This window comes from Saccopteryx leptura, chromosome 5 (assembly GCF_036850995.1).
Source record: "Saccopteryx leptura isolate mSacLep1 chromosome 5, mSacLep1_pri_phased_curated, whole genome shotgun sequence".
Taxonomy (NCBI): Eukaryota; Metazoa; Chordata; class Mammalia; order Chiroptera; family Emballonuridae; genus Saccopteryx; species Saccopteryx leptura.
In genome coordinates, this window is record NC_089507.1 from 18,671,846 (window position 1) to 18,743,934 (window position 72,089).

A 72,089-nucleotide genomic window follows, 5' to 3' on the forward strand; every position below is an offset into this window, starting at 1 on the left:
TAAGTTGTCGTGACACCTCGAACAAGCTCTGTGACCTCTGTCAGTCACTAATCCTTCTGGAGACTCAGTTTCCTATTCTTAGAGCAGAGCGGAGGAGCCAGCTCTGCCCACCAGGGGGTTTGAGGATGGGAACAGGTAGAATAACGTGACAAAAGCTTGTTTCTCTCCAGTGGCCTTGGCAGTGAATAAAGGAGCCTGTTTGGATGTTTTCCGCTTTCATTTTCCCTGAGATGAGATAGTGAGCTGCAACCTGGGAGGCGTACTGTCCTTCCCTCCACGCATGGAAGTCCCTTCCGGGAGGCACTTGGGCCCTGAAGTGCTTGGAGCTCCCTCATCAATCTGTGTAAAAGAGAGGTTTCTAATTTTCTTGATATAGCTTGGGAGCAGAGGCTCAGGTAGAATCTGGGCAGAAAAAAAGCAAGGTTCCTAAAATAACGCCAGATATTTTTGCAAAAAAAAGATAAAATATTTTGAGGAAGAGAGGTGTCTCTTAAACCAGGCTACCATGGCAGATCATAGAAGGTGTTTTCTCATGACACACATAACTTTATAGTCTAGGGGCTATTGGAATACAGAAAACCTAAGGGTGCATGTGTGACATCATGAAAGAACCGATGTTATTTTAAAAACTCATAGAACTTTGACTAAATATTGACAAACATTATCCAAAGTCCACAACGCATAATTCTGGGGGTCTTGGGATGGAGGCGAGTGAGGGCAGGAGCTGGACTATGATGATGAGGCATGGGGTTTATGAGAGGGAGTCAGGTACCATGGAAGGCAGCTGGTTCGTAGAGTAAATGGGAGGGTGTGGCTCTAGGTATCAGAAAGGGGCAATGAAACTGGCACTTAGCTTCATGTTCTCACCGTCGCTTCTAGGACCATGCTTCTACTGAATTCTTATTTTAGCTGTCAATGAGGTGTAACTAATCTGTGGGTCGACTGGGTGGTCTTTCTATTGATTTTGCCTTAAACATTCACATGGCTTCATGGAGCTCGGCCAGAAGCTGGGCTTGGATGGGGCAGGTGAGATGGCTCTGTCTTTTTCTCTTTGTGGTTTTTCATCCTCAAGGAGGTTGGACATAGTGGGGGCAGTAACAGGAGAACAAGCCCTAAACATATAAGCTCTTTTCATATCTCTATGTCAGATTTGCTGATGTCTTACTGGCCAAGGAAATTCACATAGCCAAACTCAGAATCAAATCAGGAAGAGACTCAACAAAGGTGTGGATACTCGAAGGTATGGTTGATTGGGAGAAATTAATTTAACAATCTGTGATATCTGCTCTCTGTTTCACATGCAAATACAGTGGTCCCTCATCTATCGCGGGGGTTAGGTTCCAGAACCCCTCCCCCCAACCCCCGTGATGGGCGAAAATCTGCTAAGTAGTGACCTTATAGTTATTTTATTATTTATATATATATATTTTTTAAGGCTTTATAAACCCTCCTCACCCTCTTATATACCTTTCCCACACTGTTATTAACCTTTCCCACACTCTTATAAATATTTCCTATGCTCTTAAACACTCTCTACACTCTTAACCTTACTTAATTTTAACAACATACAAAAGTCTATATGGGTAGTCACCAGTGAATATACTACAACTTGAATGATAATGTTTTAATTAATATTTATATATATATATTTATAGTGTTTTCATTTTCTTAGATTAGAAAATGCTTATATTACCGCAAAAATAATTAAAATAATAAATATATAAAAATACTTACATACCACAAAATTCTGTGATATAGCGAAAAATCAGCAATACAAAATTAGATATATACAATTTAAAAATCCGTGATACAGTGAGACCACAAAAAGTGAACTGTGATATGGCCAGGGATGACTGTACACTTATCCCTTCTAAGATTCAGAGTCTTATCTAAACATGACATCACTGGAGAAACTTGTAAATTCATGACCTAAACCAAGTCTAGATGTGAATGAGAACCTTTGAGCCCAGTTCTTCTTGATCTTGAGACCTGTAAAAGAAAAACAGAGGTCACCTGACCCCTATCTACACTCAACGTACAATGATGAGACAGAGTGAAGATAACCACAGTAGACACAATTTCATTCAAAAAGGATATGAAGACAGTTTGGCAGTGACATCTGTTATCTCATTGACCACCAGGGCTGATTTGACTCATCTGGCTGGTTAGGGGCATGTCCCCTTCCTTGTGTTTTGGGTGGAAGAGGAGGACCTCACTCTATAGAAGAGAACTGTTCTTCAGTCAAGGGTATGTGAGTAACTGCGCTCCCCTACTAGAACCTCCAAACAAGCCCTCAAGGTCCATTTGTAGGAGAACGCACAGTAGTCAAATTTCCAACCCTCCAGACATGTCCAAGTGAGGCGCTGCATGTGGCAGTCTGCCTTTCTTTAAGAAAAAAAACCAAAATAAAACAAATACCAGAAAGAAAGGAGTAGGAGGAGGCCCTTAGTAGTCACTGGTCCGTAATCATTCTGAACTCCAGGAAGGCAGACGGGATCTGGGCTCTTTACTCTGCAGAAGGAAATGTTCCTTGACTAGGTTTTGCCCTGAGCATTGCTTTCTAATCCAGTATTCTCCGTGGCCCCTGCCTCTATCCCTTGGACTATTCTTTTCTATAAGAAATGGCATGTGTTTGCAGCTAAGTAGTTTATTCAATCCACTTCCAGCTTGCAGAATGTTGGAGGTCCTGAGCCTCTTTTCATTTAGAACTGTCTCTGCCCCCACCTGTTAGTGAAGTTATTGGAGTGATATTGATTAATAAAACCATACAGGTTTGAAGTGTACAACTCTATAGCATACCATCTATATATTGCATTGTGCTCTACCACTCAAGTCAAGTTGCTTTCTACCCTTTTCATCCAAGCTGGTACAAAGCTTTTATATTTGGCCACTCAGTGGTAATTATGATTCTGATTGGGTTCACCTCAGGTCCTTTAAATCACATCCATGATCCTTTTTGAGACGAACTTCTCTCTATTTTGGGTTGAGTGTCAGAGTGCTGTGGGATATAGCCGTTAAAATGTTTAGAAACTCTTTTTATTGTAGTTCAGAGTGTCGAAGTAGGCACTTTGCTAAATCTTTCTGCGGTTTTAACAAAAGTTGTTATAGATAAACTGTTGATTTGACCTCAACCCTGAGGTCATTTCTTACTTATTGAATCTTTTACTGACTAAAGATAATAAAAATGTGAAATAGTTTTGTTTTCCAACCCAGTACATCCTGGTTCTTTTTTATTTCTTTGAAATTCTGCATGCGAGCTGAACAGTTCTCTCTGCAGACGATCTCTTTCTTCCTTATACAAGAAAGCCAGTTGACACTTTCAATGTTATACCTGGAAATCTCCTTAGAAAGATGCACAATGTCTTCTACCTTGCAAATAAAGATAGGCAATAGGTTTGCTAATTGACCATACTACACACCAGAGTCACTATTTTTCTGGCCTTTGGTGACAGTTTCCTCACTGTGGTAAACAGAATAATGATCCCTATAAGATGTTCATGTTCTAATCCTCAAAAACTATGAATATGTTACTTTAAATGACAAAAGGAATTTAGCAAACATGATTAAATTAAGGGTCTTAAGGTAGGGAAATATCCTGGATTATCTAGAGGAAGGACCCAATGTAATCACAAAATGTCCTTAGATGGGGAAGGGAAGAGAGAGGTAAAGGGAAGGAGATATGATAATGGAAGCAGATGGAAGAGGTGGAAAAGAGAGAGAGAAAGAGAGAGAGGAGAGAGAGAGAGAGAAGAATTTAAAGATGATACCCATTTAAAGATGAATTTGAAAATGGAAGAAGGAGCCACAAGTCACAGAATGCAGGCAACCTCTGGCAGCTGGAAAAAGCAAGAAAAATATTGTCTTTCCTAGAGGTCCCAGAAGGAATGCAGTTCTGCCCACACCTTGATTTTAGCTTTAAAGACCCTTTTTAGACTTCTGGCATTCAGAAGTAATAAGATAATAAATCTGTGTATTTTTAAGCTACTAAGGTGATTTGTTACAATAGGTTATTAGTTCCATCCTATTTAATAAGTTCGAGTAGACAGAAATCTTGGTTGAAAGATTCCCAAGAGCATGTGAATTCAGAGAGACAGAAGTGGGTGGCACTCTTTTGTCCTTCTTCCCCCACTCTCCTCCTCCTCCTTCTTTTTATTGCCAGTTGGGGTTTCTAAATTTTTATTAGAATGGGCAGTCAGCATAGAGTTTAGTGTTTTATTAAAGCTTCTGTGAGCTATTCGTCTTTTTGGGAAATTTTAAGCATTTTCTAAATATCTTAGTCTCTATTCAATTCTTCTTTATCACTAAAAATAATAAACATTTCTAAAAGGATATTGTTTAATTATACAACCTGGAAGAGAAAGTATTAAGATTCATGTAAGTTAGCTTAGCTAAGATTTGATTTTCCTAACCATGAAATTTTAATAAATCAATGAACAAATGAGTTTGATATGATAGAATCTTAACCAGCAAAACTTTTGTCTTTCAGTTTTCTGCTTGGGTGATTACTGATGATGGCTATTTAATGCATTCAGGTGGAAAGATACTAATTCATAGCAGGAAAGTAGCATTTTTTACTTAGGATCTAACCCTGGGGTTTTAGGATTAGGATCCAATCAACACACTCGAATACTAGATGTTTGCTGGGCATTGGACATCAAAGATGCACTTGCAGAGCAACCCAGGAAAGAATCAGAGCTATTCTGAAAAGTTTAATAGTTTGACGAATGGACATATGAGCAATTTATAATAAGCTGCTCAAGAGTTCCTAATTTAATTTCTTATTTTAACTACTGTGATAGTTCAGGGTGTCAGTGTGTCTTGGGAATGCTCAAGTGAAAATGAGAATAATAAGCAGAATTTCAGTCTTTTCTTAGGAAAGAATAAAATGCCTATCACTCACGAGTCTAAGATTAGTCTTTTATTAATTAGTGAAGAAACATTTCCTGAATGTTCCAAAGAGTATGTGTGTGCACACTCTGTATCAGCAATGCTTGGTCAGAGGAGGGGCTGTGGCCAAGCGTGTATGTGTCCATGTCATTGGGTCAGCTCCGAGTCCTGGTGACCCTATGAATGAGGAATATTCACAATGTCCTGTCCCGGACAGCCCTGCTCAGCTCCTGTGGACGCAAGCCTATGGCTTTTTAAAATAAAGTCAATCCATCTCCATCTCTTATTTGGTTTTCTTCTTTCCCTGCTGCTGCCTTCTATTTTTGCCAGCATTATTGTCTTTTCCAAAGAACCGTGCCTTTTTTATGATGTGCCCAAAGTAGGACAGCTGCAGTTTTGTCATTTTTGCCTCCAGCAATGTTTCAGGTTTAATTAGTTCTAGGACCCACTTACTTGTTCGTCTTCCTGGTGGTCTAAGCATATCCATAGAGCTTGCTTCCAACACCGTGTTTCAAGATGAAGCAGTGAGGAGCGGATAAATGTTCAACAATTGGACTCTCAAGGAAAAGAAAAGCCCTGACTGCTAGCACTTACCAGTTTCCACGGTGTAAACACTTCCACTATGATCAATGTGAAGCTACCTAACTGAACGTTACTGAATGAGATTTGGGAAGAGATATGCCATGTTGGCTCTCACCAACTGGTACAACATGGCCTCAGCAGCTGCATCACTGCGAAGAGATTTTGGAGTCAGAGGCACAGGAAAGTTTGTTTGTTTGTTTTTTCCATTTGGGATTCTTGTAAACATTTGCATTGGGCTTTAAAATATTGTAGATACAATGGAGGTGAGCAGTTTTAGGATTTCTCTTCCTTTATTTTCTTAAAAAAAAATTTTTTTTTCCAGATGAAAAGTAATTTAAAATTGCACTGATAACATGAAGGGCAGAGGTGGATTTAATGGCAGGTGCACCAGGCGTGTGCTCTGAGCCCCGACTTCTGAAGGGCCCCACAAAACCCCAAATTGACACTTTTTTCTAATGACACCAAGTTTGGTTTCATAAGCACAATTGTAACATTAAGAGTACATAATATTTTTTATTTTTTGAAAAATATGATTAACATGTATTTTTATTTTTCCCTGTCTCTGTATCTCTTTTTTAAGGGGCCCAATATTTTCTTCTGTGCCTGGGGCCTCGACTGACCTTAATCGGCCTCTGATGAAGGACAGTGTCATTCATAGCCTGTTAGACATGTCTTCCATTAAAGCCTAAATCCTGAACTGCCTCAAATATGGGGGTGCTTGAAAAAGTAGCCATCCCAAGTGACAAATCCATATCAGTGATTGGAACACCTGCTAGATTTTTTCTTTCTTTTATTTTTTTTTTAATGAACTGTAACTGTGATTCCAGTTTTAATTTTTGCAGAGACATGTTATATGGGCGATTAAAGGCCTTTTTGTTTTCAGTGATTCATTTAAATCAATTATGAATAAGTTGACATCCCTGGGAAGCTTTTGAATATTTTATTATGTGTACCGATGGCACTTCTAATTGGAGATAGTTATACTTAGCTACTCCAACTCACTCTTTCCCCAGTGCGACCTCCCAACCCCATCAATCTTAGAGCTGCTACATTAAAAAAGAAGTTCAAAAATCATTCAAAACAGAGTGGGAATAAGAGAACCCTATGATATGATCTCATTGTTCTGAATCCCGCACGGTAGATGCTGGACGCATCCGTTCTGACCTAGATTCAGTGTAGAGTTTGGTGAGGCTCATCTTATCAGGTGGCTCGTCACGCTGTGCTTAGTAGGGACCAATCAGCTGATCTGTGTGGGGAGCATGTGCCCTGTGAGTTTCCTACAACGCAACTGTTCAATCATAATCTGAGAATAATGATAGCATTCGAGTCTCAGAGGATGCCTCGCATGGCCCAGCTGGCCGACATCATCTATCATGATCTGCAGTGAAACTCGAGATTGGGGTGGGAGAGATGATTAAGCTGCATGCCCATCAGGATGTTCAAAACAATGTGTAATAATGTTTGTTTAATAATGCTCTTCTCAGTTGCTTATACCTGTAGGTAGAGCACAGAGCATTTACCTAGCAGCTGTGGCTGACACAATGCTGTGAGAACACTCCAGCACCTGAAACCCTCCTAGGCATACCCAGGAGGGAGCTTGCCCGCTGTAGGGAAGTAACTCAGCGCTAACCAGGCAGCTCCCTGATCGTTTTAGCCATTGGCTGTGAAGGACACGCTGTAACACCCTATAGGCTGAACCCGTGTATATAAGCTAGCTTACTTCCTGAATAAAGTGGATCTGCATCACTGAACCTGGTCCCCAGAGTCGGGTCTCTGCGTCTCTGTCGTCCTCACCCCTGGTGGGCCTTGTCCACATATACCAGCTAAAATTTTGTTGGCTCAGCGGTAGAGCGTCGGCCTAGCGTGCGGAGGACCCGGGTTCGATTCCCGGCCAGGGCACACAGGAGAAGCGCCCATTTGCTTCTCCACCCCTCCGCCGCGCTTTCCTCTCTGTCTCTCTCTTCCCCTTCCGCAGCCAAGGCTCCATTGGAGCAAAGATGGCCCGGGCGCTGGGGATGGCTCCTTGGCCTCTGCCCCAGGCGCTAGAGTGGCTCTGGTCGCAATATGGCGACGCCCAGGATGGGCAGAGCATCGCCCCCTGGTGGGCAGAGCATCGCCCCATGGTGGGCGTGCCGGGTGGAGCCCGGTCGGGCGCATGCGGGAGTCTGTCTGACTGTCTCTCCCTGTTTCCAGCTTCAGAAAAATGAAAAAAAAAAAAAAAAATTAAAATTTTGGAAACAATGTAAATGTCTTCAAATAAGAATCTAAAAACAATAAATAAATGATGGCTCAGTAATACAATGGAATTCTATGCAATCACTAAAAAATATTGAGGTAGATGCATTTTTATGTATTAGTTAAGGTTCTCTAAAGAACCCTAATTAAAACATGCATATGTGTGTGTGTGTGTACAGTTATATCTGATATATATGTATATATCGTAAGTCCTCTCAATATTGTCAATAGGTTCTTAGAGTTATGGCAGAACAACATAACAAAACCAATTAATGATAGACTAATTGATACAACAGTTGTTTAACTTTTGGCTTGGCATCTTGTTAACGTTATAATGAACAACTCTGAACAAAAACAATGTTATTTGAGACCTGCTCTGTGTGTGTGTGTGTGTGTGTGTGTGTTAGAGAGAATAAGTGAGAAAGAGAGAGAGAGGGAGGGATTTTAAGGAGTTGGCTTATATTATTATGGAGGCTGAGAAGTCCCTTAGTCACTGTCTGCAAGCTGGAGGCTCAGGAAAACCAGTGGCTTAATCCCTGAGAACCAGGGAAGCCGAGGGTGTAAGTCCCAGTCTGAGTGCAGGAGACCAATGTCCCAGCTCAGTCAGGCAGAGAGAATGAATTCTTTCTTGGACACCTTTTGTTCTAGTCAAACCCTTTACGGATTGGGGATTGGATGAGACTCACCTACAGTATGGTAGGGAGGACAATCTGCTTCACTCAGTCTGCTGATTCAAATGCTAACTTCGTCTGGAAGTGCCCCCCAGACACACCCAGCAAAAATGTTTAGCCAAATATCTGGGGACCCTGTAGCCTGGTTAAATTGGCATAGAATGAACAGTCATCATTTACTAGCTCAAAATGAGTGAATGATGTATATAATTAAGTAAAAACTGTTTATAGTATATCATATATATGCATGTTTATAAAAAGCTGGCAGGATGAAGGAATTTGGAGAGCATGGAAATTTCTTTTCCCATTTTGTCTATCTACATTTCTACATTGAACAGATGACATGTAATAATGAAATAATAGCAAAGGTGAAAAGTTAAAGAAGAAAGCTATAAATGCTCAGTTTAAGAGAGATGTTCGTGAGACTCCGGCCATGTCCCTGTCTTCCTGGACCTACCCCGTTCCCACCCCCACCTCTATACGTCTCCCCTTTCTCTAGCCCTAGCCTCACCACCTAAAGATCCTCCTTTGGACCACAGTGTGAGGATGAAGACCAGGACACTGGCGTTTTCTCCTGAAGATTGAAGAAGCTAAAACTATTTTAAAATTTTCCAGCAGGAAAGAGGGTCACTGCTGGAATCCAGTGGCGAGCGTACAGGTGATGGACCACCCTAGCCCACGTCATTACTCAGGCACCCGGCCTTACTCTCGGTGTCCCTGGCTTGTCTTGTATCCCTCCCACTGCTGCGCTCCTGCCACAGGGGACCACAGAGCCCCGGGAAATCCTCAAGTAGCTCATCAGGATGCAGCTGCCCTCGCGGCTCAATCCTACTTAATGTCTATGTCAGCATATCCCTCGCCTCCGCTAAGTCTCGGTCTGAGAGCTGTGTTTTTAGCTTTCCTAAATGGAAGCATGTCTCAGGAGGAGGATTAGCCAATTGGCTAAAGAACAAAGAATCAATTTAGTCTAAAACAGTTCCTTTAATGGTGGTAGTTTGCATCCACAGTAACTTTCCAAGGCACTGTGTGCTTTTGTTCGACATCCTCGGGGAGCCCGGAGTGGGCTTCTCACCCTCCTTCTCACCCTGTGGCAGGCCGGGAGGGGTTGCCATGGACCTTACTCTCTGTGAGAGTGAGAAGCTGAGTTAGAAAAGGCTATGACTTTTCCCCTGTCTGGAATGTGATGGCAACTGCTTAAGGTGTTTCTCAGGTGTTTTATCTTCAATAAAGAGAAGAAAGAAAATGATCAAAACCCATAGGGAGGGGATAGCTAAAGAATGGATAGCATTGCCTATTCACCAACTAATTGATTACAAGAAATGATCTAAGAAGGTTTCCTGGCACCGAAATATATCCCTAGCAATGTGGGGCTTACGTTGCTGCTTTAAAGTAAAACTCTCTCATTGCATGACATGGTTAACCAATTTATTAGGACATGTATCTCATTTGAAGTCAAAAATCAAATTGACGCAACGATATCTAATAACTAAAATCAGGAATAATGCCAAACTTTGAGATACTTGAAGAAAGTACTGATTAATTTTTTTAATGTCCCCACAAAAATGTACATACTCCCAGGATTCAATGACACATGTGATTCTAGCATTTTTGTGTCTTTTGTTCTTTAAGAGTAATTAAAAAATATAGACATGATTATTAGTCCCACTTTACCAGATCTAAAAAACAGGTCAAAGAGTCCTACCTTCCCAAAGACCTTCCAGTTAGGAAGGAGTTGAGCCAAGTTTTGAACTTTCTAGCTTCAAAGGTGCCTGACTTCTGATAAGCCCAATGACTTTCCAGAGACGGAAACAGTATCCACATATAAAGAGAGAGTTCTACTTTATAAAACCTGGAGATGAGAGGAAAATTATCTAAAAAGGATTTGTTCAGTAGGAGAATGTGAAGTGAATCAAGTACGTAGGCCGAGGAAAGGATAATGGACTGTACCCTGAACCCTGCCAAATGCTAAGACATCTTACAGCCCATGAAGAATGGCAAGGTCAGGTGATGAAAGCCATGTCAGCATGAAAACCAGGACTAGGAGCTTAGTCCTGAATTTTTTGGAAACTGGGTCCTGCAGACTCTTTAATCGGTGCCCAGTATAGCACTTTCTTATGTGTATATTCTTTTTTTTTTAATTGAGAGCAGGGGAGGAAGAGAGACAGACTCCTACATGTGCCCCCCACCAGAATCCACCCAGCAAGCCCCCTATGGGGTGATGCTCTGTCCATCTGGAGTATTGCTCCATTGCTCAGCAACTGAGTTATTTTTAGCACCTGAGTCTTAGGCCACAAGTCATCCTCAGTCTCCCAGGCCAACTTGCTTGGGCCAGTCGAGCCATGGCTGTGGGGGAAAGCGAAGGAGGGGGAGGGAGAGAGAACAGGGAGGGGTAGAGAAGTAGATGGTTGCTTTGCCTGTGTGCCCTGACTGGGAATTGTACCCAGAACATCTACATGCTGGGCCAACTCTCTACCACTGAGCCAACCTGCCAGGGCCTGTGTGTATATCCTTGGTGTTTTTTAAATACTTCCCAAATAAAGGAATAGAGTACTTCAGGACATGGATGTTGACCTAGACTGAGGCTGAAATTACCAGCATATAGATCTGATCTTCCTGTCCTTGGTAGTTCTCATATTACATGGTACCAGGCTTTATTTAACCTAGAACAAAATCCAACCTAGGAAATTTCAGTGCAGGCGTTCTGCTGCAGAGGTTCGTGGGTGGGCTTGGCTGAGGCAGGAGGGTCTACGTGGGGGAGAGGGGGTCTATTGTGTTTCTGCACAATATAATCTTTAGAGTGTATGCACATTTTAATAAGGAGAGAGAACCTATAGCCATATTCAGATCAGAGGGAGGACTCTGAATTACAAAAAATAATAATAATAAAAAGCTAAGTAATGCCAAGACAAGGAAGATTAAGACACTGACCACCAGTCAGGCTTTCCTCATTCCTTAAATGCTGTCACCTCGATGTTTTGTTCAACAAACTCCTCTACATCCTTTGGAGCCCAGCACTTTCATGAAGTTTCTCCTGATTACTTTGGTTCCTATTGATTTAATTTCTTCCTCCTCTAAATTCCTAAAAAATTATGGTATATCCTACAAACTTTATTATTTAATTATATATCATCTGCCCTGGTTATTTCAAGAACTTGACTTTTCAGTGCTAATAGAATAACAGATCCTTGGACACAGGGACCACATGGTAGATTCGTGGCCCAGAGTACACACTTGGCTGGGTCGTTCCCCCTTACTCTGTGCCTTCAGGTCAGCTATTAAACCCTTTATCTTTTGGTTTTCTCCTCTGCTAACATGGTGGTATGAACACCATTCAGGTGATGAGAGGATAAATGAGGCAATGCATAAAGAGTGCTTAGCACAGTCTCTGCAAAACAAAGTAACTTTTACTCTTACAGTAAAGGGGGTGTTTGGGTTATGACAGTCTTGACATATGACATTTTGAGTTTACAATGCCCACTCCCATAAATACTTAAAAAAATTGAGATGTGAGTGATTCAGCTTATGCCATCAGCGTCGTACTTATGGACTACGTGGGTGAACTTGTCTGGTTGCCCATGGCAGAATACACAGTAACACGTGTATGAGTGAGGGAGCTGGCATCTCCCAATATGCTTGCTTACCTACGCCATTTTGGACTGATAAAAATGCAAGTGTTCTGTTTGTGTTAGGCTAGGGTGTGTTTCTACTTACACCAAAATTCAGGTTATGTCACTGTTGTAGGAAGGGAACTGTGTCGTAACCCAAGGACCCCTGTACATTCATTATTATCTTCTACTTCTACTTCAACTCTCCGCTGTGGGAGCTTCTCTGCTCCCATCGTTGAATTCTGAGACACTGGTAAAATCACGTAAGTCTGTTTAGTCTCAGTTTCCTCATCTTTGAAACAAGGCAATCATCTCTGCAAACAGGTTTCTCGTAAGGTTCAAATAAGTCAATGAACATAGACTTGCTTTGGGACCTGGAGCTCACGACAACTCCAGCCAGCCTGTCGGGGTCCTTCCCTAAAGCATTGCTCTTTTGCTGTGATGTATTAGCCAAGACCTCCCAGCAGCTAATTACCAAACTCCCTCATTGGAGTTCGGAAGAAACACAGCGGATACCCAGAAAGAAGCCGGTCTGGGAGGGAGAGAAAGGTTTGGGTGCAGTGAGCCCCTGGGTCCCTCAAACCTGCTTCCCTGTGCTTGTTTCCTTGAGTCATTGGCTTCAGTGATGTCTGCTACCTCCCTGCCACACTTTTCCAAAAACCTCCTTCAAGCCAGGAAACTTACTGGGCTTCTGGGGTAGCCCCTGACTAATTCAGAGGGGCAAGAGCAGACGAGCTGTTCAGTCAGCAAAGGGATGGATGGCCAAGGCACAAGAGATTTTTTCCCTCTCCTTATGTTTCTCTTCCAAACAAAAAAAGAAATGAGATACTTTAGAGACTTTCCAGAGAAGGCAGGAAGCATGCATCCCATGGGGAGATCCCTGTCACTGCCCAGAGAGAGCAGAGAAGGGACAAATACTCTTCTCCTCATTGAATTTGAGGTGCAATACTTCCCCATAATGTGAAGGACCTGGAAGTCGGGGAGAAGCACCCCAGTGCAGTGCGGACTTCAGGCAGATGCTTGTTCCAAGTACTCTAATCCCTCAGGAGGGAGGTGGCAATTGTAGCTGTGTGTGTGTGTGTGTGTGTGTGTGTGTGTGTGTGTGTTATGTAATCGGGAAGCACTGATTACCAGAGGTGGCAGCTCTTAGGGGCACAGCCATGTGGAGAGGTCCCAAGGCAAAGCAGAGCATCAGTGAAGGAGTAGCTGACAGAGCCCAAGGCAGCAAGAAGGATTCGGAAGCCATCCCTTTATATTGTTAGGGACCTAAAGTTTTGGGAGCTGGGAGAAAGTGGGCTCCATCAATTATGCTGACAGGAGTCCTATTAAAACGAATGGTTTTGCAGCTGCACGAAGATTACACACATCTTTAGAATCTAGGGCTTAGACCGCCTCTGAAGCCAGGGAATAAGTGTTACCTAAATGCCTCAGCCAGAAATGTGAGGCTGTAGTCATAAAGCTTTTGACTACGCCCACACATGCACGTATATGAGGAACATTATCTCATGTCATTGGATCTCGTAGCTACAGAGATGTGTAAGCCCTGGTCCCATACAACTTTCCACCCCTTCCGTGCAGCCAATCATTTTACAGAGCTAAGATGGAAGCAGTCATAAGAAAGGCTGCGTTTTATGTATTTTTCACAAAAAATGTACGCTCTTGGATGCAGAAGCCTCCTTCTGGGGAGACTTTGTTTTTATACAGCTGATTTTCCAATAAATGATTACGAAAGTAATAAATGTTTGTGTCGGAAAATCTGGGGAAGAAAAGTGTATCAAAGGCCAAAAGGAGAAAATGAAAATAACCCACAAGGAGACCTTTTTGAGAGAAAAAGGATCTCTTTGCTATTTCGATATAAACTCCTTTGCATTCAATTCAATTGGAAAAGCATCCGCGGTGCCCCGCAGACCTCTGGACACATTGGAGCAACACGGCCCTCCTGGAAGACCTGGTGAGGGAATCGGGGCTGTCACGAGGCTCCTTATGAGGGAAATCCTGTGCTGCCTTGATGACTGTGGTCACGAGGTGCCAGCCTAATCGCACACGTCATATTTGCCCAGTCATCAAGGACTTTGTGAGCAGAAAATGCCTTTTAAACTCCAATAACAGGCTAAATAAAACGTAAAAATAACCTTTCATCCTTTGCTTCTAACATCAGGCTCCCCACAATGGAGTTCAGGAGCTAAGACAAGACCGCAGTGCATGGCGGTAAACATCTAATGGCAAAGATGCATTAACTTGCCTTTTTGTTTCAGGGACTTGGGGAGGAGGCCGTTGCCAGAAAGATCTAATGCAGATTGGGGCAGACTATTAACCAGCTGGGTGTCTCCCACGTGTCGGCTGAAATCATCCTTACCAAATTGCCTGAGACAGGTTGTGCAAAAGCTATCAGCTGTTTCTTGTTTTTGACTCGCCACCAGTTTCTTCTAGTCATTTCTTATTATTGTCTTTGTGCGTAAGTGCTCCTGTAAAGGCGACTGCATTTATTCTTCGGGTAACACATGCTCAGGAGGAACTTATATTTTCAGGGGACAATTTGAGGTAGAAGAGGAGGCGGAGGGGGCCAGCCGTAGTGAAGAGACTACACAAATGTGTTTGGAAATTATAGGTGTGCACAAGGCAACCACGTGTCCAAACAATTTCAAGAAATCAGGCATCTGTGCCTCCCAAAGGTTGTTTTACAGCCTCTGTAGCGGGATCCTTGCCTGGAGGTGATGGTGCTGGAGGGGAGACAGGTTCAGATGTCCCCATGTCTGCCAGCTACACCCACCCACACACCCGACGTGAAGCTTGAGCAGAGCAACCAGTGAAGGGAAGAACACACAACACAGCAAAGCAAAACAAAATTGCATGCGTAATGAAGAAAATGCACAAACCAGGGAGGATTAGCAAGTGACTGTAATGATGGGTTTGGGGACAGCTTCGTGTTTTAAATTAAAATCTGAAAATAAATTCCCGTCAGTTAGGAAGAGCTAAGCAGCTCCTTGTCAATTGTCCACAGCTGCTCAGATGCTGATTATCTGTCTCTTCTGCAGGTGTTTTGGGGAAATAAGCAAGGACATGAAATAAACCCTACTGTTTAAAACACTTCTTTTCATACATGCTTTCTCTTCAGGACGCTATCACCTAAGACAGCTTGCTGGAGGAAGGGGTTTATTTGGGCCTTTCACTCGCAATTTGCTGTTGCCATTTTTGTGGTGTGAAGGTTGAAGGCCACAACTTTGCAAGACCGAGGGCATCCGATGGCCCAGGAGAACAAGGCTCCTTGGCTGGCTGCCCATGTATACATCTATGTATTTTGGCCACTGAAATAAGTATTATAGGATCCAGTCCTGGTATTCTGTGGCCTTCGTTCTAATGGGGCCACTCCTGGAACTTATAGCATCCATTTCAGAATTAAATCATCCTGGTTTTGAAGGATTTCTTCCTTTCCAGATTCCTTTGGGGTCACTGACTCTGGACTAAGTTGTAGTTGTGAACCCCTGGACTTTGTCTCTCCAGCACGCTCCTGACTCTACCCCTCCGCTGGGTTCATCCGGCCTCTCGTCAGTGCACAGTGAGAAGCTGGCACTCAGGAATGAGCGACGTTCCAGGGTAGGAAGATAAGAATTGGGATCTAGTGACTAGTATCTTATATCCTTATCCCTTTGCACAGTCTCTTTAAGCTCAATGCCTTTTTTTTTACTTATCTGTAAAATGGAGGTTATTCTCTCCATCACAGGGGTGCTGTGAGGATCAAAAATGGTAAATGAATTGTTTTAAAAACCCATAAAGGCAAAAGATTTCCACGTAGTTGACTCAGTTTGGGGTTCAAAGGAATGCGGATTTCTCTTAGGGACTGACCTGCAGTGCCAGGATGGTGGCTTCTAGATTCAGGTTTGAGCACAGGTAAACGGCAGCTTGTCCTTAACCAGGCTCAGATAATGGGAGAAAATAGGAGGGTCCCACAGAAATACGCATCCCGTTATCTGAGCCTCGTGAACAAAAAGCCATGGACTGAGGGTCAGTTCTTACAGCATGTGCTTCAGACAACTCGGAATCAATAGTTTTCTTTGTGGAAGACACCCAGGAAATCAGAACAGAAGGCATCGTAGGGGTTTACTCTGCTTTTGAGGCTGATGGTAACATTTTATGGTATCCTCATGGCGTGCATGGCTGAGTACAAGTTAAATAGTATTGCATTATAGTTTATCATTGTCTGATGATGGATAACGCTGCGTTGTGCAAAACTTGACGTTTAGTATACATGTGGACACAGATCTGAACTCGTCGTTTCTCTCCTCCCCCTGGCGTGGGAGTTATGAGGCAGCCAGAGGACCTGGGGTGGATTGATGAAAGGGGTGACAGAAATGTGAAGGCTGCAGTGGCTTTTTGGGTACCAAGGGTTCCAGAAAAAAAAAATATATATTTCATTCACAGTTGACATTCAGTATTACTTTGCACTAGCTTCAGGTGTACAGCATAGTGGTTAGACCGTCCTGTACTTCACAAAGTGATCACCTGATATTTCCAGTACCCACCCGACACCATCCAGAGTTGTCACCATGCTGTTCCTGTGCTGTACTTGACCTCCCTGTGACTATTTTCTTACTGCGCATTTGTGCTGCTCAACTCCTTCAGCTTTCCACCCGGTCCTCCAACCCTCTTCCCGTCTGCCAACCACCAGTCTGTTCTCTGCATCTATGAGTCTGTTTGCACTTTGTTTGTTTATTTGTTCTTTAGATTTTACACGTAAATGAACTTGTATAGTACTTGTTTTCTCTGTCTGACTTATACTACTTAGCATAATTACCCTGTAGGCCCATCTATACTATTGCAAATGTTAAGATTTCATTCTTTTTTGGCCGAAGGAAAAAAATAGTTTTAATGATGACTCCTTGGTTAGAATGCTCTTGTCATAAAGGTGGGTAGCGGTAATACCTGTAATGATAATAGTCCTAGTAATAATAATAGTAACTAATACATTAAATTTGTGGAACATTTAGAATATCATAGACTTTGAGCTTATCATTTTACATGCTTTATCTCATCTGAGCCTCATCTCCCAAGCTCCCTGTGAGTTAAACACTACTATGATCCCCATTTTATTGGTAAGAAAGCTGGGTCCGAGAGAAGCTGACTTGCCTAGGCTTACCCAGTTAGTAAGGGAAAATCTTGTCTCAGTAGAGCGGCAGAAGATGACTAGCTACTCATTAAGCCTGTCTGTGTTTTCTTGGGTACAGAAGTGGTTTTTGCATTTCCCAGCTTCCCATGCAGTTAGGTGTGACCAGGTGACTGAGCTCCAGCCAGTAACATGAGAGGGAAGCGGTGAGCAGAAACCCTACGAGGGTGGGCCTTTACAACCTCCCATCATCTATTTTCCATGCTCTTTTCTTGTTTGCTGCCTGGATTTAGAAAACTCTGACCTCAAGAAGTTGCAGAGACACGAGACTGAAAGAGCCTAGAACCCTGAATGTCCACGTGGAAGAGAGCTGCTTGCCAAGGAGAAACACTTGCCTCCTAGATCCAACTCTATGTAAGTTAGAAATAAACTTCTACTATGTTATGGTATTGACATGTTGCTGCTTCTTTGTTACAGCAGCTTTTATACACATATCCTGTCTTTCCCAATCAATAAGTACCCAGAAAAGATATCCTATTGAATAACACATTGCCCTGTACTTCCACATGTGGTTATAGAAAGAGGTTTACTTAAGAGGAAAAACTGAATCAACAGGTACATCTTCAAAATGCAGATGCTGACTGAGAATCCATGATGTTTTTGCCAATCTGAATTCAACAATATGCTTTACTATAACACTCCTTTGGTCTTTTGTTTCACCCTTCTTCTCCCCCTCCTTTCCCTCCTACGGAATGCCTGCTGTGCCCCACCGCCGTGCTGTGTGGAATAAGGAGAAGAAGGAAAAGAATCGCTGCAGTCCAGGCCCCTAAGAAGCTGGGAGCCAAAGGGTGGGCCAGGATATCCAAGTCTATATGACGCTCTATGTGTGCTGACAGAACCCCTGCCCTGTGGCAGCACAGAGGAAGCACACCTGACCTGACCAGGGACATGTGAGGAAGGTGTAGAGAAGTTGGGGACCGAGGTGGGACACTTCCTGGAATGTGGGACTTTCCATGCTAAAACACAAAAATTCCTCTGCAAATCTGGATGAGTTTGTCACCGTACGGTAGCTGGAGGTAGCGCCATTATCTGTTCTCCGGGGGGGTTTGGGGGGAGCATTCTAGACCTAGGGCAGCATGAGCACAGCTAGGAGGGGAGACCGGCTCTGGGGGCCCTCAGCGGTGCGGAGTCACTGGAGGACAGTCACTGGAGGAGGCTGCAGGCTGGGCCGCAGAGAAGGAGGCGGGGCGCTAAGCCGGGGGCAGGCGGGGAGGGACTTTGGAAACTGTTAAAAAGCACAGCACTGTGTTAATAGCCCAGGGACCGCGAGCAGAGACTGGAGCCCACGAGATAAGTAAGGAAACTACTGCAGGAGCCCAAGCAGCGGCAGCTGGAGAGGAGAGGCAGCTTTGAGAAGTATTTTTAGAAGGCAAATCTTTAGTGCTTGGTCATTGAAGAAGCAAAGGGATTTAGGGAGAGACCAGATCCAGGGTGACTGGCAGGTTTTGAGAGGAGGACTTTCCTAGCTCCTAGGACTTGGGCAGAGAGCTTTTCTTAACGCATCCTGTGTGCTGTGCTGTGTGCCCCGAGGTCCGAGCACTCCAGGGGGACAGCTCGTCCTTCACATCTCGGGGTGCTTTCCCGCATGGCCTCCTGGCACTGCAGGGCTGGTGCTCAGTCACCACGAGGTCACTCAGTGAAGGGGCCAAAGAGCTACCTTAGAAAGGCAAGCTCGTGCTAAGAGCAAAGGGAAGACACAGGGAAGAGAGGAATTGATGCTCAGAGTACAACTTCATCAGGAGCCTGGGTTCAGGGAAAGGAAACCATTTTGGCTTTTGCTTTGGTCTCTCAAATCCCCCACAGGGACAAGGACACCCCAGGACGTCTCCTCTCCAGATCCTGCTGGTTCCCAGCCACCCATCAGAGTAACATTTCCACCCATCACCCCAAAATGTTGCTCTTCTCAGCACTTGAAGTGTCGGCACTGCATGTCCCGGTTCCCACCGTCCCCAGCGGGGGCTGGCTGGGCAGGCGCACTCCCTCAGCCTTTGGACTCCCCGTTTTACTTGCAGGATCTCTTTCCGGCTTCATCCCTTAGTCTCCCCGTGAAGGCCGTACTATTCACAGCCGATTGGAATCGCAAACATTAGTGTGACACTTAAAGCAGTGACAGATTTTTCTTCACCTGACTGTGAGCTCCTTGAGGTTAGAGGCGGTCTTTATTATTCACTTTCAGATCCGGCATAGTGTCTGGGCAGGAATGTTTGCAGGATCAGTGGGTGGATCGGTTTCTCAAGGAAAATAAAGCTGAGATCAGGAGGAGGATACAGCGTTAGTAGCCAGTTGCCCTAAATCATCTTGAGTATTCCAGGGGTGGGGACACTAAAGGGCTCTCTTCCCAGGTTTGTGACTTTTTCAACACTTGACAAAGAGCTATTGCATCCATCACATTCTCTGTTTAGATCAGATAGTATGTTTGCACAGAAAAGTGTTGTATGGTCTACATTACAAAAAAAAGTTTCAAGTGCAAAGAAACTGAATAGGAATGAATGGAAGTTAAGCATCTCATTATTATATGATCAAAGTAGACCTAGAGCTTGGGTGGTGGCTTCCTCTCGCTCTGACTGTCCTGATTCACTGCTCCATGTGCTATATCTGGGATATGAATGACAACCCGCTCCATGCGTTTACTCAATTACATAATTAATATAAATGTGTTGAGTGCCTATTGTAATTATAGAAATATGTTAAGAGAAAACAGGAGAAACAAGGCAAATAAAGTGCAGATACTGTCCTTGAAGATTACACATTTAAGTTTGGATTTTAAAGCATTCAGTGCACCTATTTGAGTAGCCATCTCTCTTAATTTAGCTTTTATTTTGAAATGAACTTTGATGGACAATTTATGTATTTTATGGATGTTTATTTTGCTATAATCACAAAATTATATAATTATGTTGACTAAAGGAACTTTTAAGCATACCCTACAGATGAGGAGATTGAATATGGAGAAAATCAGTGATTTATCCAAAAATATGTCTTAGTGCAGAAGCAAGAATTTAGAATTCAAATCTAAATTTTCTTAAAGTCTAGGCATAGTAAACTATGACTTCTAGTATTGAAAGTAATAAGTAATCTTCTAGAGTCTGGTAAATTATTTATAATCCAGGAGTATATGTTCTCATCATGTCTATTATTAGTCTCTTGCACAGTCTTAGAAGTGAAAATAAAAGGATCTACTTTCATCAGTTTCAGCTTATTTCTGATTTAAAAACAGAACCACAGATTAATTTATGAAAATATTTATTTTCATAAATATTTTGAAGGTACACCCTGTTTTGAAATACAAAAGCATAGTAATAATAATAATAATAATAAGAAGAAGAAGAACTCTACACTCTCAGAACTGAAAAAAAAACCCCTCAATAAAACAAAAAGATAACCCGAGAGTCAATCATTATGACTTTTGCCAACTGTTGGTTCTTCTCTTAGATATATGTCATTTCGGAGGCAGTAATCTCATTTACTTACCACTAAATGCAAATATAACATTGGTTATTGGTTATACATTTTAAAGACTCTCGTTTCTCAGTAAGACAAGTTTCAAACTTTCAAATGTGGTTGGTGGCAAAGATGTAAATTACTAATCTGAGTTTAATTTAAAATGACTGAAATAATAATGAGATCAGGGGAAAAATCGACAAAAGAAAATGCTGCAGGTGAATTAGCACATGCATATGTTGGTTTAAGAGGAAAATGTGCAGCCGTTGGAATGAAAATTCCCTCCTCGCCTTGGAAGGTGCTAACAGAGTCAGCCCCTCATTGCCAGCAGTTACAGGAATAGTACTGTTGCCCACATTCTAATTACAGTATCTCAAACTTGGTTCTCTCTTTTCCAAAGGAGTAGCAGTCCATGAAAAAGTGGAAGTGTAGTTAGGGTAAAATCCAGTGCTGTTTGTGTCTTTAAAAAACACTCTTTAGGCCTCAGTGAGTTGCACAGAGCACACAGTTAGACCAAGGCTTAACGTAGACCAAGAGAACACAGGACAGAATAAGTTGTAAAAGGAGCTGGAAACATCAGACTTTCACAGGAAAGAAAAAAAAGAGAAAAGATGGCTCAAATAGTAGAGGGACATAGCTCCTACTGTAGTATCAGCAAGACACCATGGGGCTTTTCAATTTACAGAAGTCGTGGTTCACCATAATTGTGGGGTAATGAATGACACCATGTAATTTTCCTTTAGGGTTCTGTGCTTAATATCTGCCCCATTCCACATCACTGTGGCTACGTTTTCTTAATCATCCCCTTTCCTCTCTAGCGTAACAGCCTCCTAAAATCCCAACCTCTCATTTTGCCTTTCTATAAACCCATCCTCGTGACTACCAGGGGTGATCTTTCTAAATATGTAGCCTTGGCCATATCACTACGCTGCACAATAGATTTCAGTGTCAAGCTCCCTGGCATGGTCTAGAAGGTTCTTCACAAAATGGCCCCTGCTTACTTGACTGGTCTCACTTTTACATCTTTCTCTCACAGATGATCTGGCCATTGCAACTGCCTTTGTGTGTATCGTAACATTTTGTTCACACTAGCCCTTCTCTTTGTTCTTCACTCTTCTGGGAAGCTTTACAAACAGAAGTGAACCCACCCTTCTCACAGATCTCACGCCTTATCCCATTGAGACTCCCTAGGCTGGGGTTGGCCTCTCAACAGGAAGTCCTAGACCTCGTGCACTGTGCTGACAAGCAATCTGAGGGACACATTAGAAAAGTCACACCTCAGGGAAGCCAGAGCCTTAACTGTTTCACTAATCACATGGAAAAATCCACAGCCTAGCACTAGTAAGTGCTGAGTAAGGCTGTTTATAATTATAATGATGACTATTATCATTAGAATAATGACAGCCATCACCACTTGCTTGCTATGGACCAGGCACTGTGCTAACCGTTTCTTTTCATGGATCATCTCCTTTAATCTTTGCAATAACTTCTTTATGTCATTATTATTATTTCCCCCACGATATACGTGATGAAAGTGGGGTTTGGAGAACTTATAGTACTTGTCCAAGGTTACATAGCTAGTAGGTAAGGAAGTAGGAGTTGACCCGAGTTGTTCAACTGTCCTCTTAATATCATGCAATACAGGTTTTTATTTTGATCCATCCAGAAGAAGGGATGAGGGGCATGGTTGAGTTCCTTATAAAGGTTCATGTCTGCCTTCATGTACGTGAATTATATCTCCTTCAAACTTGTATCCCCAGCCCACATCATTGTCTCTAGTTTATGTAAGTGGTAAATTGAATGACAAGGGAGTATTTATTGGTCAGCATCAACATTTTGCCATTTTAGAGTAAGCAATGATTAGGGATACGTAGCACAGTGACCCTAAACTAAAAATGTCTTTTATCTTAGGACAGTTAAACCCAGAGGCTCTACATTTATTTTATTTTATTTTATTTATTTATTTGATTCTAATATTTAATTATTGGTTTTATTTTTGTTTTAAAATTTGTCAAAAGAGGTAATAAACCCACTGTTTACAGGTATTCTCAATGTTCATCGTGAAATTTTAGAAAAAGATTGTGTTAATAAGACCCAAGACTTTGGGTTTAATTTTAGTATTTTACTTCAAACTGCACTTAAACTTCCCAGAGTGACTCAGTCAAGGAAATGTCCCTTGCGGACACTGAGGCCCGAGTTCACACTGTGGACTGACCCTGGGGTAAAAATGCCTCACCCAGAGCCTAGAGATTTTCAGCGGTACTAGTGCTCCTTTGAGGAGAGTGGCTTCCGGTGCTCTGTCCTATAATAGTATCACTCAGCAAGCTGCACTCTCCAATAATTTTTACAGCAAAACATAAGGTGCTTTTCCAGCAAGGTCAGAAGTGTCAATAAAAGGTACAAATGGACTTGCCTGTGATTCTCAATTCTGAAGAGTCTGATCTCTTTAGTGCACTGGTGCTGAGGCTTGAAAAGCAAGTGTATTTTCAAAGGGATTCTTGGGGTTGCATTAGACTTTTAACCAGGGCACCTGGCTATGCAGCCAGAGTGTTCTTTCAGAGATAATATAGGACTTTGACTTAGGGTCAGGGTATGTGGGCACATAGGAAAGACCGAGTTGCCTGGTTTCCCCTGGTTCTACCTTTGGTCTGGGCTTGACGGTGTTCAAAATAAGTTAGGAGTAAGAAAATAGACTTCGCAGGTTACTAGGAACCTATATTAGTTTTCTGTTGATGGCAACCAATTACCAAGAAGTGTCTTAAAACAACACTCACTTATTTTCTCACAATTCCCTAGGTCGGAAGTTGGGGCAGATTTGGAGGGCTTCTTTGCTTAGTCTTACAAGGCTGAGATCAAGACGCTGGCCAAGCTGTGCTCTCATCTGTGAGATGTGGGAAAGAATCCAGTTCTAGGCTCATTCAGGCTGTGGGAAGAATCTTGCATCTTGGGGTGCAGGACTGATTTCTTGCTGGCTGTTGGCCAGGGGTCACCCTCAGCTGCTGGAGGCTGCTCTCAGATCTTTCCATGCCCCCCCCCCACCTTCTTCAAAGACATTAACTCCATATTGAATCCTTCCCATCTTTGGAAACTCCCTTTCTTTCCTTCTACCAGCAGAGATAACTTTCTGTGTTTAAAGATCTTGTATGACTAGATTAGGCCCATCCAGATATTGGCATTTTCAGGTCAACTGATTTGGGGTTTCAATTACATCTGCAAAATTCCTTTACAGCAGTACCTAGGTGAGCATATGAGTAGATAATGAGGTGCCAGAAACCTTCAAAGGTCATTTTAGAATCTGCTTACTACATGACCATCTGATGTGAACCATTTGCTTTGCAAATGATATTTAATTTAAACCATTCAACAGTCTATAAGCATACGAGTTAATTGCTTATTTCACTCGCTCTGTGAGTGATACAGCCTGCATTTGATCCCAACCTATCTGACTCTAACATTGGAGCTCTTCCATAGTAATAACGATAACAATATCAACAAGGACAGCACTCTCTATGTGCTAGGAACTACCACTTTTTCATGTACTAACTCATTTAATCTGCACAACAATCCTGTAAGCAGGTCCTGTTGTCGGTCTCATTTCGTGGGTGAAGAAGCTGTGCAGGAGCCAGCCAGGTATTAACAATACTTTCATTACTGTAATTAAACCACTGTAATTCATCTCAACTTTTTATTTTTATTTATTTTTATTTTTCTGAAGTTAGAAGCAGGAAGCAGTCAGACTCCCACATGTGCCCGACTGAGATCTGCCTGACCAGGATCCACCCGGCATGCCCACCAGGGGGCGATGCTCTGCTCATCTGGGGCATTGCTCTGCTGCAACCTGAGCCATTCTAGCACCTGAGGCAGTGGCCATGGAGCCATCCTCAGCACCTGGGCCAACGTTGCTCCAATGGAGCCTTGGCTGCAGGAGGGGAAGAGAAAGATAGAGAGAAAGGAGAGGGGCAAGGGTGAAGAAGCAGTTGGGTGCTTCTCCTGTGTGCCCTGACTGGGAATTGAACCTGGGACTTCCACACGCCCGGCCGACACTCTATCACTGAGTCAACCGGCCATGGCTGTCAACCTCTTTTTATTCATGCAACAAAGAAAGAATTCAAAGGGGACTCAAATATTTATTTTATTTTTTATATTGAACTTATTGGAGTGACATTGGTTAATAAAATTATATAACTTTTAAGTATAGATTTCTATGATATCTAATCTGTATACTACATTGTGTGCTCACCACCCAAAGTCAAATCATCTTCTGTCACCATATATTTGGCCCCCTTTACTACACCCCACTCCCTTTCCTTCTGGTAATCACCATATTATAGTCTGTCTTTATGAGTTTCAGTTTTATATCTAACATATGTGTGAAATCATAAGGTTCTTAGCTTTTTCTGACTGACTTTTTTTGCTTAGCATGATATTCCCAAGGTCCAACCAGTTGTCACAAATGCCAGTGTTTCATCTTTTATTATGGCTAAGTGGTATTCCATGTTATATGCATACCACATCTTTATCCGGTCCTCTACTGAATAACACTTTGGTTGTCTCCCTGTCTTGGCCCCCATGAATAATGCTGCAATGAACAGATGGCTGCATATATCTTTGCAAATAAGTGTTGTATTTATTTGTAGTTTTGATTTGCATTTTCCAAAGAGCTGATGAAGTTGAGCATCTTTTCATATATCTGTTTGTCATTTGTATGTCTTCTTGGGAGAAATGTCTGTTCAGGTCCTCTAACCATTTTTTAATTGGATTGTATGTTTGTTTGGTACTGAGTTTATTTATTTTGTGTATTAAACCCTTGTCAGAGCTGTTGTTTGCAAATATCGTCTTTCATTCAGTCAGTTGCCTTTTCGTTTTGTTACCAACACCCATGCTAGGTGCTCACTGAGTTCCTAGCTTGGTTACTTCTCTCTCAATTGTGTTTTCCTCTACTACACAATAGAATATGATACCTCTTAAGGCTTTTATTATGCTAAAGCAAAAGTTGCACCGGACAAACTTTAACAAGCAAGGAAGACTTTTATTGAAGCCTGTTGCAATAATGAAGAGAATCCAGAACTGGTTCTCAGTTTAATTCTGCCAAAATGAAGGGTTGGAAAGCTTTTGAGATCTTGGATGTGTTTGATAATTGTCTTCACCTAAAGGAAAATAAACTTTGTCTTATCTTCATGACAGGGAATAGTTTTATGTCTTGGATCAAGGTGCCTACCAAAGTTAGGCTTCTTCTACCTATAAAAACTCAGAGAGAGAGGTATTATTTCCCTCCATGATTACATTGCCAATTAGTGGCTCCCAGGTCCTTGAGAAAGACATTCTTGGGTTGTAAAACTGGCAAGAAGCTTTTAAGAAGATTTACATCTCAATGGAGCAGAGAACGAATTTACAATCACAAGTTTTCTTAAGTAAATGCTCTAAGAAAGGGAAGTTAGGGTTTAAAGTCAAAGAGGAATCTGTCCATAGTCAAGTGAGGAGAATACTAAGGCCATCTTGGTCAATTGTGAAGACTAAATGCATAATGTATGCTATCATGTTTTATAATCTGAAAGGTAATATTCAACTGTTACTTCCCCTGAGAAATTCTCCTTGACCATTTAAGTCTAGATTCTTCATTCTTTCTCCTTGCTCCCAGACCCCCTGATCCTTCCTCTGTCATATGTAATACTATGTAAAGCTGCTAAGAGCCTAAGTGCCCATCAGTAGCACTGTAAGTAGACATATAAATCAATAACATGTATATAGGCTACAAATAACTGTAAACAGATTATGGTACCTCCAGGTACATAAACACTATAGCCATTAAAGATTACATTGAAGAAGAAATTGAATAACTTAGAAAATGTACATAGTAGGTTGTTATGTTAAATAAGGGTAAATTATACAACACTATGAAAAATATGATTCCAATTAAGTAACAAAACAAACAAACCCCCCCCAGGGAGGAGATTCACCAAAATAACAGTATTTGTCTGTGAATGGTGGGGTTATAGATAATTTTTATTTTCTTCTTCGTGCTTTCCCATGTTTTAGGATTTTCTACAATGAAAATATATTACTTCTGTCACTGGGATAAAAAAACACAATTTTACACAAAGAACTGTGGATTAAACAAACAAAAAAGGCACAAAGTTATTTTTTTTTAATGACTCTCTAGCTATAATCTAATGGAGGCAGACACAGTGCTTTGTAATATTTCCTGAGTAATTTCTTGTCTTTCTTTTACTACAGCCCTTCTGGTGGTCCAAATCTGGACAGAGATCTAGGTGACAACATGGATCTTCCCGGTCCATTGTGCGCATAGCCTGCCAGCCATGTAGGAAAGAGGCTTTGAGGGAAGGGTGTATAATAGGATTGTGATGATCCTTTTTTGCTCTCATTATATCTGTATCCTCAGTCTTGACTTAATGTCACTGATTGATCGATTAATTGATGGACACAATTATTTTCATCCATTGCCCCTTATACACCTGGCTGAGAAGAGTTGTTTAGAAATGGCATGAGCTACATGTGTAGATAATTAGTTTGAATATGAGAAGGATTGGAACAAAGTCTGAATGGCCACTTAATAGGAATGTGATGGAGAGACTTCCAGCCATATATAAACCAGCTGGTTACCTTTGTGAGATTTAAGACCCTCCCTCAAACCAGTCAAGGATAAGAGGGTTTAGCAGCCAGATCCCTCCCTTGTAATCTTTGGACGGCATGGGAAGAGGACTGGGGGAACTGGGAAAGCCACTGAGAGCCAAGACAGCTCCCCCCTCTCCTGGGTTACGAGGTGTCTCTGTTTTCTGCTTTCCTCTGCAGTTGTATCTTGCGTGACCTTTGCTAACTCTACCTTAAACTACAGAATCTCTCTTCCAGCAAACTACCAAAGACAGTGTTACTAGCTGACAAGAGAGAGGCAGAGATGGAAACAGAGATTCAGAGAGATAGATTCTGTCATGCACCTGTGCTCAGGGGAAGAAAGAATTGATAATGCTACCAACAATGTAAAGTGATGAAAAACATATCAATTGGTAAACCTACTAAAGCCTTCCAAAAGAATATACCTATATATGGGGCAGATTTTCACACTAGTTTTTGTGTATCAGAATCTCCTTCATCATCTCTCCTTTCTTGATCAGAAGGCTTACTCTGCAGTGAAAACTGGAGACTTTTATCCTGGCATGTGCATAGCTGATTAGAAAAACATTATGAAGTTGACTCTCTGACTTGCTGCTTGAATTATACCATCTAGAATCCAAATAGCTCATCTGAATATTTCGGCTCAATTATTCTGATGATAAGTGTAACCTTGTGTTTTTATGTTAATCTGAAGTCATTTTCTTTATTTATTCAATGGGCAGAGACAGCTAACCAGGGAAGCGGAGAAATTTTTGAAAATATAGAAACCATTAATAAATATAGAAACACTGGTAGTAAGATTCCTCTACTCTGTGTCAAAGAGAGGCCTCAGGTTATGGCCGCCAGTTCATTCTATAATCTTTAATGATATACAGCCCCTTTCCTTGGTTGCCTTTGCCTGGAGCAGCGAGCATTTCCTTAATAACTTATGCCAAGTTTTTCATCTCCATTCACTTCATCACTTAATCAGCATAGTTGTAATTCCTCTTTCCTGAATACATCTTCATTTTCGACCCCATTACCTATAGGGACTCCGAAGGCTTGCCCCTTCTTGGCATGGCATTGCTGTTCTCTGGGTGCTCTCCGGGGCGGTTGGCAATCTGCTCCCCACTAATTGGTGCAGATGGGAGTAGGAGGGTGCAGAGCACACGAAAGAGGAAGCAGATTCTCCTGGTGAGTAGGGGGCCTTGGGAACCGAGGCCCTTTGGGAAGCTGCTTTAACTCTGCCAGGCGCAGGGAAAGAGCGGTGTATGGCGTCCTGTGCCTTGTTTCTTCCAAAGCCTACGCTGCTGTTGGCTCATTGTCTTGAGAGGTCTAAACAAGCCCAGAATAATAATCATAAATATCACTTATTGACCTTGACTTAATGCTAAGCACTTGGCACATATTAATTCATTTTTCATTCCAAGAAATCTCCAAGGATGGTATTATTATCCTTGCTTCACAGAAAAAGAAACAGAACTTCAGGGACATTAAACAATTATTGGGCAAATGTCTTAGTCCGTTCAGGCTGCTGTAATAGAATACCATAGACTGGGTGACTTAGAAACAACAGAAAATTGTTTCTCACAGTTCTGGAGGCTGGAAGCTCAAATTTGAGGTGCTGGCAGACTCAATGTCTGTTGAGGTTTCACTTCTTGGCTCATAGATGGCTGTCTTCCTGCTGTTGTGTCCTCACATGGTAGAAGGGTCCAGAGCATTCTCTGGGGTCTCCTTTATAAGTTCTCTGATTCCATTCATGAAGGCTCCTTCTCCTGACCTAACCACCTCCCAAAAGCCCTATCACACTGGGGATTAGGTTTCAATATATAAATTTGGGGGAGAATCACAAACATTCAGTCTGTAAGGCCATGCTGAGGGATGACTGAGCCAGGAAGAGACCCCAGGTTTCTCTGGCTCCAAAACAAGTGTTCCTAGGAATTTTCCCACACTCAAGTAGGTGGGGCTCATTTTTGGATGCTTCTTTTATGTGCCTCCTTTTCTCATTTCTGGTATCTCTTGTCTCTCTCAAATTTCCAAGGACCTGTCCTGTGTTACATGATGCCTGGTCAGTGATTATTATCCTGGAAAGTATCTGGTAAACTGATCTCTATTAGCATAGTTAAGATGTTACTCCTTATGATAGTGCCCCTAAAGTGGAATGGCACAATCTTAAGAACCAAAGCTAATGACATCAATTTTTGTCATTGCTTCTGGAAGCAGGGGAAATTGTTTTGGGTAGAAAGGTTAACCAGACAACCCATATCATGCTGGTAGGAGTATCTCTTTTGCTTCTCTCCATGACTAGGACACCAAAGGCGCTTGGAAAAGGTTTATTGAATTAACTTCCAGGGCCAATTCAAGTCTTAGAGGTATGCCACAATTTTGGCATGTGTGGAATCAAGTACATTGTGGTAGACTTTTGGACATCTGGGCTGCAGATCACCAGAGCTCTGGCAAGTTCTGGCGTTCCTATGATTCTGATTTGAGACCCCATCAGACCAGAACCCAGAACCTGCTTGAAAACGTCCCATCTGCTTTACTAACCTAGTGTTTTTCTGTTCAGTGTGTATATAGGGTTGGTAGGGGCTCGAGGTGGTGCAACAGGGGGGCACGAACGACTGGCAAGGAGGACCTGGGAATCTGAGTTCCGATTTTCTTATTCCCGCAACAGTTCTACAAATATTTAGTAAGAACCTAATCATAAACAGCTGCTGTTCTGGCATTTGAACTGAAACAGCAAATCAAGAGGAGAAGGTCCCGACTGACCCTTGTGGATTTTACATGGTGCGGGCAACAGGTTTTAAACAACTAAACAAATAAACACGGTGTTTTTAGGTACGGACAGGTGTTGTGGAGAAGAGTGGGAGATGTGACGGATGAAGACAAACCTGTGTGGACGATGTGCTACTTCTGGGAGGGGGTGGGGAACAGGCTTTCCGAGGAGGTGAGATGTGCCGAGAATAGAATGGGTCATTGGCGTCCCCAGCTCAAGAGGACCCAGCAGATGACTGAGATGCTACAGCTCATTTCTGCATGGATACTTCTCTGTGATTAGTCACGTTTGGCCTTTTCAACTTCAATAACAACACAATGAACTTCGCCACGGGCCCTCCACAGACAGACTGTGCATAGGTGTCACTTTTTCATCTGTGGGAGGCTCACTGATGTCTAGGGTCAGGACAGCTCAGAAGAGGTTAAAAGGAGGTAAAAAGTCTTGTGTCCGGCAGCCAGAGAAAGGCACAGCCAACTTACTAGGAATTGCTGGGCACATTATTTACCTTCTAAGAGTTTCAGAGTTCTTACCTGTTAATTCATAAGTTGCGACATGAGCACTGGAAGAAAAATGACCTACTTCATCTCTATGGGACATCTGTGAATCCTTGCTTTTCATTCCTCCATTAGAGATACCCCAGGGCTATTTATATTTGCAAAAATAACTAAAGCTGACATTTTATATGCTTTCTTATCCTTTACAAGAACCTTACACAGTAGCTACCTTTATTACCTCCATTTCATAGATCAGGAGACTGAGGCACAGAGAGCTTAGGGGAAGAGAAGAGGTTTAACACTTACTGAACATTCACTAAGTACGAGAGGGTGCATGTGGGGATTTTAAGACACAATCTTGTTTTCTGATCATATTGGCTGCCTGCTGGAGCTCTTAAGAGTCTCTACCATACAAAGAGGGAGACCCGGGCTCAGTGAGGTTACACGATTAGCCCAAAGGATGCAAAGGAAAGGGCAGAGCCATGGTTTGAGCCCAGCACTGTGCTGCTGCAAATGTCCCTTGCTTCCCAGCACATCAGGGGTAGCTGCTGGCTGATGGCTGCTGTTCTGTACCAGCAGTGGGCACTGGATTTTTTTGTTGTTGTTGTATTTTTCTGAAGTTAGAAACAGGGAAGCAGTCAGACAGACTCCCGCATGCGCCCGACCGGGATCCACCTGGCATGCTCTGCCCATCTGGGGGGTGATGCTCTGCCCATCTGGGGGGTGATGCTCTGCCCATCTGGGGCGTTGCTCTGTTGCAACCAGAGCCATTCTAGCACCTGAGGCAGAGGCCATGGAGCCATTCTCAGCGCCCAGGCCAACTTTGCTCCAATGGAGCCTTGGCTGTGGGAGGGGAAGAAAGAAACAGAGAGGAAGGAGAGGGGGTGGGGTGGAGAAGCAGATGGGCGCTTCTCCTGTGTGTCCTGGCTGAGAATCGAACCCGGACTCCCACGTGCCAGGCCGACGCTCTACCACTGAGCCAACCGGCCAGGGCTGGATTTTTTCTTGCATTGCTCTGGTAGAGACATTATTCTGAAAGGACTCTTGATCTATTTTCATTTACAATGCTGGGCTGTGTAGCTATCACATAAGTTATGAGGCTCCAGTGTGTAACTGTACCTGTGAATATCACCTGTGAGAAAATAGTCCCAACCTCATAGATTTTTTTTTTTTTTAACAAGGATTGAATGACATGTTAGATCTAAAATGTCTCATCCATGGACATAGAAAGAGGACCCCGATTATGGGTCTTCACTGTCATTGTTGGGAAATATATGTTTGTCTTTTTTTTTTTTTTTTTTATCTCTAAACCTGAGCTTAGTCCTTTACATTGAATTAAATACAAACTGGATGTTTGATGAACAGGTAGATGAATAAATGTCAGAAGTAATACATTAACAGCTTGGAGTTTGGGGACCTGACTTCTATTGCAGGCTCTGCTTGTCATCACTGTGGGACCATTCAGAAGTCACCATTTCTGGACCTGAGTTTCCTCCATGGCGTCCTGGGGGGGTTGTCCCAAATGATCTTTATGACCTCTGGTTAGTACTTGGATGGGAGACCCACTTCTAACTAGGGATTTCTACAATATTTAATCTGGAACCAATACAACCCAAGTTAATGCCCTGACACTTGTTACTACTTAGGGACTTTATCTGAAGCTTATTCTGGTGCTGTAAATACCTACTCTCTTGCTATCCATGTGGGTTTCTTTGTGTGTAGACTAGGTTTTACATTTTGGGCTTTAGAATAAGAGAGGATGTCTCTCTTCTCCTTTCGTTTTATTTTATGTTACTGGTTCTCAATGGGGCCACTTTGGGCCCTCAGGAGACATTTGACAATATCTGTAGACACTATTAGTTATCACTGCAGGGATGGAGTGGTAGGCTAGAGATGTTGCTACCATTCTGCAATGTATAGGACCCTACCCTCCTTCTCCCACACGCACAATAAAGAATTATAGAATGATCTTGCTCCCAATGTCAATAGTGTTGAGGATGAGAAGCTTCGTTTTGTGTGGAGTATATATTTGCAAGGAATGGGACTCTCCTAACACTGTACTTGAGAGCATGGATCCCGTCACCTGCCCCAGTTGCAGGATGCCTGCAAGCAAAAGTCTGGGCTTCCGTGATTAAAAGTGTACAGAAAAATTCTCTGGTGTTTCACAGGATTCAAAAGCACAATGAGGGAGCCTATTAGAGTGCATCAGACTCCTGAACTGAGCAAACACGTTACCTACTCAAATGAAGAATTTCTAAGGAGGCAAGAGCTACAGCCTCTACAGGGGACTGTTTTAGCTGGGGGGCATGTGGATTTTAGCTGCACGAATAAGATCAACATTAATAGGAATCATTATGCCGCCCTGAACTGAAAATTTATCCCTGAATGGGTAGCAACATCCCACAGACGGGGGCCATTGCAAATCTGTTTCCCTGGCAGAAAACTGAAGGATTGCATGGGAAGCAGTGCTGGTTGCTGGCTCATGAATGGCTTCTGTGTAGGCACAGAGTAGGGGAAACAGGGTAGTGCTATCTATGACGAGTATGAACCTGGGGTGACATTGGGCCAGGCCAGTGGTCTCTGGTGCATCCCTCCTTCCCTTACGGAGCCTTTTCTGTTCATTTCATAGTGCTGCCTGCCACCTGGCCCCTGCCATTGTCTTAGGATCATAGTCCTTCTGCACCATCCCCCAACCCCAGAAAGTAGATTAATACACTCATTTTCTCTAAGGTGTCAAGGACTTGGGTATTACCTTCTTTGGGATAATTTGTTGTAGGGCCAATAGCCACAGCCATCGCCATCATGGCCATGCAGGTGCAGGTTCTCATTAGATTCGGTAAAGAAACAGTGGAGCCAAAAAATGGTGGGCCTTCCTTTATTCAAGTCTCGCACACACAGAGAGAAAACACTCCCCTTTCATTCAGGGCTCCCAAAGCCACTGACATATTCTCTGGTTCCACAACTGGGAGAATCTTCTCTGGTTTTCCCTAGAATCAAAGGCCCCACCAGTCTCTGTGGAGCTCCCAAAAACCCCTCACCTCTGGTTCCCATCTGCACACCTTCATTCTCTCTGTTCCCCCTGCAAAACCTGGCTTCCTTCTCTCTTCTCCTTCTGCAAACATTAACAAGACAATGCCCCTTCCCAAGCAGGAAGGTAATTTGCAATCTCACAGATCACATACCTGGTGCTGCCCAGCGCCATTTGTTAACACTAAAAGTGAGCAAACTCAAAAAACACAGATTTTACAAACTCATTTGCCCCAAATTTGTCATTTAAAAGAATGTGATCAAGGAGACCCTGGGGCATAGACATTTGTATTTCCGGAGGGTCTGTGAGGTGCCTCCAAGGATGTCATCTGCCTCGGTATGAATCCCTCAAATCTATGTTTAAGCTACTATAGAACCCTTTCTTTACACATCACAATTTCTGGAAGCTTACTATTGTTAGGAAGCAAAAGTCAATGGAGTAAATGTGAAGATCTAATTAGCTTTATTAAATGATACATAAGGGGGCATCAACCCATCCAGTAAGAAGGGCACTCTGAGAGGTTGTACAAAGGGAAGTTTTCATGGGAAGGAGGGTGGAGCAGGGGAGTTATTAGCAAAAGAAAAGAAAGAATTATTTTTAGACCAGGACATCTTTTTTGGGGGGTAGAAGGCAAGGCAAAGGTTTTATTATGCGAATTACCTCTTCTTACTTTGGGGGATGGAGAGGGCCCATGTGACAGATGACTTTACTGGTGCTTGACCAGAAAATTCCAGACTGGCTGATTAAGGTTATATTTTTGGGAGAGGTTGAAACTGCAATTAAATTGGATATTAAATCTAGGTTTGGTGTCATGGGCTTTTAGCAGAGTGATGCCATTCTGGGCCTGTGGCTTTCTTTTTAACACTGTGTAAGCAGTGAAGAAGGGGGACTGCTGGGTCATAAAGGTGGGGAGTCTGGGAGTCCCAGGCACCCGGCGTCTGCCCAGGCACACGGCTGGGGGGGGGGGGTCCTGCAGCCACCCAGGCTCCACGGAGCAGTACGCCTCAAGCTTTTCCTCATCGTGGTCCACAGAGACAGAGACACTGTCTGTTTGAACCCACAGTCCTGGAAGAACCGCTGAAGGCTGGAGGCAAAGGCTGCAGTGGATCAGTAAATGTGCGTGGTCTGGCCTGGGAAGCCCTGCCAGGAAACATCGCGTGAAAATCACTGCCCGTGGGTGACTTTGGGACAAAGCCTGGAGTTTGAACAAAGTGGAGGATTTATGCCATCGTGTTAACTGACATCATACCAGAGTCAATTGGATTGCATTCATTCTGTAATGCGTTTACTCAGTGTTCACAGAGCATCTACTAGGTACCAGATGCTCCTCTAGTCCTCGGGAGACAGTGGTTAACAAATCCCTACTGTAAAGCCAGTGGCCAGGGCCACTATCACAGCAGCCCGACCCATGCAGGTTCGCATTGGATTCGGACAGTCGGTAAAGAAACAACGGAGCCAAAAACTGGTGGGTCATAGTCTTTAATCCTAGCTTGCACCCGGCGGGCAAGCAAAAACACACACTGGGCTCCAAAACCCACTCACATTCAGTGCTTACAAAGCTACTAACTTATCCGAGTTTTCTAGAATCAAAGGTTTCTAGCTAACCAGACTTATTCACCTCTGTTCCCCATCTCCTTACTTCTCTCTGCACAAACTCTACACAAACTGGCTTCTCACTCAACACTCCGCCATCTTGGCTGCTTCTCCTGGCCTCCTCCACGTGGCCTCTCTGCTCTCTGCTCTGCTCTCTCCTCTAATGATAATCTCAGGAACCAAGAGCGCAAGATCCTATTCTGCCCCCATTTTATAGTGTAGAAATGCAAACCTTTAATCCAATATACAAAATAGGGAAGTCTCTAATACAAAGTCACTTCTCTGAGGCATGATTGGATTGTACCACCCCACATCAAAAAGGGTGGGAAAGGCTTAATCCCAAAACCAAGCCCCAGGCTACAAGGATTCTGCCTGCTTTTAGCCCACCCCAACACACATTAATATCCCCTGGGCGATGGCCTCCTCGTGGGCAGCGCCAACCTTAACAAAGTGAGCATAATATATTTTTATCTGCCCAACACCTACCTTCGAGGAGTTTATGTTCCACTGGGATGGAGGAGGGAAGCAGGTAAATCACAAATAAAAGAAATAAAATATATCATCAATGAGCTTTATAAAATAATGCAGGAGGATGTAGTTGCACGTGTGTGTGTGTGTGTGTGTGTGTGTGTGTGTGTGTGTGTGTTAACTAAGACAAAGTAGTGATCAGGGGAGATGCTTCTAAGGAGGTGATCTTTGGTGTCTGAGCTGGAGCCAACCATGTGGGGTGCAGTAGAAGAGTGTTCCAGACACAGGGCACAGTGTGGGTAAATGTTTGGAGAATCAGCGTGCTCAAGAAACAGCAAGAAGCCCAATTTTTGTCTTTGAAAGTTTTTAATTAACCCCTGTATTTGATCTTTACCTCAAGTCAGTAAGGCCTGGTATAATCTATTATTATCTATTTTGCACAAATAAAAATGAGGTTTGGGGAACGGAAATGAGTTGGCCATTCCATAACGTGAGAGCATGAAGGCCACAGGGCTAACCACATAATTGGCTGGAATCTTGTAAACTCATTTTTATTTAGAAGCCAGAAGATAGATGGAGATTTATAGACAGATGATATTTTGAGCCCTTATATTTGAGTTTTCTTAAGTAATTAAAAAAAGATCTCATTTATTGTGTAGAGCAAATCTATGTGAGAGGTACTATTATGATTCCCCCTTTATAGAGGAGAAAAATGAGACACATAAAAAGTGGAGTAATTCAGTGGCACCTGAGATTAACAAGTGGCAGAGGCAGAGTTTGAACCCAGGCACATTCTAAGCCACTTCCACATTCTAAGGATGATTAGAATCTTTTTTTTTTTAAACAAATTTTTATTAATGTTAATGGGATGACATTAATAAATCAGGGTACATATATTCAAAGAAAACATGTCTAGGTTATCTTGTCATTAAATTATGTTGCATACCCCTCGCCCAGAGTCAGATTGTCCTCCATCACCCTCTATCTAGTTTTCTTTGTGCCCCTCCCCCTCCCCCTAACCCTCTCCCTCCTTCCCTCCCGTGTCCTCCCTCCCCCCACCCCTGGTAACCACCACACTCTTGTCCATGTCTCTTAGTCTTGTTTTTATGTTCCACCAATGTATGGAATCATGTAGTTCTTGTTTTTTTCTGATTTACTTATTTCACTCCGTATAATGTTATCAAAATCCCACCATTTTGCTGTAAATGATCTGATGTCACCATTTCTTATGGCTGAGTAGTATTCCATAGTGTATATGTGCCACATCTTCTTTATCCAGTCTTCTATTGAAGGGCTTTTTTTTTTTCTTCTGTATTTTTCTGAAGCCGGAAACAGGGAGAGACAGACAGACTCCCGCATGCGCCCAACCGGGACGCCCACCAGGGGGCGATGCTCCGCCCACCAGGGGGCGATGCTCTGCCCCTCTGGGGCGTCACTCTGTTGTGACCAGAGCCACTCTAGCGCCTGGGGCAGAGGCCGAGGAGCCATCCCCAGCGCCGGGCCCATCTTCGCTCCAGTGGAGCCTTGGCTGCGGGAGGGGAAGAGAGAGACAGAGAGGAAGGAGAGGGGGAGGGGTGGAGAAGCAGATGAGCGCTTCTCCTGTGTGCCCCGACTGGGAATCAAACCTGGGACTTCTGCACGCCAGGCCGACGCTCTACCACTGAGCCAACTGGCCAGGCCGGATGATTAGAATCTTTATACCAGTATGTTCAAGTATTTTAAGGAGGGGTGGGTTGATACAGGCTTTCCTCACTTGAAAGACGAGGGCACTTTGCCTGACCTGTGGTGGCACAGTGGATAAAGCATCTACCTGGAATGCTGAGGTCACTGGTTTGAAACCCTGGGCTTTTCTGTTCAAGGCACATGTGGGAATTGATGCTTCCTGCTTCTCCTCACCACCACTCTTCTTTAAAATGAATAAATAAAATCTTAAAAACAAACAAACAAGAACAACAACAACAAAAAAAAACAAGTCAAGGGTCCCTTGTGGGTCCTGCTTAATTCTGTCAGAGATCTGTCAAAGCCTTCAGGAAACTTTCCAGTGTTTTTTGTTTTGTTTTGTTTTTGTATTTAAACACACGACCTGTGTCTATTTCACTGCAAGGCAGGCTTTTCTGCCAGGTCAGAGGGAAGTTACAATCATCACTACTTGGAATGTCACTCAAACTACTCTATACCTACCAAGTCCATTTACTGAGATGTGTGAGTACTGGAGGATAGAAAGACTTGAGCTTTAAATATTGGCCTCCTGCAGCCTCCTATGAGTGGGACCCACTGTGTCCCTTGTGTAAATAAGGAACATTTTCTAAGTGCAGAAGTAATGACCTTTTCTCCTCACTTCTTCAGTGTTTCATGACAGTGACAAATCCTGTGATGCCCATTCTCTAGTTCAGAAAACTGCAGACTTCCCAAGTCTTGGTGTGCTGGGGCATCCAGGGAGATGCCCTTCTCACCCTTATTCATCCTTTCCTTTTGAGGTGAACAGAGCTGGAGTTTAGGTGGAACTTCCTGGAGCTCTTGTGGTTAAATTCTATGCAAGGGCCCTAGATTAGTGTCTTTGAAGAAAATACATATTATAGCAATATCTGTATCAAAACACACACTATTACATGAGAAAGAGTTCACTTCTAATTGGGATAATCAAAATACTTTCTCAGAAGAGACAGCATATGCACTTGCTCTCCTAAAATAAGTCAATTTGCCTAACAATTCAACCTTGCAAATTACAACTTCAGAGAAAAAGCCATTGAGAAACGATTTTTTCCGTGGGTAGTTTCTACCAGGTGATAATGATGCTCAGACATGCTTTGGGTACCACTGCATGTTCTTATCAAAGCATAGAGATGATCCATCATCCACAATTCAGTCCCTAATGCACTGTCCCTTATAAGATACATGACCTTGGGAAGGTGACTCTAAGCCTCAATTTCCTTAGTAATATAACAGGGATAAGAATACTCATGCCAGAGAATAGATTGTTGTAAGGTGAGCCAGTCAGGGCTCTGAGTTGCAAGCAACAGAAATCAACTCTGGCTGAGTTAAACAAAAACGTTTTATTATTGAAAGAATCACGTGAAGTGATGGGGTACCAGGCATGAAGGTTGAGCAGAAAGGAGAACAGCTGAAGAGTCAAGCAATAAGGCTCATCTGGAAGGAGGACACTCATCACTCCTCTCTCTCACTGCTTCCGGATCAAGCTCTGGAGCAGGGCAGAAATGGACACCGAAAACTGGAGCACAGTTTTGATTGCGGCTGCAAGGGTTGCAGCTTCCCAAGTAAGCGGCAGGCTCAGCCTCCCAGCAAGACTCACTGGGGGAGAAGTACGATGATGGAAAGCCAAAAATAAACATAAGTACTCACCCTCTGCAGATTAAATGCTATTGTATTCCCAAACAGCACCCTGCACACAGTTGTCTGTGAACAAATGGGAGTTCCATTTCGACCTTCCTTTGGGTCAATATCTTTACCGTTGATGGTAGTATTAATGGAACTTATAAAGCACACCCAAGTGATTTGTAGCATTTACTCACTCATTTATTATTATAATTATAATAATTATTATTATTATTTGCTTTTTTATAGCTGTTTTAGGGGAACTGTGCCATGGACCCCTAAACACAGTATTTGAAAGACTATGGAAACAGGTTCATGCAAAACTCAAAAAATATCACTTGGTTTCATTTGAACGATGTTTAGACTTTGCTATAACCCCAGAAACTCTGCCCTTATTCTTCTCTTTTCACGATATAAAAGCCTAACTTACACCTTTAGTGTTTTTGAAATGACAGGGTTTTAAATATAAGCCTTGTGAGTGCAGATCAGTGGGCAAGGCTACTTTGGGACATGATTTGTGTGTCTAGCTCTACTCTGCCTGTTTTCTTCCTTAATGATTAAGTCGCTCCTTGGAAATAAATGAGTCCCTTACAGAGACTCAGACTCTCAGGCCTTGGGGCGCTCTTTTAGTGACTGGAGAAAAATAGACTCAGTGTGCCGGTGTGAAGTCCAGCCCAGTTCATCTGCTCTGCGTTTCCCTTTAGCTATTCGAGTGGTTTAGGAAGCGGGGTCCCTTATTATTATGAGGGAGGAGCCAAGCTCACAAAAGTCTTATTCGTCACTCACTCATGGAGTCACCTCAGCAAGTTATTTAGCCTTTCTGAACCTCAGTTCTCTTATCAGAGAGGCTTAGCTTGAGGGTTTAGTAAAACACTGTCTACAAATTGGCTAGTATGCCTGGTTCATAATTCAGTCTCGATCGATGGATGACATAGAGACAATTGAGGATAAATTCATGTTCTGTTCTACTAAAATCTATTGTATTTTCTCCCCTTTCCATTATAAAGATATGGAATGTGCGATAATAACAAACACTGAACACTTTGGAGGGCTGGGATAGTGTTTAATTAATTTGCCCTCCTGGGTTCGTAGAGCGCTCTGTCCGTGGAACAGAATCAGTGTCCATTTGGTGATAGATGATTAGACTAGAACTCATGGATAGATCTTTAGGAGTGGATGAAAAATTATTCTGGAGTTTTAGACAATCATGTAACAGGCTGCAGGCAAATTCCATAATATCACAGCATACGATTAAGAAACATGCTTTATTTGGGAAATTCATGAAGTAAGGGTTAGCAAAACAAAGAATAGACACAGACCTGAAATCTCTCGTTATCCCCAAGGAGAGGAGATCGGGGTCAGTTTGATCTGCTGAACAAACTGTGGGGATACATTTCAGGGCAGGACATGTGTCCCCTTTTCCTATGCTTTCTTTTGGGGTACTATGGTCTGAATGTTGGCATCCTCCTAATTTTCATGTGTTGAAATCATAACCCTCGAAGTGGTGGCATTGGGAGGCGGACCTTTGGAAAGGCGTTTTAGTCATGGGAGGGGCGCCCTCATGAATGGGGATTACTGCTCTTATAAAAGAGGCTGCACAGAGCTCCTCCCCCTTCCGCTAGGGGAAGACATGTGCACTCGGGAGACAGATCTCCCTGGGACCTGAACTTGCTGGTGCCTTGATGTTAGACTTTAACTCCCCAGAGCTGTGAAAAATAAATTTCTATTGTTTATGAGCTACCCATCCGTGGTGTTTTATAATAGCAACCCGAAGAAACCAAGACAGACAATCTAACATGGGAATGTAGCTTTGTCACGAGGGTGTGGTGCGGAGGACAAGACAAGTATCCTGCATGGGCTCCAGGTAGTCTGTGTCTGGGTGCTCCTGTCTTCAGGGTTCTCTGGGAAAGCTAGCTTCCCCAAACCAAGAAATTTGGGGACTTATGGGTCATTGCAGGCTCTCCTTCTGGGGGAAGAATCCTAGGGGCAGCAGAGTTATGGGTAGGCTTTTCTGCTGGGAGAGAAGGTAAAGCCCCGTGTTAGCCAGATCATTGTTCAGACCATTCAGAGAAAACCTCTGCAGTCGGTTTTAGACCATCCTGATCACAGTACATAGAACTATCTACAAATGCCACATTTCTACTCTGTTCGTGAGATGGTTTAACAATAGTAATAGTAGTCCTATGGATGCTTTGTTGCTTTGAGAATATTAATATTTTATATTTCCTCTCGAGCGCTTCTGTTTCTTAAGTTTCCTTTTACTTTCTCTGAAGTTTTTACCAATAACTGCTATACTATTTCCTGGGCTCCTACTTTATGATCAGTCACTTGACATAACATTCTTGTAAGAACCCTGAAAGGCTAACATTCGTTAAGTACAGTTTGTAGACAAGGAACTGAGGAGCACGGAATGGCAATGATTTGCTCAAGTCCCCAGAGCTGGTAGCTGGTCAGCTGAGAAGTGACTCCCAAGACTGCGCTGCCACAGGTGGAGTGCTCCCTGTCTGCTACTGAAGAGCGAAGGAGAACTGTGCCTTTGTTGGCTTTTCTTTTTGCCAAGGAAAGCCACAGAATGCGGTGGTTTCTTCTACATCTGTGAGGCTCACAGGATGAGGACCTTTGACAGGCTGAGCAGTCAACACCAGGAAAGCTCATGAGCTGTCGTGCCCAAAGAGGAAGCGGTTGTATACACACTGTCCTCACCCAAACTAGTGACAGTGTTGTTTGGAATGTTATGGATATCAACCCAGGTTATGCACACGTATCTACAGGCCTTCTCTGGTAATTTACTAACAGCCCATGTGATTCAGCCGCTCACCCAGATGAACCAAAACGTGCTATCTGCCACATTGACTTCCTCAATCAAGAATAAGAAGGACTGGATCCCTAGAGACTATGCCCAAAAAAGCAAGCATTGCTGTTTTAATGCAGCAACAATATTGTTATGAAGTATGTTTATTGTTTCAGTGCAACAACCTATTACCTCTGAGAAACTTTGAACTGTATCTTTAACTGGGTATTTTTCTTGTCTTATGATATCAGACATTCTACTCCAAAATTTAAAATTGCTTGCAAAACCTCAACTTATTATTAAAAATGCCTATCACTTAAATGAGAACTTTTAGCTGTTTAGCTGGTGATGAGAGGGACAGGTAAGATGATCAAAATGCACATTTTAGCTTGGAAAGCATTACACATTGGCAAAGTCCACTCTGTTCCAGCTAATTATTGTAATACATAGGGGGAGGGAAGAGAGAGAGGAGAGAGAGAGAGAGAGCCGAATGTAGTTTTATCAATATTTTTGAGATACTTGAACACACAAAGACAGAGAGATGAAACTCGTAGTCTCTCGGTCACTTTATCGATTGCTCAAACTGTTCACTAATAAGCCAGCACCGAAGGTTCTACCCCCAAATGTGCTGACGTTTCAAATGGAATGTGTTTGCAAGAGCACCATGTGTGAGGCTGGCCATGAAACCTTTAACCTATTTCTTGGGCTCTCAGTCATATATTATTCATGTTGGTAATTAATCACAAAGTCTATTCACATCACACACACAGAAGAGGCAGAGTTCAAAAGACTGATGGAAGTTCATTGCCATGAGTGAATGTTTTTCTAAAGGGAGAAGTCTGTTACTGGGGTTTTCTGACTTGTGCTATGCCTTGGAAATGAGACAGGCAAGGTATGTTCTCAAAAACTAAACCTTTGGCAAGATCATTATGCGAGAAATTATGAGAGAAACAGGTCACTATTCTTTTTGGCTCATGAATTGAAGAATTGAATTGGCAGTGTTGGTCCTGTGGCTGCCACAGCAGAAAATAACATCTGGATTCCTCTGAGTCTAGAATGTAAAAAGGGAAGCGAAAATGTACCCACCAAATGCGCACAACTTAATGAGGCATTCACATACTGGGGTGATGGCTGGAATCTGTATACGATGCTGCTCAGAGCTGAGGAAGTGAACCCTTTTATCAACCCCCACTCTTGGGGGCTCCCCCTAGTTCCCGTATCCCGGGCTGAGTATAATAAAGTCTTCAATCTGAGTGAAGCCCAAATCAAGTCTGCCATAAATGATATTTTAACTTCTATATCTAAATCATGTCTAGTATAAATACACATGGTTATATTGATGTTAGGGTGCCAGCCACTGATCCAATCATCTACATTAATAAATGATTTTGGTCCTCATACTAGTCCTAGGAAAAAGGTTCTGCCTCTGGTTTACAGGTGAGAAAACTAGATCACTGAGAGGGCACTTGTTTTCTTTTCAAATAATAAGTTTTAGCTCAACACTTCCTGAATGCTTAGCCCATATTTTATTTTATTTTATTTTAGCTTAGTTTTTGGCTTAAACAACAGAAATTTAATTTCTCAAAGTTCTAGAGGTTGGAAATCCAAAATCAAGGCGTGGCCAGACCCTGCGCCCTCTGGCGGCCTTGGGAGAATCCTTCCCTGACGGGCTTCATCACTCTGCTCTGTGTTCACACCGTCTTTTCCTCCACATGTTTGTCTTCTCCTCTGTGTGTTCTTGAACCGGACATTTGTCATCAGATTTAGGGTCTGCCCAGATAATAAAGAATAATCTCATCTCAAACCCCTTAATTGGATCACACCTGCAAAGACCGCACTTCTGAGCAAGTCCTCACATGCAGCTTCTCAGGGTCATTGTCCTACCAGGGCACACACCCATCCTTCCCCGTGGTTTTTACGGGTGAAGTGGGGGCCCAGGAGGAGAGTCGGGGCCCAGCCTGGACCCACTTCTGTTCTTTCCTCTCACGACCAACCCATTTTTTTATACTTCATTCTGCAGTTCTCACTCCAGAACCCGGTAAGTGATCATCACTCTCCCCAAAGCGGTATGAAAATTTCGTTATTGTATTAGACTTTTTTTTTTTGTTGTTTCAAGTGAAACAGAAATAACCGAAACTAAGTAAAAATAAGACATTTTTTCCTTCTTTAACTTACATAACTAAAATATCCAGGTGTCGAGTCAGACCTCGCGTCAACTTGCATGTTTCCCGACGTCCCGAAGGCACTGACTGTCAGGATGCTGTCCCGGTCCCAGATCCCTCTTCCTCGGTCTTGGTTGGCTTCACCCTCAGGTGATGTCTTTCAAGGATGGTGAGTAATTCCTGGCCTTCCACCAGCTGAGCGATGCTAGCAGACTTGCTGCAAATTACAGTTGTCTGAATAGTTTCTTTCCCCCGCACGATTTCAATTAAAATAAGGGATAGGAACCAAATACTGGAAGGCCTGTTGAGGCTGTTGTATTCTGAAAGTTCATTTATAACAGGCCCTTTACGTTCAACTCTTTTGTTTGCTGCTGATAAAATCATGGCAGGAAGAAGAGGCCTCGTGGAGTTGGGAGTCCCGCTGGTTATAAGTCTCATTTCTTACATATGTGATTTTGGAGAAGTTCTGCCATGTCCATGGGTCACATTAGATCAGGGGTCCCCAAACTACGGCCCGCGGGCCGCATGCGGCCCCCTGAGGCCATTTATCCGGCCCCTGCCGCACTTCCAGAAGGGGCACCTCTTTCATTGGTGGTCAGTGAGAGGAGCCCATTGACCATCTCATTAGCCAAAAGCAGGCCCATAGTTCCCATTGAAATACTGGTCAGTTTGTTGATTTAAATTTACTTGTTCTTTATTTTAAATATTGTATTTGTACCTGTTTTGTTTTGTTTTTTACTTTAAAATAAGATATGTGCAGTGTGTATAAGGATTTGTTCATAGTTTTTTTATAGTCCAGTCCTCCAATGGTCTGAGGGACAGTGAACTGGCCCCCTGTGTAAAAAGTTTGGGGACCCCTGCATTAGATGATCCCTCGGGTCCTTTCAGCTTCGAGGTCCCTCACTCTACACAAGATGACATGATCCCAAGGGCTCATGGCTATTTAATGAAAACATTAAACTGTCATCCAGAGCTTCTGGTTCCCAATCCATATAAGTTCTAGGATCCCGGGTGCTCTTTCCAGTTAAGAATAACAAGAAGGCTGCTGGGGGGGTCTTAGCAGGGCTACCATCAGGAGAGTTCTCTCTGGGGTTGAAAGTATATATTCTAGCTACGTCTGGGGGAGAGGTGGAGAAGGAAAAGCAACAAAATGGTGAGACATTAGGATCTCATTCTAATTTGTTACCTTCACTGCGTCATGGCTACAAGCTGAGTCCTCCATAATCTGATCTAGTCTTCTTATTGGACTGAAGCAGGGTGAGGAATCGTTCTGAGTGGGCAGTGAGGTAAGGGGTCTTGATCTTAGTTGTGTACTGGAGATCTTAAACCTCTAACCAGCAGGGGCTGTGTGGATAGTGGGAGTCAAGGTGTGATGGAGAGGGACAGACAGTGGGACATCAGCCATGCCGAGGGAGAGGCACAGTAAAAGCGTGGAAAAGAATAAAAAATGGATAAGCCAAGTTCAGGCTTAAACTATTCAGATAGCCTTCCGTATATTCCCAATTGTTTCTACAGACTAGATGTGCAGATAAATATAACTACATAAGCCAACTCAGAATCAAGGAAGTATCAATTGCAATGCTAATTTAAATACTTTACCAAGCTAAATTTAACGACCAGTGTAAGGAGACTAGAATGCTGGCATATCTATTCTGGAAGTGAATTGAAAATGAGAAGGTTTCCTGGTGAGCACAGTACTAGAACAGAGGGAGTTAGTTTTAGGACATAAATGTTCAATGGCGATGTGATAAAATAGCCCAAGATCCCTTTCCACAAGAGGAACACACAGGAATGGGAAAACTCAAGGTCATGAGCCACGGTCCCACTCTTCTACCAACACCAGGCTCTTTCTGACTCTTTTCCTAAGCTCCATGGGGACTTTCTCCATCCCTTCTTCTTGGCTCACTCATTCTTCAGATGATCTAGTAACTTTTATTATGTAACATTTATTTTTTGTCCCTAAGGCATCTTTTCTATATTTTACATCTCTTGAAGTATGTTGACATTATAATTTCATTCTCAGAATTCAGGCTGTATGTTGCTGGCATCTCTGTCTATTTCTGTCACTTAGAAAAAAAAATTTTGATCAACTACTCTAAGAGTTTGCGATTGATACATAGAAAGAATAAAAATAACCTATATATGTTTTGGAACTGTCTCTCCCTGCTGCCACCTTGCTAAAGAGAATTATACTTGCCACGTTTAACACTTACTCTCGGAGGTGGGTTCTGCTATGGCCAGATTTGTTCCTTAGGTTGCTACAATGCTAAAATCACCTTTGGATGCATGGTATTCTTGTTAGACTTAGTTTCTTGATTAGTAACATGAGAACTGGGAGCTAAGGGATCTGAAAAATCTTCCAGTCTCAACATGTCACATTTCTGTGGTTCTTCTCCTGGGTTGAGTTTTATGACACCATGGGGACTGGACTTTGTGACAGAAGGTTTTACAATGACTTTTTTTTTTGTATTTTTCTGAAGTTGGAAACAGGGAGGCAGTCAGACAGACTTCCTCATGTGCCCGACTGGGATCCACCTGGCATGCCCACCATCTGGGGCGTTGCTCTGTTGCCACCAGAGCCATTCTAGCGCCTGAGGCAGAGGACACAGAGTCCTCAGTGCCTGGGCCAACTTTGCTCCAATAGAACCTTGGCTGCAGGAGGGGAAGAGAGAGACAGAGAGGAAGGAGAGGGGAAGGGGTGGAGAAGCAAATGGGTGCTTCTCCTGTGTGCCCTGGCCGGGAATCGAACCTGGGACTCCTGCACGCCAGGCCGACACTCTACCACTGAGCCAACTGGCCAGGGCTTACAATGACATTTTAATGGGTCATTTAGAGAATGAGAGGGACTCATACTTACCAAATGCCTCTCTAAAATTATCTGGAGCTGCATCTAAACTGTAACAGAGGAGTGTGTGTGTGAATCTATGTATTACAGGTGAGGTGGTATGAGACCTACCATTTATTGAGAGTTCATGGTAGTTGCATTTCTTTTCTTCTGACCAGTCTCTTTCAATAGTCATGCTCCAATAAACTTTGGTCTGGTAAGTAGAAGGACAGCAGTGATTTTGTTGAAGTGAATTGGTTTGTTCTCAGAGAACCCAAAGGATTTCACTAAAGTAATGTGAAAAGAATTATTTTAGCGGTTAATTAAAACAAAACAAAACAAAGCAAAACAAAACTTCCACTTATGTGGAAAGATTTACTGACATTTATTTTCAACTGAGGGATTTGTACAGATTCTGCATTTAGAAAATTAACAAGATTTACAAGAACATATCAAATCCCTATAGTAATAGGTATGTCCACAATGCCATTATAATAACACTATTTTAAGATAATGCTGAAAGAATATTAGGTTAATTTCATAATGGCGGTAGCATCCTCTGCCCAGAGGAGGAGCTGCCAGTGCTCAAAATTACTGCCACTGATTACAACGTGGAGGCAGATTATTAGAGCTTCAAGTGGCAAGGAACCTACACCAGTGGGTGGTATTAAAAGTAAACCTTAACAATACCAAAAAGTTCATTAATTCAGAAGAACACACACAACTTCTTTCCTGTGTTCCTAGCATAGAAGTAGAAGAAGTCTGTCAATGGCAAATCCAAGGGCTGCTCAGGCAGTTTATTGAAGGGCTTTCCATGGTCAGTTTCCTCGTGGCTTCCTTGTTTCTCCAGGTGGCTCTCCACATGGGAAACAACACACAAGTGGCTTCTTCTTCTTACCCTGCCCTCAGTTCCCCCTGTTTATGGAACACGTCCCGTGGTCCTCTCCTTGTAGGGGAAACCTGTGAGTCTGTGAGGCTTACTTGATGTTTCTAGAGCCTCTGCCACCCTTGGATGCATGACAGCATCACCCACAATGGGTGTTCTCATTTCCAGGTGTGAACCATGAGTGGCCCCGAAACCCAGGGTGCTTGGCAGAGTTGTGTGCCCACAGGTAGCCCTTCCCTGATACTGAGCAGGTACAAAGTGGTTTGGGAGACCACAATGGGATGGGCGGTGCCCATGTGTTCATCCTCCTGACAGATGTCAGACAGAGGGAGGCTGCATTTAGATTTTATTCTCTGTTTGCAGCTCTTAGACTGCTTTCTTTGGAAAATCAGCAACTTGCCTTTAGGTAAATATTTTGGAGGTTTACTATTGTTGCTTAAAATTTTTTTTCTGGGTAGACGTGAGCACAGTGCTTAATGATATTCACCTCATATCTCATTAGTTCATTAAAAGGTGGGAAAATTACATTCCACAGAGCCCTATTAAGGGAAGTAATTTTATTAAAATCCTAATTATTATTTCAGGGCATATAAATTAATATGCCTGTTTGTGAAGTGTTCACTCTCGCTGCCTAGGATGCTGCATCAACAATTAAAATATAATAAAGATGATTAATAATGAATAAACATAAAATTAAAATATCATAAAATATGCAATTAAAAAACACTAAAAAATCCTAGCTGAGCAAAATCATTAGAAGGGGCTAATCTCGCCTGGAAGAGAAGTGCTTCAGGAGGGTGATGCTGTTAAGCATTATTTAACCATGGAGAGTTTTTAAAAACTGCCTCATTCATGACTTATCAGCAATAATGTGAATCTTGTTAGACCCCTGGTACTTGAAATGAGGAAACCGAAAGAGACCTGGGTCATGCCCTGCTACAGAACTTGACCTTCCGTTTACTTCTGTGCCATGAAAAGGCTCATCTTGAACTTGAAGGAGAGGGGCCAGGTATGTGGTTGAGTCTGTACCACTGATGATAATACATTTCAATATTATTTTATTAAATTTGATACTGTTCATGTGAGTATTGACATGCATTCTTCAGAAAACGGTTCTCACAAAACGAACTGGATAACCTCCAACGTCCTTTTCTGCTTCAAAATTGTATCCTGTGCTGGGAAGCAGGGGTTGTGGTGTAAGAGGAAGCATTGATCAAATGTTTAGGACACTTGGGTCTGATGGTCTTGCTTTTTAAGGCCTCAGTTTTCTTATCTGTAAATGGAAAGTGAGATATCTTCCTCATTGAATTGCTGGTGGGGGGGGGAGAATAAATAAAAAATGTATGTGAGGTAAAAAAAGTAAATTCCTAAAAACAATATGAATACCTTTGCTTTGGCTGATGAGACTCTCAGATACAGGTCTGATGTTTAGGCCCCAGAACTCTGGGCCATCTTTTGGAAGAGCGGGTTGATTTCATTTCCATTCCTAATTTCCAATTCTCTATTCCTTTTTTTTTTACTGATTTCACAGTATGTGTTTGTAAAGCCAATAGCCACAGCCACCATCACAGCCACCTGGCCCGTGCAGGTTCGCATTTGATTCAGAAAGATGGTAATGAAACAACGGAGCCAAGAACTGGTGGGCCATTACATTTAATCCTAGCTCGCACTGAGAGGGTGAGAAATACACACAGTGGGAAAACGCTTCTCTTTCCATTCAGGGCTCCCAAAGCCACTGACTCAACCGAGTATTCCTAGAATCAAAGGTTTCTACCTCACCAGCCTTACTCACCTCTGTTCCCCATATCCTCTCTCTGCACAAACTGCACAAACTGGCTTCTCCTTTAGCACTCCGCCATCCTGGCTGCCTCTCTTCCGCAATGCTAATTTCAGGAACCGAGAGAGAGCAAGCCCCTGATCTGTCTTATTTTATAGTGTAGAAATCAAAACCTTAAAGCCAGTATACAAATAAGGAAGTCTCTGATACAAAGTCACTTATCTGAGGCATAAATGGGATTTCTCATAAGAGTACACCATCCCACATCATGCAACAGTCAAGGGTGTGGGGAAAAGCTTAGTGTTGAGAAGATTTTAGGATTTAAAGGGTGGGGAAGGCTTAGTCTTAAAACTAAGCGTTAGGCTATAAGGACCCTGCTTACTTACAGCCTGACCCCCACATCCAATGCAAACTATAAGCAAGCAAACATATGCATCATATTTGCAAACTTATTTGACCCACAGTGTTGCTTTTGTTTCTTGGCAACCTCACCTCTTTCTGAAAAGACATAAGATGGAAGTAAATTGTAAGACCAGTAGCTGCTGACGTTGCGGACATACACATGAAGTTTCTCATTGGATTCGGGCAGATGGTAAAGAAACAGTGGACCAAAAATATGGTAGGCCATTCCTTTATTCAAGTCTCACACCGGCCAGTGAGCAAAAACACAGGGAAAACACTTCCCTTTCACACAGGGCTCCCAAAGCCACTGACACATTATCTGATTCCACAACCGGGATAATCTTCTCTGGTTTCTTCTAGAATCAAAGGCCCCACCGGTCTCAGGAGAGCTCCCAAAAGCCCTTCAGCTCTGGTTCCCCATCTGCACACCTTCTCCCTTCTGCACAAACTCTGCTTCCTCAGCACCCTGCATTCTCTCCTCTCTCACTCTGCAAACCTGGCTTCTCTCTCCTCCAGCACACATTAGCAAAACAATGGCCCTTCCCACACAGGAAGGTAATTTGCAGTTTCACAGATCAGGTAACTGGGGCTGCCCAGTGCCATTTTTTAAAACTAAAAGTGAGCAAATTAAAAAAAAAAATGCATATTTTACAAACTCATTTGCCCAACATAAATAAAAAATTAGAATGTTGTTTTCATTGCTTTAGGAAAGGGATTTGATCCAAAGAATCTCTTAACTGGGATAATAAACCCATTGTGGTAGGAAATTTTATATCCGTCTATTAGAAATCGGTTCCTTTGTGTCTTTTCAGGTGCTTTGATTTTCAAGATGCTGCTATTAAAATGACACATTCCACTGTGGGATGGAAAACAGTGAAATTCTTGCCTCTACCTGTTACATGCCAGAGAGGAACATTTTGCTTTCTAAGGGAGCAGGATGCTGAGAGAGGGAGTCTGTGGGGAGGTGGCAGTGACAGCCTGCTTCATGTCAGATGTTAAGTGTCCTGCATAATCTGCCTGGGTCATTATTACAAAACTAAAATGTTGGTGTTGTGTAGGGAATCGCCCATTTAACCTTGAACCCTCTATGACTTGGATTGGGGAACTTTAGTTGAAAGCCCTGCGTGAATGTCTCTTGGATGCAAACACCAAGAAAGTGTGAGTGAATCACCTTTGTGCAGACACAAAGGAACGCATGTGAACAGGCTTTAGAAAATTAGCCTAGAGGTTCTAGATTGCCCCTTCCTTTGTGTTCATTAATTACCAAAGGAAAAGAATGTTCTGATCAATTTAGCCCTTTCTCCACATCAGCAATAGGGCCATTAATCATTTTTCCCCTTGTCACCTGATCTCCCTCCCCTGTAATCCTGTTACTTCTGTTCTGCTTGTGATAATAAAAGCTAAGGAAGAAGGAGATGCAGGAGGTCTTCTTTGCCTCCCTTAGCAAGCCTCCCCCTCTCCCTCTTGACATTAGTTTGTGTCCTGAGCAGGTTTTTTTCCACGTGACATAGGTAGTTCCCAGCGGGCTGGAGTACTACAGTGTTGTTAGTGCTCTTGTGCACCCAGGGAAATGGAGGCACGAGAACGTTAAGTTACTCAGTTTACATAGTTGTAAGATTATATAACTGGCAAGCCTAGAAGCTGGATTTGAGAGTAGCATCTTAGGGAGAGGAGAGTCTTCTACTAAGAAGAAAGAAGAGAAGTGTTGACTACACCTCCACCCTGGGTTTGCCTGGCAGCACCACTGTGCCCATCTGATATAGGTGGGCAGACCCCGTGAGCTGGGAAATATGTGTTTTTACTGGCTAGTACTTTATGGGGTATTAGGCGGATTAGTACTCATCCCTCATCATGGTGACATTTGCCGTATTATTCAAGAAATAGGATAGAAAAGCTTATTACTTCTCCTTTATCTCTTAATATATATAGTAAGAGCAGAATTTTTACTTCGGTTTTCTCATGTATGAAATATAAATAACCATGGTATCTCTCTACTTAGGGGGATTAAATCTGTCAATCCATGGAAATGCTTAACCTAGTTCCTGGGAAAATCAAAGATTCAACAAATATTAGCTGTTACTACTCTGATTTTCTTAACTATTGGGAACAATTAGAATGCACAGAACTTGAGGTTTCTGGGATTGAACTCACTGTAGCTCATGAATCCTCCCAAGGCCCCTTATAAAATATTATGGAATATGAGTCACCCTAAAATTTGTATGTTGAAATACAAATCCCCAATGTGGTGGTATTTGGAAGTGAGGCCTTGGGGAGATGATTAGGTCAAGAGGATGGAATCCTTATGAATAGGATTAGTGCTTTTATAAGAAAAGATGAGAGCTTGCTTGCTCACTCTCTGCTCCCCACCATGTGAGGATGCAGAAGGAAGACAGCCTTCTACAAAGGCAGAAAGCCAACACTTACTAGACACTGCATCTGTCAGCACCTTGATCTTGGATGTCCAGACTCCAGAACCGTGAGAGATGAATTTCTGTTATCAATAAGTCACTCAGTCTATGGCATTTGGTTATAGCAGCCCAAATAGACTAAGCTGTGTATAGGGAAGTCACTCCAGAGATGCAATATGGCTCCCGCAACAGACGCGTCTGGGCAATGCTGCGCTCTCAGTGTCTCCATGACTCTGCAACCTCAGCTGGGCTGGCTGCTCAGGAAGCCAGAACACTGCTGTCCAAAGACAAACATCACAGCCCAGGAAGGAGGTTAATGGGTGGATAGAGTGTTACTACTGCCTGATGTTTCTTTCTAACTTAGCAATGCATTGCTCTTTCCGGTGGTTTACATGACTACCACATGATTTTACTATAACCCCTATAAGAAGGGGAGCCCGCTCTGGGAGGGGGCGGATTTTGGCTGGCGTTGGCCACCGGAAAGAAGCAGTCCCTGCGCCCACATATGCCAGTTCCCCTATTAAAGCTCCTGTGAATTTGGATAAGGCTACATGTCAGTTCTTTGGGATAGATCCTGAATATAGACTTTTGGGGCTTTCTCCCAACAATGTGTCAGAGACATAATCCTGGGCTACAGAGTTCTACTGGTTTAAAACTCAGTGTTGTTGGGGTTGATAACTGGTGAGAGCCTGGAATCAGACTCTCCTCTGTTTCTCCTCCCCTGAGTGGCATCCTGCTCGGTGGAAGGAGGTCTGCAGCAGTGGCCCCTTCCCTGGGTTTCTGCTGGTACCACTTCCTGCATCATCATTGGGTTGGTCTCTATGGTGGGTGTGGTTCTAGGCTGGTGGCAGCAAGAGCCAGTGCTGGCATGGGACCAGAGGTGCTTGCCATCTCTGTCTGGGCTGGTTTAATGTTGAGACTTGCAGCTGATGTGGTCTTGGTACACACATGGCCCTCTCGCCCCCTCCCCCCATGCTGTATTAGCATAACTCAAGTTCTGATTCCTGGTGCCGGAGGGCTGTCACCTCCCCTCTGGACTCTGCCCACCCTCAGTGCCTGCCTCCCGGACTGCTACCCAGAGCCGTGCCAGCAGGATGCCTCTGCTAGCCTCTGTCTCTGCAGTCGGGGCCCCGGAACATATATCGAACGCCTTCAGTGCCTCCACGGTGTGGAAAATGGAATGGGGTCCCTTTTTCTGATGATCTGGTTGCCTCACTACCCACCTAGGGGGATTAATTTGTAAGTTCTGGTTTGCAGACACCTTTACACGAGAAATGAATGTCAGGTTCCTTATTTAGAAATCACATCACACCTCAGGGGCCCCCACAATCTCTAGCTGCCCCCACAGCTCCGGAAACTACCTGGCCATGTGGCACACCATTCTCTGCCACTGTCTCTGCCAGCTCCGCTCAGCTGTTGCCAGACTTTTCCGCACGAGTGGTTGCAGAAATGAGATACGCTGGACTGTCCCTACGTTCAGGGTCACAGACACTCTGTCTGTTCCACCATGTCTGTCTGAAGGGGTATGTCTGGCACCTGAGAAAGGTGCTTCCTTCAATGTCAAAACTGAAAACTGGAGGAGTCCTTCTCTCATTGTTCCTAGTGTGCTGCTGTTTACTGGGTGCTCACCCTGTGCCTCATGGGCAGCATGATGTTAAATCCTGAGAGCTCCTCCTAACCAATAGGCAGGGTACTGTCCCGCTTTCCCAGAGGATGAGGACGAGGATGAGGATGAGGATGAGGACGAGGACGAGGATGAGGACGAGGATGAGGACAAGGGTGAGGATGAGGACGAGGATGAGGATGAGGACGAAGATGAGGATGAGGATGAGGACGAGGATGAGGACAAGGATGAGGACGAGGATGAGGATGAGGACGAGGACGAGGATGAGGACGAGGATGAGGATGAGGACGAGGACGAGGATGAGGACGAGGACGAGGATGAGGATGAGGACGAAGACAAGGATGAGGATGAGGACGAGGATGAGGATGAGGACGAGGACGAGGACGAGGACGAGGACGAGGATGAGGATGAGGACGAGGATGAGGATGAGGACGAGGATGAGGATGAGGATGAGGACGAAGATGAGGATGAGGATGAGGACGAGGATGAGGATGAGGACGAGGACGAGGATGAGGACGAGGATGAGGATGAGGATGAGGATGTGGATGAGGATGAGGACAAGGATGAGGATGAGGACGAGGCTTAGAAAAGTGAAGTGACACAGCCAGGGTAGTTAGCAGTGAGCCTGAGACTCTCATTCTGAGAAGTTTGGTTCCAGTAGCACAATTAATACCTGGGAAGCTATTCATGTGGGGAAGCACTGCACTGCGGGCAAGCCCAGCTCTCTTTCTTCCTTTCTCACCTCCAGGGGGAGGATTCTGCCCTCAAGCCATGATGAACTGGCCCCCCAGCACCCCTCCCCATGTCTTTTTGGGTTGTTCTTTCTTCCTGGATTCCTCTCTGTATCTGGGAAGCTCCAACTCATTTTTCAGTGCTCATTTTCAAATGTTATCTGCTCTGTCGCACCATCCCACACGTCCTCCTTGGAGAATGATGTGTTCACTCACTTGGTGCTTGCGTAAGGCTTCGTGTGTGCGCCGTTTTAGTAACACTCGTACTGTGTTTGGCGGATCTTTCCTCTTTGACAGTCTCTTCTTCCCCCAGGTTAGAACAATGCTGAAATTTGTCTGTGTTTTACAAGAAATATGTGCATTTAGTTTTGCATTTCTTTTTTCTCCCCTACCCTCTCTCAATGTTATTTACATGTGATCCATTGCTGAGATCGCAGAATCAGGAAATATGGTCAATGCTCACTGTAAAGCCAGTAGCCACTGCCACCATCAGAGCTGCCTGGCCCATGACAGGCATGATGAACTGGCCCCCCTTTTTCTGATGATCTGGTTGCCTCACACCCCACCTAGGGGGATTAATTTGTAAGTCTCTGGTATGTGACTTGGAATTTTTCAGACAGATGGTAATGAAACAACGAAGCCAAGAACTGGTGGGCCATTACCTTTAATCCTAGCTCGCACAGATATACACAGTGGGAAAACACTTCCCTTTCCATTCAGGGTTCCCAAAGCCACTGACTCATCCGAGTATTCCTAGAATCAAAGGTTTCTACCTCATCAGCCTTATTCACTTCTGTTCCCCATCTCCTTCTCTCCACACAAACTCTGCACAAACTGGCTTCTCCTTCAGCACTCTGCCATCTTGGCTGCTTCTCCTCTGCAATGCTAATTTCAGAAACCAAGAGAAAGCCTCTGGTCTGCCCCATTTTATAGTGTAGAAATCAAAACCTTTAAGCTAATATACAAATAACGAAGTCTCTGATACAAAGTCACAAAACTGAGGCATAAATGGGATTCCTCATAAGAGTGCACCACCCCACATCATGCAATAGTCAAGGGTGTGGGGAAAAGCTTAGTTTTGAAAAGATGTTAGTATTAAAAGGGTGAGAAAGGCTTAGTCTTAAAACTAAGCCTTAGGCAATAATGACTTTGCTGGCTTACAGCCTGTCTCCCACACCCAATGCAAACTATAAGTGAGCAAACATATCATATATCATATTTACAAACTTATTTGACCGACATTCACCTCTTAATCTTCCCTGGTGAGTTGTGTATCCAAGAGTGCAGGCATAGGTAGAATATATATATATATATATATATATATATATATATATATATATATATATATATATATTTCATCTTTTAGACCTAAGTACTTGGTAATTTGTCTTGCACATTATAAACTATTGAATAAATGAATGAATACATGATGGACCAAAAAGAATGTTATTGTGATAAAACACAATGCATTAACTTATAGCTTCCTAGGGCATTAGGCATTTGCTTAGAAGTTTTCTTCCGGAACTTTGTGACTTGGAATTTTTATTTCAGGGAATCAGATAAATTTTTATTAGCTGTTTGACTCCCTACATGCAACCGTCCCTTTCTAACTATCTAACTGTACCTCAGTCAGTTGAATCTTGGTTTTCTTATCTTGGAAGATGGGATAATACTACTTACCTGCGTTAGAGATTTGGAAGGGTGTATAAACTGTTTATACTTATGTAAGATGTTTCTCTTAGGACTTCTATAATCTTCATACGTCACAGAGCTGACCTGTCTAATTAACCACAGATGCTCTCGTTCTAGAGCGTTGCTGGTTGCCCACACAGCGTTTCCTTCTTCTGTCCCCTCCCTTGTGTGACTTGTTTTCAGGTGTTTGCCAATTCCCATGCAGCCATGCACCTCAGCCTAAGCTGATCACACTCCTATAGGGGTTAGCGAGGGCGTCTCCGTTTGCCTTGTGAGTAAGGTGTTAGGAGAAGACATGGAATCCAATTGATGGGATGTGAGGGGAGGAGATTCTGAGAGTTTCTTGGAAAAGCTTTATTGCTGGTGAAGGAGAGCTGCAGGCTCTGACTCTGAGAACTGTTTGCTCAGGTTCAGGGAGAAAATGATAGTCTGGGGATTACAAGCCTCATTAATAGTAATAAAGAACATACATTCTTCAAAAATAAATGAACAACATATGCATAAATAAAATATGTAGAGAGTGCCATTGGGAGTGATCGTGTCTCTCCTTCCTGAGGGCACTATGATCTGCATGTGACACTTGCTTTCATTACTGCGCTGCCATTCGGAGGTCATATTGATACTGAGGATTCTGCAGAGACAAGGGTTCAATGAAACATGGGCCTGTGATGACATTGTGAGGCTCTGAATCACCCAACCCAGAAGCATGCCAACGCTGGACTATCAGTTCTACCCGAAAATATAGGATTGTATTATTTACGCCAGCTTGAGTTCCTATTCCTGCTGCCTGCAGCCATCAGCATCCATCTTCTCTCTTATGTATCCCACTGCTGTGTCCTCCCCAATGAACAATTTACCTTTGGCATCTTTTTGCTATGCTGTTCCTCTGCAATGCTAATATTATCACCCAGGAAGGATGATCTTCTTTTTGCAGTGTCAGTGAGTTTTATGCAAACCTCTCTCCTACTTGGCTGAACGTGGCTTTATTTCTAAGGCAGTTCCAGGCACCCTAATGGTCCCTCAATTCACTAGGCATGCCGGCGGAGAGGAGGACACGTGCCATTGATCGCCCAACAGACTTACATTTCGGCTGCATATTATCTTGGTGGCTTTCATCATTTTCCCCCATTAACTTAATAATTTACAAGTATGTAGAAAACAGCTACAGGGGTAGATACTAGCCCAGGTTTTGGGGATACAACAGTGGACAAATGGAAGGATCCTTACTGGGAGATTAGCAAGAATTTTTCTGGCCAATTATGGAAGAGGATGGGCTCTGAGAAAGTTTAAGAGAACAAAAGGCTTATCATTGACTCTGGACTCATGCTGAGTTCCTAATGATCCCTAAAATAGAAAGAATGGTGTAGGTGAGCAGTCATTTCTCTAGTTGAAGGCGAAACACATCTTTTGTTTACTAAATTTTCTGGAGAAAGGAACACTTCTTCAATATTAATGCTACCAAACAAGTTCAAGAACTGGAAGCCAGCAGGGGGCAAGTAGTATTGCTGTTTGTAATGGCTTGGATATAGGATGCTAGAATACCAGGTAAAGAGTTAGGGACTGGGATAGAGGCCTCACAGGCAGCTAGCCAGCTAGAGCTTTGAGGTAAGCTATGGGTTCTCTCTAAGTATTACATCTTGGAGAGTATGGGATTACACATTGCCTAAACTTCCTCTGACCTCATCCCCCATGGAACTTTATCATTATGATAAAGTTCAGAATCAATCTTGAGACAATTCATCAATGCCTCCAAAACCTGAGCAAATATTAAAGCAAGCAATTCATTGATAGAGACGACATTTTTTTATTCATTAAGATGAGGAAGACTGAAATTTTATAAATTTGGACAAAATTTATAAATCTATTTTGAGTGCCAAAGTCCAGGTTTGTAGCAATGGTTCCCAAAGCTCATACAGATGCTCAATAATCTTTTGTTTCCTCTTTTAGGTGGTCGCAAATCACTGCCGCCGGGCCTTGTTCTTACTGTGGAGGAGTTTTCCTGCTAGGTTTCGGGGAGAGAAATGTCTACAACCAGCGAGTACTCCAATTTTGGGCTTGTGAGTCCTATTATTTTGAACTCAGTTCTTTGTGCATTTTGTTGTTTTGAGGCTTTGGGGTGTCGCTGTTAAGAGACGGCTTGAGTGCCATCTTCCCGAGTTCTGTGTACCAAGTCATAACACATCTCCATTGACAGTGAGTTCACATGATGAGCTGTCCAAACTGTGGACACTCTGGACCGTGAATGAGGACACAATAGTTATGTTGGGGGATAGGAGTCCACTTGGACTGGCTTGAACATACTTGGTCTCATGCATACCCTACTTATTGAACACCAGTTGGTTAGAAGTGGGGAGAGTCTATATAATGTAAAGCCATAGACAACTACCCTGATCACTACTCCCAGCAAATCACCATCATCCCCACTAATGAACGCAGAGGTTTGCAAATGCCTCTGCCCTTGACCTCCCATACTCCATGAAGTCTCTATGAACCCCATTAAATGTCTGATTCACTTGCTTTGTTGGAAAAAACAAATGCTGGATGACTAATTGCCTCATAGAAAATCCTTTCAATTTATCACTTTGCTAAAAATGAAATAAATGAAACATTCCTGCTCTATCCCCTTCTGATATAATTAATTCTAATCTTTTACATTTTCATTTTCTCCATGTTTAATTCCACCATTTAAAAGACACAAACAGAAGAGAACCCTTTTTGAAATTAGTGAAATAATTGTGTGGCTCAGGCCACTCTGTAATAAAGGCTGTTAAAAAAAAAGAGCATGACCCGATCTCAAACATCAAATGCTTTAGAAGTGAGACCTTCAAAACCGTACTGAAAGGGATCACATTGAGAATTGTTTTCATCTTGGCTTATATGCTTTCTGATGTGTTCTATCTTCTCTACACGGCATTTTACTCTAGGAGAATAGTAATCATGCATTTCTAGTTAATTAACTAATACTATGGACAGCTGCATTTTTATATTTCCAACTTCTTGTTTCTGGCATTCGAAGGTAGTGTAAATAAACTTCAATTTTGTAGCAAATAATCTGACTATTGAGATACCCTGAAAAGTGCTTCAGCAATTGCCTTGTCAGTACCGTGGAGGAAGAAGAAATTTTAGGGCATTCCAAGGCACCCAAGCTGGAGGAAAGGGTTCTGATTATCCTGGCTCATGAAGCGTAATTTGCAGAGTCTATTTGATCCAACAATCTTAAGTGCTTTTTATATCTACATGCTCTCTTCTTTCTAAGGAGGGGGCTACCACTCCCTGGTGGCAAGGTATTCATAGAGACATTACATATCGTAATTATAATTAAAATAGCACTCTAAATTTGCATAACAGATTATAATTTACAAAGTAGTTTTGCATATTCATTATCTCATATGACCCCTTTCCACCACCAATGAAGAAAGGATTTTTGGCAGGGAATATTATGAGTTTATAACACCCCATTTTCTTTTCCTCCTGGGAAAACAGAAGCTATTTTCTAGGCTTCCTCGGAAACAGGTATGCCCATGTTCTGGTCAATGGAATGGGCAGAAGGTGTATAGGCTATTTTTAAGCCTTAGCCCATTAAAAACTCTTGCTTATTTCTCCTACTCTGATTTCCCCACATTGACCAGTTGGTTACAAAGAGTCCAGAAAAAGACTTCAATAATCTAAAGCAGGGGTCTGAAAATAGTGGCGAGTATATCAAAGCTCACCTGCCACCTGTTTTTATATATAAAGTCTTATTGAAACTCAATGACATGGATTTGTTTACATATTGTTGATAGCTGTTTTTGCACTACAATGTCAGAGTGGAGTAGTTATGATGTGAGGTCTGTAAAGCCCAACAGATTTTCCTTCTGGTCCTTTACAGATAGCAAAGGGATGATATATTTGCAAGAGAGAAGAAACCCAAGTTCTTGAATCACTGTGTGGAAGCCTTCAAGCTAAACACCAAACAGTGATGTCAATAAGAAACAGCCTTTGTTTTGTTAAGCACAGAGGTTTTTATGTGTTTGTTTTAGTCATTATCCCACCTGTATTGACATAATTGTTTTATATTCAATTTATTGATGAACTGATGAAACTCCAAGGAGTAGAGTTACTTATTTAGGCTCCTGAGTCAGAAACTAGTGGTGGTAGACAACTAGAAGTTGAACCAACCTGGGTATTTTAATTCCAATGCCAGTGTACTTTCTAATATATTTCTAATGTCACTGCTGAACTTATTATAGCAAAAAAAAAATATAACATTATGCTATAAACTAAACTAAATACCTAAATGCTTAAAATGTAATAAGTCTTTCATGGTCAGGAGTAGTTAATGTGGCTCTCAAACTATCTGGTATAATATAAAAGAAGGAACATTGCAATATCACTTTATAGACTGATAAAATTGGGGCTTCATAAAGTTAGTTGATTCTCCAACATACTAATACATATTACGAAAATCAAATGATATAACATATTGTGAAGGTATAAAAGGAGGTCTTCAATATATCTTCAGTGCCTTTCTTTCAGGCAATTTCAACAGAAAACAGACAAAAAAACCCCACATCAAGAAAGAAATCAACAAAGAGACCATCCTTAGTGTAAGAATAAGACAGGAAAATCATGGCGTCTTCAACTGCTGAACATCTGGATTTCATAATTTTGAAGAGGGAACTCAGATTTTCAGTTTAGTGAGCATCTTGGTGGTTTGCAGACATGTTGAGCTACTTTGAAGTGGCGTGTACCTTCTGTCGGGTAGATTCCTGCAAAATAATCTAATCTCAACTTTTATTTCACTCTGTCAATTTGAGTCCGACAACCCTCCTCTTGTTTGGAGTAACTCAGAATTGATACTGTGAGGAAACGTGTGGGTGTAGAGTAATTGAGGTGGGGCTACATTGGAGCAGCAGAGACATGAACTGGCAGGATGCCATGTGGAGCCAGCAATAAAAGTCAGAGACCAAGTTATGCAATCGCTACCAGGGCCGTAGAGGAGATGGGACAGGCTAATTCCACACAAAACACTATCCATTGCTTGTCTTTCCTATTGTACACCATATTAGCCTATGCTGAATCAATTCTGGGGTTCCACATAGCCCAGTCTCACTGCAGGGTAACAGTTCAATGAGTATCATCCAGCATTTTGAAGTAAACAAACAATTTTAATTTTATTTGATCTCTTGAAGCATGTCAGAGGAGCTCCATTTCATCATCCATGACAGCGCTTCTTAAATCCCGTCCCACACTCCTAACATTCCCCTACTCGCTCACACTGCATCTGCCCACGTACCGATTTTTTCTTTCTTTCCTGACCTTCGGTTTTCCAGGAAATACTTCTCCACTGTCATTTTCATGGGCCCTGTTTTTCTGTCCTTATCCCTTTTTTTCTCTGACAACTCTACAAAAGGTTTCCTTGGAGGATAAGTTGAGCAAGGAAGGAGGATATATATACTCGTATACAAAATACGATTGCCTTTGTTATATAAGAAAGGCGAAAATGGAGAGAAAATATTGTAGGACACAATATAATAGTAAGATCTTTGTGTAAAACCAACCAGACTTTGACTGCATATTAAGCCAAAGTCATTAGCTTTATTGGACTGGGAACCAATAAGCCTCGATGATCTTTACTTTCCGGTACATGGCCTTTGCAAGGTCCAGCGAAGGTTACATCAGGGTTGCATGAGAGCAGTTGTTAAACTACCCAGTGCTTTTTATTTTTGTAAAAGAATAAGGTGCTGTGACTCATTATTAGACATTCTAAAACCTCTACCCTCTCATCACCTCTTCCTGACCACTCCATCAACCTCCTGTTTACCCTGGCATGGGGACTTACCCCAGCCAAAGGAACCAACTGAAAAGAACATTTATTCAAGCCAGCCATGGACAAAACGGCTCTGAACAAGTGGGGCTGGAACTGCCTTGCCAGTGCCTACTGTTCCAAAGTCCTCGTGGGATAAACAGTACACATCCTGAGGGTGATGCTTAGGAACCTTGAGCTTGACAGGCACACAAGTGTACAGGAGCAAGTTGCATCTTTTGGAGATAATCCAGTTTAATGAGTTGATGCCTGCAGTAGCTAAGAGACCATGAGAAACACAAGGTAAATGACAAAGTGCATAACAAAAGCTAGTTCTTCCTTTGACCAGCCTTACAGGGACTTGACCTCGCGGTTGGGAGGATATTGTGCTGAATCACAGGTCAGTGCTCCTTCCATAGGTCGGAAATGGTTGAGTGTCAGGGATTTCGCGTGATAAGGCCTAACGCGCATTTTCTCCTTGGTTGAAATGGCTTGTAAGACATACAGTAGTCATATTTAAATGCAATTGAAACTGTACTTTAGCCAAGGAAGCGCATTGCTGGAGGCTGGAGTGCAGTCTGTTGGTGCCTTTCTCATCGTGATACCTTGGAGAAGACACTCTACCCACCTTGGACTCAGTTTTCTTATTTGTATAAATATAATGGGTATTGAATACTCACAGGAATCAGAGGCTCTGCGGGAAGGAAAACACAGTAACCAGTGGGAAACATGCCAGGCAGCAAGTACCGTGTTTCCCATGAATAAGACGCTTCCATGTATAAGAAGCACCTTAACTTTGAGGCCCGAAATTTGAAAAAAAAAAAAGTATTACATTAAGTTATTGTACTCAAGTTTTATTCATCGTAAAATTTATACAACTCCTCATCACTGTCAAAACTCCCATCCGTTAGCTTGTCCTCATCTGTCTGATGACGAACCACTGTCTTCATATATTGCCTCATCCTCAGTTCCCTGTATGACATTTGAAATGCCACACTTCTTAAATGACTTGACGACCACTGTATAAGATGCACCCAGTTTTTAGACCCCAAATTTTTCGAAAAAGTGTGTGTCTTATACCTGGGGAAATATGGTAATCACACAAATCAACCTCCCCAGAAAAATGCTTATTAATAGGCCAGCACAGATGGCTGTTATGAGGCCATACAGTTCAGTAGAAAAAGGTGGGCATCGTGCATTTTCAAGCAACAACAACGGGAGGCTACCGAGCTCAGTTCAGTAAAAGGAATCTGTAGGAGCGTCTTCTATCTGCTAGGCATTACGCTGGGGCCTGGGGATGAAGGCAAGGTCCTGGCAAAGTGTCAGTCACTCGCTTTAGTTTCACAGGGCACTTGCTGGGATTCTTACATGTCCGTGATTAATATGCAGGCACCGGCGAGGCAGACAGCACATCTAGGAAACATTAACAAATCCTGCTTGATTTGGTTTTAGAAGGCGGCATTGATTTAAAGGTGGAATTTTCTCTCAAGGTTAGATTTGTGAAGTATCAGGCTACCAAGCACGAATGCAGTGTCATACATTTTATTCATTTATGCATTCACCAGAGGCAGCACCATGTGTGACCTTGCTCAACTATCTGAACTGTAAAATAAAAGATTACCCAAACACTATCGGATATGTATAAGAAATTACTCTGCAAGTCACAGCTGATTTCTCAGTGCTTGTTTTTCTCTTTCAGCTGAGCCGACGATTTTTTTTCTTGGCCTGAAATCCCCTAGATGGCACTAGAGAATACTATATTTAAGTGGTTTATATAATACCCCTAAGTAGATGAGGGAAAGTAATTTTTATTTTTCTGCAAATAAACGTTAATATGAAGTTGGACAGGATGGAATGGAATGTGCAGGATTAGCGTTTATGCCTTGGGTATTTAAAAGACATACTAGATGCTCCTTGAAAGGGAAAATTGCTAATTTTTAACTGTGTATGTCTCAGAAGTGATCTTGGGCATTTTAATTAGAATAAAATTCATTTGGCGCAGATGATAAGACTTGTAGGAACAGCAGAGATCCTGAGGCTGATTGTTGGCTCAAACGACGTTTATGTCAAAGCCATATAACACAATAATATCAGCATCTTGTAGGATAGGGTGGGTTTAAGTGGGGGCCCTGGATTTCAATGGCCTAGGGCATGGGCAGGTGAGATGAAGGAAGAGGCCTGGATGCCACACAGTGCGACGTGGTAGCACGTATGGTAGAGCTACCCAGCTGCTAGGCACACGTGGCAACAAATGTCAGCACGCCTGTGGGTCCAGGTGGCTCACAGGATGTGAACTGAGAACTTTTGTCAACCTAATGCTGATAGTTTTTAGGTCACAAATCTAAGGCTGAGCTACTGTGCCTTACCCACGTTCACAGCGTTATTTAGTGACAACAGTAGGGCTCAAATTCCAGTTTCCTGACTCCATCCTGAAAAGCTGTCTCCTGCACCTCACACCTCTCACTGTTCTTTCCTCGCCGTCTCTTCAGAAGGCCAGTGTCCCTCTATCATGGGACGATGTGGGCGCTCTAAGCTGTAGGTGGCTTATGTGTCCCCAGCTCAATGAGTTTAAACAATAAGGCAGTTCTATTCCTTCCTACCAGAACCTTGAGGTAGCTCAGCATCAGGGTTTGTTAATTCACAGCTCCATGATATCATCGCAGACCCGGGATGATTTGCACACGGTCATCTTTTCATTCTTCATTTTTGTCCCCATGGGTGAAAAACAGTTGATACAGCACCAGACATTACATACAGACGTGGGCACACGCAGTGGTGAAAGAGGTCCTCGTCTTTCCCTGGGTCCCTTTTACGGAGTGAGGAAGCCTTCCTCCCAAACCCCCAGCAAACTTGACTTCATGTTTCATTGGCCTGGACTGGGTGACCATGTCCACTAAACCAATGATCCCACGGTGATGGGACAACCCTGACTGCCATACAGCTAGCTCTCTGTGGGGAGAGAAGCCCCTCCCCCAGTGGGAGGATATGGAAATGTGCAAGAATATTCTTAATTTACCAAATGATTAAATATCTGTGTGCGGTATTTAGAACCAGGACACAGGAAGAAGAAGAAGTGTCCTGCGATGTTCAGGTCAGTCTCGGAGGAGGAAGAATCATCATGCCCAAATGCAGATCTTGCCTGGGTTGAGAAACACTGGAGCCCAGTCAGGAGCTGCAACTGAGTCATACAGGGCTGGGCCAGGGAAACAAGCAGGACTCTGGTGACAGGGAGGGAGGCGTGGCCACTGGGTAAACTGCTGAGCTCCCACTTCTCCCGGCTTCTGCTCCGTGTTAGCAGTTCCACAGTCGTGCTCAGATGGCAGATGGCCGAGTGCTCTGAGAAGCCCAGCCTCACCGAATCCTTTGGCATAGGCTACCATGGGATAAAATTATATAATAATCACCAGGAGTTTACTTGGATAACACAAGGAAGGAAAGAGCTGCTATTCCTCTTCAGAATAAAATAAAAACACAAGCACGGAAATCCAGTGGACCCCTCCCTGAACACCATGGGATTGAACTGCACGGGTCCACTTTTATGTGGAATTTTTTTTCAATAAACACATCCAGGACTCTAAATGTATTTTCTTTTTCTTATGATTTTCAAAAACTTTTTCTTTTATCTAGTTTACTGTAAGAACACAGTATATGATACTCATGAACACAGAGTAACGTACAAAATATATGTTAATTGATTGTTTATATTGTTAGTAAGGCTTTTGGTCAAAACTATTAGTAGTGAAGTTTTGGGGGACTTATACAAGGGTTTGTGACTGCGTGCGTGGGAGTTGTTCTCACTAACTCCTGCATTGTCCCGGGGGCAACTGCAATGCTTTTATTTGCCATTGGGGTGGGGATAAAAGAAAGTAGATATTTGGTGAGAATAGATAGGTTTGTTAGTGAGGAGGCCACTGGGAGCTAGAGAAGTCAGATTTCTCTGGGCTTGCTGAGTCTCGGGGGAGCAGTAACAGAGGAGGCATCAGCAGCATCTTATGGAGAGAACTCAGGCTTTGAAGCTGCAGAGACTTGGTCACTAAATGTAGGCTTGTTATAAGCTATATGATCTTGGGAAAGTCACCAAAGTGGTCTGAGCCCCAGAGACACCTCTGTGAAAACGTGGTTAACAATAATGTCCACCTGGCAAGTTGTCGCCGAGTTACATGGGGGAGCAGAGGGCATGTCCCTGGCACAGTGCTCCCTCTATCTCGTGTACCATCTCCTTTGCCTGAACATGACATTGTCACTTATTTACTCACCCTTTCTCCTCACACAGGGTTGAAAGATTCAGCGAATAAAAATATAGCTCTCCTGCTAGGTAAACTTGAAATTCAGACGAACAACAAATTATTTGTTATATAAATATGCACTTTGAGATATTTTTATGCTCACAAATTAATTGTTGTTTATCTGAACTTCAACTGTAACTGGGTGTCCTGCATTATTTTTCCTTACCACCCTATCCCTGCATTCCCTCTCTTCCATGGATTCTCTCTAAGCAAAGAATAAACATATGAAGCCTACATTAAATTATCACTCTCTCGTTCACATGTTTAAACATTAGTAGGAAGCTAGCAGACCAATGGACAGCACTTTCAACTTTTTTTTTTTTTATAATTAATTTTGTGTGTGTATGTGTATATGAGAGACAGAGAGACAAACATTGATTTGTTGTTCCACCTATTTTTGCATTTATTGGTTGATTCTTTTTTTTTTTTTTCTGAAGCTGGAAACGGGGAGAGAGGCAGAGGCCAAGGAGCCATCTCCAGCGCCCGGGCCATCTTTGCTCCAATGGAGCCTTGGCTGCGGGAGGGGAAGAGAGAGACAGAGAGGAAGGAGGGGAGGGTGGAGAAGCAAATGGGCGCTTCTCCTGTGTGCCCTGGCCGGGAATCGAACCCGGGTCCTCCGCACGCCAGGCCGACGCTCTACCGCTGAGCCAACCGGCCAGGGCCTCATTGGTTGATTCTTGCATATACCTTGACTGGGGATCGAACCTGCAACCTTGGTGAACTGGGATGATGCTCTGTCCAACTGAGCTACCCAGCCAGGGCCACCTGCAAATTCTTTTAGTGACCAAGCCCCTCGAAGCCAGGAGGAGAGGACTCTGCCCTGGCTGAGACGTGAGAGGCTCTCTAAAGCCGTCTGCGACTTACACACGCTGTGGTGCAGCTTCTCCCAGTGTTTTCTTCACAGTTGGCTGTTCTGTGTCTGCGCAGATCCTCAGTAAATACTGCACTGCACTGCTGAAAAGGGAGGAAAACATTGCCATCTGCATCTACAGCTTGCAAATTACAGCTTGCAATCACCTGCTATTAAATAAAGACACTTGAACAATATTTGGGGTTTTAAATTAGCAATTTACATCACAAGACTCTGAAAATACTAGTTTTTAATACTGCAATTTTCTTTCCTTTTAACCAGGCATCAACATGTATTGAATGTTTTAAAAAAGCAATGCAAAGTAATGTTTACTTAAACAATAGCCACCAATGGTAGGAGACACACAGACGGGGATGCAATAGTTCCTTGGTCTGTGGGCAGCTTCACCGGGGGACCCCGATGGGCCTGCAATGCTCTCATTTACACCATGGAGGGAATCTAGAAATTGCCTTTGATATATAAGCCTGCTTGGCCACACAAGGCTAAGTGTCACGTGCGAAAGTGGTCTCAAGCCGGGAATTAGAGACAAAGTCTTTGTTCAAAGGAGACTTGAAGCGAGAAGGTTGAAAGGGAGAGGGCTCAAGTGGGAGTATTTCCCTTTGTCGCTTGACACCAGGGCTGAATTGGAGGGGATGGGCACTTGTACAAATCACACCGGTTGCAAAACGGGATGGGATTTGGAAGGCAGACAAAGAGAGAAAGATGAGGCAGGCAGCTTTGTGCCTCGCGGACACTCCTCACAGAGGCAGAGGGTTATATCTACATCTAAAGGTAGTGGTTTGTCTGCAAGTTCTCATTATTGGACCTTGACTCCCCTCTTCTCTTGACATCTGAGTTAGGGGGTGGGAGAACACCAGGAGCTGGCGTGGATGCAGAGAGATAAGTGCAAGCTTTGCAGAGTGCATCCCTGGGTAGCGAATTCCTTCACACAAACGAGAAGCGCTCTGGAGCATGAGGACTGTTAGCAGGCAGCCTGCTTTTCCTGCGTGGCCCGGGCTTCTAGGCGTTCTGCTACTCCCGACAGACAGCTGCATCTCCTGGCTCTCCCAGATTCGGGGCTGCTTTCAGTCCTGGCTTTCCTTTAATCCCCCCCTCAAAAAAAAAAAAAAAAAGAAAGAAAAAGAAAATGGATACTACTTTCGCCTTTGTTGTCCATGCCTTGCCATTTTCTGCGTTTTTCTTTTTTCTATAGTCTAAGACACCTGCCTATCTATATCTTAAGTGCTTTCCTTTTCACGGTGTGCTGAGTTTTGATTCTGATACATGGTGTGTGCTCAATTAATGTTAGGTATTAGTCTTCTTTATCTGAGTAGTAAAGGTTTAATGCGATGGCATACAGAATTCTAGCTTGAAAAGAAAAGTGATTTTTTTTTTTTACTTTTTTCATTAGTTTTAATGGAGTAACATTGTTAAATCAGGGTACATATGTTCAGAGAAAACATCTCTAGGTTATTTTGACATTTGATTATGTTGCATACCCGTCACCCAGAGTCCAATTGTCTCTGTCACCTTCTATCTGGTTTTCTTTGTGCCCCTCCCCTAGTGGATGAGTGGATTAAAAAGCTTTGGTACAGATATACTCTGGAATACTACTCAGCCATAAGAAATGATGACATCGGATCATTTACAACAACATGGATGGAACTTGATAACATAATACGGAGTGAAATAAGTAAATCAGAAAAAACTAAGAGCTCTATGATTCCATACATAGATGGGACATAAAAATGAGACTCAGAGACATGGACAAGAGTGTGATGGTAACCGGGGGGGGGGGGGCTGGGGGTGGCGGCAGGGCGGAGGAAGGAAAAGGAAGCGATTTTGAGAAGAACGTGCAGTAAGGGCTCCCTCTCAGCCCGTGAGCGTGCAGTGGGCGCCTGGGCTGCGGGGTGGGCAGTTAGAGCCTCTCGGGTTTCTTCAATTATGCTGTTCGGATTTGCAGGTTCAGTCTTCAGTCACAGCCCCCGTGGGGCCAGAGCGTGGCTCTTAGTGATTTACTAGGAAAAGCAGCAAATTGAATGAGTCTTAGACTTTTCCAGTGCTCTTAGGCTTAATGGTCATCTTGGATGCCATTTATCACTGTATCTTTTTTTTTTCTTTGTTAAGGTCTAATGTTAGTCCTTCTGTTTAAGGATTAAATTGGTTTCAATCTAATCTCCTAAATAGAATCTGGATGATTTGGGACCCAGCTCAACTCTTTCCGGCTAGACAGCTATGTCCAGGTCCTTTAATTAGGTGCTATTTATAGTACCATTTGCTGATAGAATCAGGGGATAATAGATTTTTATTTCCTGTTGATTATGTACACTTTCTTTTTAAAAGGCTTTCAGAAACTAAATGTGTAACATCACCCAAACATAACACTAGAGCTATTATCATTTGCTTAAATAGAACCTGCTAAGAAGCACATTCTTCCTTTGGAAGTATATCCTCATTCTTGAGTGATATAAAAGCCCTCCAATGGCTTTGGCCAGATGGCTGGATTCATGACCTATGCATGTCTTTTAATGACTTTTCTAAGTATAGCACTTAGATATAATCATTAGTTAAAACAAACAATCTAAAGAAGTCATTGGCGTTTTTGGATGATTAGACGGTGAATGTTTTGCCAGTGGTGCCTGTGTGTTGGTTAGAGGTGTGGTATATGGTATGAAGAATACAGTCGGTACTCAAATTCTGCTTTGAGTAGTTTTACAGGGCTGGAGTAAGGATAAAGTTACATAGTTGTGAAAGCCGTTTGTAAACTGTGTGATGCAATTTTTTTTTTTTTTCCAATGAGAGGAGGGGAGATAGTGAGACAGGCTCTTGCATGTGCCCCAACTGGGATCTACCAGGTAACCCTGTTTGGGGCCAGTGTTTGAATCAAATGAGGTACTTTTAGCACCTGAGGCCTAGGTACTCCAACGAGCTATCCTCAACACCAGGGGCAATGCTTGAACCAATTGAGCCACTGGCTGTGAGAGGGGAAGAGAGAGAAAAGAGGAGTTGGAGGGGGAGAGAAGCAGATAGCTGCCTCTCCCGTGTGTCCTGACTAGGAATCAAACCCTAGATGTCCATATGCCAGGCCAACACTCTATCCACTGAGCCAGCTGGCCAGTGCCATAATGCAAGTTTTTTAAAAGAGATTTGAATTACATATTGAAAGTTCATCCTAGCATTGATGTCAGGGCATAAGATCAACATGCAACTTGACTAGTCTTTCAGCTACTAGACTGTAGTATTAGTCTGCAGTGTGTGTGTGTGTGTGTGTGTGTGTGTGTGTGTGTGTGTGTGATGTATGCAGGAGCACATGTGTGTATAGTCAGGTTTGTTTTAAATGCTATTGAATTTTCTTTATAAATAATGTTTTCCAAAGTGCTTAATTACGAGACTGCTCATTTCTTAGTTCTCTTTCAATGAGGTGTTCATGAATTATTTTGAGGAGGGGAGGGAATGAGAGGAGAAAGAGAAAGAGCAAAAGAGAGAGGCAATTAAGTGAGTGAGCAATCTGCTAACGTTTATTAAGACTTTCTTAAACCTCAATTGTTCCTTAAAATTCAATAGTTCACTGGTCCTGGCATTTTACAAATCCTTAGATACTTGTTATCATTTCTCATATCCATTTTATTATCTGTAAGCCTGGAGAGAAGATGATTTACCTGTTTGAACTTCCTTTAAGCTTTTAGCTAATTAAGTAAACATAATTTCAGGTATTGGGCTTTGCAGTAGAGTTCACACTTTAAGGAGCCTTTCACAATCTATTCACTCACTCAGGTTTGCATAATGAATCTGGCATTGCAGGACTGGAACTGAAAAAGCGGCCTGTTTAAGAGCCATGGTAAATGGAAGATGCAGAATGCTTCCGTTCTCAACCCTTCGTTTTACTAATGCCATAAACATATTTAGGCCATTTCTCTCCCTGCAGAATTGCTTGCAGGTAGCCAAATTGATTGTTTTTTCTTTCACCTTTAATTTTCCTCCTAGCTCCTCTTTTGGGGCTGGTAATAATCACAGAATCATAGAATTTCAATCCTAGAAGGTATATTAAATGTTAGAAAAATCCAATAGTGCGTCTCATGCTTGAATCTTTTCTTGAAATCCTATAGCCATGGGGCACTCACTGCCTGTCAAAGGAGTCCATTCTGTTTCCAACACAGCACTAGTGGTCACAAAATTATTTTTATGCTGAGAAGAAATTATTCTGTTGACTTTGGCTCTGTTCTCAGTGGATAGGCAAAACATACGCAATCCTGCAATGCCCTACCTACCCCATATATTTGAAGACAACTATTCAATTCCTGCAGGTTTCTACATGCCAAATATTCAGCATAATATGAGTTCTTGTGTGTGTGATGTGATTGTGAGTCTTGACATCCTGGATCCCTCAGCTCTGAACATGCCATAGTAGTTTGCTGATAAGAATAATAATGAAAACAAAAGCCATCATATTGAACTTTTTATAGATGGCTGTATCTTACAAGTGTTACCTTTGATATCCACAGTGATCTGAGTTGAGTACTGTCGTTTTCATTCTGTAGATAAGAAAACCAAGGGCGAAGAGAAGTGCAGTGGGTGTCCCAAGGTGCATGTCTAGGAGTTGGCAGAGCCAGAATTTGAGCTGATGTCTTCACCGACTTCAGAGTTCATGTTCCTAATCCTACGTTACAATCTCCTTTACAAGACGTGATAAGAGCCTGTTCCCCACCCTGAGAGTAAGCCACATGCTCCTGGTCTGGTTTGAGCAGCAATTCAGGGTGGAGAAAGGTTGTCACTTACTTTGTTCTAGAAGTGATGCCAAACCAAAGAACTGATAAGAGTGAGGCCAGCCGGAGAGGGGACGGGAGACAAAGGAGCCGGATGATTAATCAGATGGCTCACGAGCCTCTGTGTAATGGAAAACTGTGTCTGGCAGGTGGGGAGGGCGTGGCTGAAGTAAAAAGTTGGTAGGAGATACGGACGCTGTGCACCATCCTCAGTGTAGACTCCGA